At 38.4% G+C, this 64208-nt stretch overlaps 5 protein-coding genes and 2 long non-coding RNA genes across 9 annotated transcripts; 2 read left to right on the top strand and 5 right to left on the bottom strand.

The window, feature by feature from the left end:
• The first annotated feature begins 49 nt into the window (after window positions 1-49).
• LOC117630641 lies at window positions 50-1183 on the top strand. Its single transcript, XM_034363336.1, has one exon. The coding sequence runs from the start codon at window positions 50-52 to the stop codon at window positions 1181-1183; it is 1134 nt and encodes a 377-aa protein (XP_034219227.1).
• A 6091-nt stretch (window positions 1184-7274) lies between these two features.
• Window positions 7275-8079, bottom strand: LOC117629524. The gene is made up of 3 exons (XR_004586113.1): window positions 8012-8079; window positions 7787-7929; window positions 7275-7360 (listed from the first exon to the last, which is right to left on the bottom strand). It is a non-coding gene; the product is annotated as an uncharacterized LOC117629524 (long non-coding RNA).
• Window positions 8080-8383: 304 nt separating this feature from the next.
• Window positions 8384-8813, bottom strand: LOC117633273. Its single transcript, XR_004586589.1, has 3 exons — window positions 8784-8813; window positions 8581-8676; window positions 8384-8460 (listed from the first exon to the last, which is right to left on the bottom strand). It is a non-coding gene; the product is annotated as an uncharacterized LOC117633273 (long non-coding RNA).
• A 4519-nt stretch (window positions 8814-13332) lies between these two features.
• On the top strand, window positions 13333-27337 carry LOC117631057 (beta-glucosidase 42). Its single transcript, XM_034363987.1, has 13 exons — window positions 13333-13575; window positions 14563-14629; window positions 14749-14807; window positions 15248-15323; window positions 15967-16041; window positions 16113-16200; window positions 17945-18170; window positions 18400-18515; window positions 19175-19389; window positions 19475-19509; window positions 19606-19708; window positions 20023-20131; window positions 26850-27337. The coding sequence occupies exons 1-13, from the start codon at window positions 13471-13473 to the stop codon at window positions 27043-27045; spliced, it is 1470 nt and encodes a 489-aa protein (XP_034219878.1). The 5' UTR covers window positions 13333-13470; the 3' UTR covers window positions 27046-27337.
• Window positions 27338-27936: 599 nt separating this feature from the next.
• On the bottom strand, window positions 27937-40271 carry LOC117631056 (sister chromatid cohesion 1 protein 4). 2 transcript variants are annotated; one of them, XM_034363985.1, is made up of 15 exons: window positions 39390-40271; window positions 36606-36867; window positions 36414-36511; window positions 36235-36284; window positions 35312-35361; window positions 34497-34608; window positions 33142-34306; window positions 32854-32998; window positions 32168-32304; window positions 31861-31991; window positions 31039-31512; window positions 30715-30748; window positions 30237-30342; window positions 29684-29813; window positions 27937-28415 (listed from the first exon to the last, which is right to left on the bottom strand). In XM_034363985.1, the coding sequence occupies exons 1-15, from the start codon at window positions 39511-39513 to the stop codon at window positions 28317-28319; spliced, it is 3117 nt and encodes a 1038-aa protein (XP_034219876.1). In that variant the 5' UTR covers window positions 39514-40271; the 3' UTR covers window positions 27937-28316. The 2 variants fall into 2 exon arrangements, with proteins under 2 accessions (XP_034219876.1, XP_034219875.1); XM_034363984.1 differs by having other exon boundaries at window positions 31039-31991.
• Window positions 40272-44236: 3965 nt separating this feature from the next.
• Window positions 44237-46922, bottom strand: LOC117632709 (2-alkenal reductase (NADP(+)-dependent)). Its single transcript, XM_034366262.1, has 5 exons — window positions 46487-46922; window positions 46188-46365; window positions 45054-45220; window positions 44815-44897; window positions 44237-44707 (listed from the first exon to the last, which is right to left on the bottom strand). The coding sequence occupies exons 1-5, from the start codon at window positions 46730-46732 to the stop codon at window positions 44329-44331; spliced, it is 1053 nt and encodes a 350-aa protein (XP_034222153.1). The 5' UTR covers window positions 46733-46922; the 3' UTR covers window positions 44237-44328.
• Window positions 46923-48435: 1513 nt separating this feature from the next.
• LOC117630694 (type II inositol polyphosphate 5-phosphatase 15) lies at window positions 48436-56854 on the bottom strand. 2 transcript variants are annotated; one of them, XM_034363415.1, is made up of 11 exons: window positions 55801-56854; window positions 55462-55714; window positions 54196-54988; window positions 53196-53320; window positions 52971-53055; window positions 51876-52038; window positions 51734-51774; window positions 51360-51627; window positions 50885-51008; window positions 50053-50413; window positions 48436-49278 (listed from the first exon to the last, which is right to left on the bottom strand). In XM_034363415.1, the coding sequence occupies exons 1-11, from the start codon at window positions 56579-56581 to the stop codon at window positions 48922-48924; spliced, it is 3351 nt and encodes a 1116-aa protein (XP_034219306.1). In that variant the 5' UTR covers window positions 56582-56854; the 3' UTR covers window positions 48436-48921. The 2 variants fall into 2 exon arrangements, with proteins under 2 accessions (XP_034219306.1, XP_034219307.1); XM_034363416.1 differs by lacking the exons at window positions 51734-51774; window positions 51876-52038.
• Window positions 56855-64208: the final 7354 nt, after the last annotated feature.

Genomic DNA, 64208 nt, shown 5'->3' with positions numbered 1-64208 from the left:
ATATTTTTTTATGTCCATTGGTGCATGCATACGAGGATTTAAGTCGTCAATGCGGCCCGTGATTACTGTTGATGCTACCCATTTGAAGTGCAAGTATAAAGGTGTTTTGTTTGTTGCGACCGCATTTGACGGAAATCGCAACATATATCCTGTTGCCTTTGGGATTGGAGATTTGGAGACTGATGCAGCATGGGAGTGGTTTTTGAGAAAATTACATTGTGCAATTGGTGATTGCTCGAATCTTGTTGTCATATCTGATCGCAATGTTAGCATACAACATGGGTTGCGCAGAGTTTTTCCTGGGGCAAGCCATGGTATTTGCTTTTATCACTTGAAGGGCAATATGAAAGCCTCATTTCACTTGAAGCAACGGGATCCGATATTGGGGTATTTTATAAGGGCAGCGAAGTCTTATCGTCTAGCGGAGTTCAATCGTCACTTCTCGATGATAAACAATGAGCGAGGGCGAAATTATCTACTACGTGCAGGCGTTCAGAAGTGGTCACGGGCCCACTGTGATGGACGACGCTATAATGTGATGACAACGAATATTGGGGAGTCCATTAATTCAGTTCTTCGTTTTGCAAGGATGCTTCCGGTCCTACACTTGATCGATGAAATCACAAATTTACTTCTCACTTGGTTTAGTCAACGTCGAGATTTAGCAATGAAATGTCATTCTACATTGTGCCCTGATTTGGGTGAACAGAAGTTAAGGAAGAGGTTAGACGCTGCGTCAAGGATGAATGTGGTCAAAATCAATGATGTTGAGTATAATGTTCTGGATGGTGATTTGAACGGTTTGGTGCACTTGGCAAACCGTAGTTGTACGTGCAGGAAGTTTGACTTGGAGCAACTCCCGTGCAAGCATGCTATTGCGGTATGTCGGCACTTGAATTTGAACCCCTACTCCTTTGCCTCTTCTTATTATAGACGAGCTACATGGGCAGCTGCATATGCTGAATCTACTTATCCTGTACCACCTAAAGGCACATGGGTTATTCCCGAACATTTGAACAATGTCAAAATCCTTCCTCCTGTTTGTAAGGTTATGCCGGGCCGTCGCAAAATGCAAAGAGTACCTTCCAAAGGAGAGGACTCCCGGCAAAAAAAATGCTCAAGGTGTGGTGTGAAGGGCCACTACCGAAATACATGCAAACAATCTGTCCCTCTCAAGAACTGAAGTCTCTAATTGCGCATATTGCACAGTTGTTCAGTTTGTACCTCACTTGTCATCAACTGTGAAGTTCATGAATAGGTTCGGTGATGCTGCAGGGATGGAAGTCCGTCAATTAAACGGTCATGTGAAGCATATGGAACAAGGTAACAAGTTCCTTGCAATGAGAGCCTATTATTAGTAGCAATTTGTGAACATACAGTTCCACCTGTTTTATTGAAACCAGCTGTTATTTAACACTGTTCCACTGGCCAATGTGTCTTACAGATTAGCATTTCTATTCGTTTGTGATGTACCTTTTATTTTCATTTAAATTGTATTCGATTTGGTGTTGTGAAATGTGATTGTAGTCACGTTGGCATCACTTGGTTTCCTTTCCTACACAACGTTATGTCCTGTCTTTATATGCATCGTATTGGTATTGTATTGTACCTTTGTTGCCATCGTATTGGTATTGTATTGTACCTTTGTTGCCATCGTATTGGTATTGTATTGTACCTTTGTTGCCATCGTATTGGTATTGTATTGTACCTTTGTTGCACGGCCATTGGTAGTGTAATGAAAACGGTTTCTGTCCCAAATGAAAGGGCCTAGAAGGCTAACTAAAATGTAATCTCGTACATAAAACGTATTTCAAATGCAAATGTTACGCAATTAGTGGGAGCGTCATTGTACTTCATGATTTCTCATTGTTCTGATTGCCATAGACCAAACTATATATAGTTTTTGGGAAACTATCCATGCAGGTACACATGGTGAACATCCTGCACTACTATCGTTATATGGACTTTTCAAATAGTTAATTATTCACTTCAAGTCACACACACAGAGGAACAAACCCTTCCCCATTGGTGTGTGATTAGTGCCTATGGACTCTGGTACCTATAACTCTTCCAATCCAACCTGTTTTGCAAAATAACAAAGTCAGTTATTAGTGTTCTATATTGTTGGTCACAGTGTCCGTGGTTTGTATCCAATTGCCTTAAGGTATCAATACATGTCCCATATTTCCATGGATATTCCGCGCGTCATAACCATCGATCTGTCCGAAACCCTCCATATACACGACCATTGCTAGAGTCACTGTTTATAAGTAGTTAGATGTAGAGGCTATAATATGAGGTGTATTTCCATAAAGCAGCAATAAAACCGTACTATAAGCACAATACGATTACAATATGTGTCAATAATTATACAATACAAACACAATATACATCCTTAATGCTTCTAATATGAGGCCAATAAACGTTTAATAAGCACACCTCCACGTTACAGTACTTCATATTTATACAAACTAAGTAATTTCCCACTCAACGGTGAGAATAAGAGGAAGGCGTAAACAAGGCACCACATTCATACAAAAGCCACCAAATACATACAAAATGATTCCACCCGTACTTCCCCTGACCCAGCTACAGAAACCCTTCCACAAAATCACCATGTTTACAGGTCCATGAATAGATCCAATTCTTTGGTCTTCTTCCTCGCTGCATGCACAAGGATATGATCAGCCATTCCCTGGCCACCCTTATTCAGCACCTGCCAGACAACACCAACATCTATTTCGCTCCAATTGTAGTCTGGTGACACGACGGAAGCATAAGCCCGGAACATCTCGAACCCATTGTTAAAACATTCAACCAGTTCATGGTTAAATTCTTCAGATTCAGTGAATTTTTGGACAGCATCTTTCTTTGTTTCTTCCAATTGTAACGTCAACGAGGCTAACTTTCGCGCTTCGACTTTGGGCTTTCATTGTTTGCTTAACTTCTCTAGCAAATGCTTTGTTCAGCTTGTTCGTCAAGTTGCCCATCACCTGGCCATGAATATCGCATTTGGTTTCCCCCCAATCCGTTGCCGTACACAAATATTGGAGGTGATGCTTCACTTCAGCTATTTTCTTTAGCGGATCAATGTTGGCTGCCTCACTTCCGGATGACGTGGGATCGTTATTTGGAGTCCCAGGTGGAGATGGGAAAGGGACATGCCATGGCTGGTCTCCTGGGTAACTAACAACCTCGTTTGGAGGGATTACGTCTGACATCTTCAACTTCAAATGGGGATAATGCACACATGCACCCTGAAAAACAGTTAACGTTACAAAATCAATCTGGAGCTTCCTTTTCGTTACCAACAATAGGGTGAGCTTTAGTACAGCTTTCGTGTATGATATATATGGAATTGAATGAGTAGGTTAGACCCTCTTATATAGACGAAGTTGTCTGTTTTATATTGCTTTCAATGACTACATTACAAAATCAGTCTTCAGTCATTACTCCTCTCTGTCACTGACAGCATTGTAATTTAAAAGATTACAGTCGGACCCCAATATGAAAATACACACCTGTCAACGTTGGAATAATCGGCCGTACCAATATACACACCTGAACAACAGTGACTACACAAATTACACACAATCTTCATCACAATTCTATACTATATTAATATTGAAGGTGCTGCCATATGAATAACTCCCTTAGTAGCAAGTTCCCCATTAACTCATTTTACCAACTGTACAAACTTTTTCATAAATTACAAAGTATCCCCTACAAATGACGACAATAGGCAAGTCCATCTAAAAACAAAATAATACCACCAAATCAGTCATATACAGTCCCGACCAAAATTTAAAGGCGAATAAAACGTCAGGTGGGATGAATACACCTACAAATATTTGCAAATGGTAAAAAATCAGAGTTAGGAATTCACCGTTATATACAAAAATGGAACTCATATCAAGGAATTTGGAAGACAGCAAAAAGGAAATTGGAAACACAAATACTTTCATGGTCCATTTTTGTAATTGGCCAATTCATTGTCAAATTACCGTACTCATATATTTGGGACAATTTGTAGTTTTGGTACAGGAGGGAAATTGGGGAAAGAGGACAAAAGGAATAAATTGCAAATTCAACAAGGGTCCCATACAACAACCACCAACCAATGGTAAAGAATAGTTTTATACAGCTGTTATTATGCACAGCCCAAGTCAAATGTGTTGCCCAACAACTCCCGCCAATAACTCCCGCCTAAAATTGGACCCAACAACTGCCGCCAATAACTCCCGCCTCTTCATCACAGTCATTTACTCCTGGTCATTAATACCTCCCACTATTTAATTGTAACCCAGCTGCATCCACCCAACATTTCCATCACACTTACTCCGTCAAACCCCCCTGCCTGCGCAGCTATTTAACCTACATCACAATGAATGGCAGTTTGGTCAAACTAATGGCCACACCAACCCACAGTAAATACCCAACACCCATGGACCCCAACCCCACACCAAACCCAACCCTTGCCATTACTGAAGGAAGGGACACTGAAACACCTGCCAAAGCAGCAACAGAAGACACTGTAGACTGGGTCCATGGACTGCAGCAATGTCGAGCCAATACCATGTTCTGGAAAAATCTCCATGCAGACATAGTTAGCAAAATTAAAGAGGGCCAAGCTAGGTGGGGTGTCATAAAAAAGCGCACAATTCGGGGGCGTTATCAAGCCCGGATGCATCTCCTACATATGAAGGCCGTCAGAGGTAGAATTGAAAATGCCCCTGCCAGTGCAGTTATTGCATTCAAAGAATCAGACGAAATGGCTCAGTTGAAGCAACAACAACTGGAATCCGGCTTCGAACTATTTAGGAAGTTTGCACAAATTGTGGATGCAGAAGGAAAGTGGGACATCACTGTGGGAGGGGTCATGAACTTAATGGGTCGCAGTCGCCGCATTTGACGGGTATGCAACTCGAAATTCGGCCACAGCGACAGGGTTTGCCTTGTAATATTACCATGGCTACTATTAGGGACAAACCCAGTACAGTGGAATTTTTGACGTGCCCTCTTTTTGTAATATATACGTATGAGGTGCCCTTTTTTTTCGTTTGTTTTCTGTTGGGGAAAGGGGGCCTCGTTGGTACATATGTTTAATGTAAGCTGCAGGTGCCGTCTTTGTTAAGATTGTATACTGTAAGTTTGAGGTCACCTCTTTGTACATTTTGTCTTGTGTAAGTTTCACCTGCCTTTTGTATGCTGCCAGGTTGAGGTGGCCTTCGTATTATATGTACGTTTCAGGTGCCTTTCTTTTGTGTTGTATGCAGGAACTTTGATAACTGCAGTTGATGTAGTTTGGCTGCATTCATTTCATATTCGATATAACGTAATTACCTTCCACATCGTCCATATTTGTAGACTTGTTCAATGACATTGCAAAACCAATACGTAAGACAGTATAAAAAATGTTATAATAGCTGTACCAATGTCAAATAATGCTGAGGTTACATTGGAATGCCAATATAACACCAATATCGGGCATTATAAAACCAATACAAATCAATAGCGATACAATAAAGTTACAATATGATACCAATATAGTACCACTGTCCTACCAATACGTCATTCATAAACCAATATAAAAACAACTAAGAATGGCATGGACTGTATCTGCAAGTGTATACCATGCCGTATCTGTCATAAACTAAGGCTATGAATAACATTGGGCCCAATCTATACTTACTGTTGGCAATGGTAAATATTGGAAAAAAAAATTTTCCTTTTTAAAAACACCCCATTAACTCCAGGTTTCATGTTTGTGCACTCACACCATGTTACTGAAACATTGTGCACATGCAAGTGTAACCCTTTGAATTTGGGATGACCCTCTTCAGCACCCTAAATATCGCACAACGTGAACAACAATTCATACCCTCCAAAACAAGAAGATGAGTAGGAGGAGCCTCCGTGCCGGTGAGGGTGAGTCAGTGACGTCTCGGTTGCCCGGTCAAGACGCGACTTCGAGATGTCGCTGGGAAATGGAAGATGCGAGTTCAGTGTGTTCACGGCTGTGCTACTGTGGGAACGTTGTCAAAACGCATACATCGTGGACGGTTTCTCATCCTGGAAGGAGGTTTCAAGTATGTGCAAGGGTAAGTTTATTTATGTGTAAGTTTTAGCTGACATTTGGGAATTGTCTGTATTCCAAATCTGATGCTGGCTGTCTTTGTTTGAAAACATTGATTCCGTTTCTGCAGAGGAATGGATGTACATTTTGGGAATGGGCTGACCCAGAGATGTGTGACAGATCGAAGCACATCATTCCAGGCTTGCTTAGGAAAATAAACCGCTTGGAAGAAGAACAACACGCTGGAAAAGGAAAGATGAAAAACCCATGGTTTTGGGTCTCTGTTTTCTTGGTTGGAATGGTCATTTATTTGTTGTTTTCCAAATGTAATAGGACTCCTGGTCATCTACAGTTGGCAGGTTAAAGTTGGTTAGGTTATGGATGTAATGGAACAGGTTTTATTTATTCTAAATCAGTGATGGCAGAGATGGTCGTTTTCTATTGGTTCATCTTGGTTTGAAAAGGCAAACACAAAAGGCATAGCCAATAACCCCAGGCTCAGGTATTTTGGTATCAACTCTTATGCAGCCTCAATCGTCAGACCAATTATTCCACGTAAACATGAGAAAGAACTAAATATTTGACGGTGAGGGACCTCCCAAAACTACAACTCAATGACGTCAAACAATAGAATATTTGAGCTTGTAATTGGCCCAGCCGAGCGTTAATGATAATGTTTGTGCTAACCAACCCCGACATTTCCGTCCGGATCGGATTTAAAAAATGCATATACAAAACAAAGTATTCAACCTAACTAAACTAAACTAAACAGTCGACAATGCACTGTCGTCTCATGTTTACAGGTCCATGACATAGCCACCCAATATATACTTTCAACTGTCACGAAAATGAACACCCTAATATATTGCCAAATGAGAGTCGAATATTTCGCTATAGTGGCGATAAAATAATGGGAAAAGCTACAATGTGGGTGGCCCAAAAAAAGTTGCATTTCGCTGCAACTTGTGCCAAATTATGGATTTACAGGAATTTCTTAAGCACAGAATGTCAACAATTAGTTCTAACAAAGGAAAGTGAATACAGCCCTTCTACCATGGAAGACAAGTACAGTTGAATTCCGTTACATAAATAACCCCCTGCAACCTACTACAAAATCACCCCACTTTATCGCGTGGTGAGCAAAATGTCAAAAATTGTGCCATGTTACGCAAAAACTGATACTAAGTTTCAAGATTCACAATACGACAAAACATCCTGCAACTTCTTTCACATACATGTACAGAATCTGAGATGTCAATATGGGTATGAAGCTGGAAGGACCACCTGCAGAAGGAGGACATATGTGCCACTTCAGCATTCATATAAAGGGAAAATGAGATGTCATAAGACATGTTCAATTTGAAGAAGTAATTGTTTGAACCTTTCATAAAGAACATGAAACAAGTTTTTGATTACACACAGTCGGAGTTTAGAACATATGACATACGTAAATCAGATGCCAGTTGCGAAACATTGACATTACCATCTATAGTGTTCAAATCCCCAATACCCTAAACTTTGAAGAACAAAAGCAGCAATTTTTAGTAATCACAGTTGGACAAGTTCCCAACATAATGTAAGTTCTCTTAAATGAACACTGACATCACAGGGGAATACGTACGACGTAACTACAATGAAGTAAATAACAATGCAATTCCAAAGGCAGTAGTTAACAATAAAGCAGCAATGAGGTCAGATTAGGACTTTTACCTCATACATAGGCCTCCCCCCTCAAAGCCTCGATTGCAAGCTTCAATCGGTAGTAGCCAAACTTCGATGGGTCAATGGTATGTAAAGGAATGCCGGCACTAAGGTACTCAATAAATTTGACTGTCATAATACCACATGAAGTACTGTCCACCCGAGCAGTGGAGAAGTTAGAAGTGCACCTATTGATAACATCCGAGTATAGTGATTTAAAAGAACACAGCTTACCCATCACTTTGTTGAGGAACATCGGAAATTCTGCAAATTGTGAATGGGTTAAAGTTTGACATGTCAGTCCCTTTTCTCTTCACCGCTTCAACCTCCGATTTCTCATAAAACCTCATTTCATGCAGCACCTTTGCAAGCGTATGGGTAATGGGCTCCATGAATCGGACAAGCATACTGTTGGAGGTAAAATCAGAATACGAGTCATAGACAGTGACAGTATGTCGCACAAAGTCGACTTCTACTGCTACCCAATGGGACTGTCGAACATTATACGGGAGGTAGACCTTGCGCACTTTCGTCCATGCTTGCGCATACCCATGTTGCCATGACCCATTGACAAAGTGGTGTACATTTTTGAGGTAGTTAAGGGGAGGGTCAACGGTCCTTGCAGCAGATTGTTTCCTCGTGACTCGTTTCCCACTTGGCATTGCAAACGGCTGTAAAAATTGCTGCAACCAAGTGTGAAATACACGTTACATAAACCCAAACCAAAGCACCAAAAGGAGAGACCAACATGACTCCTACCAATGCAAGAACTGCAGTGACACAAAATATGGATACAAAATTACCTGCAGACAAAACTCGGCGGTTGTCCACTCCCTTCCAAATAGTTGCGGATGAGAGAGTTGTCTTTTGCGTATTAGAAACATGGCCATGTCAAGGTGCTGCTATTTCAGAACACAACAACGGCGTCAATATCACAACAAATGACACATAGTCAATGTCATCAAATAAGAGATTGATCGAAATAAAGCCGGGTTCAAATTGTTACCCTCGAGCTCATCCATGCAGTTTCATCTAAAAGTTTGTAAAAAAAATCTGCCCCAACTTCAAATGGTTCGAGCTCCAGCTCCGCACTACAAAAACAACACTTGCAAAGGTAAATTGAAATATAATAGACAAGTGGAACACCTTGTATAATATGACAATGACACACACATGTATAGTATAGCTGTGTATAAATTGTTTGCATACATCAAAAAACAAGTAAAATGGTTTTGCCAAGATACAAATCCTAACCTGATGTCAGTTTTCCAAGCCCTGCAAAGTTGTATGATAGCCTTCACATCGTCCATGGCCACGGGTTTTGTTGGATCAAAACGGGGCTGAGGTGTCTATGCATGCAAATCAGTAACCTTCCTTTTTTTCCTGGAGGGATCGGTGAATGGACTCAACAATGGTGTCGCAGCCCGCTTAAGTCTGCACCCTTTGCCTTCACCATCTGGTTTCCGAACCGTGGCAGTAGCCTCGTTGTCCCCTTCATCACCAACCAGAGTTATGTTACATTTCATGGGAGGCCTGACCTTGCATCCCACCCCCTCAATTTCTGTCTTCTTCCAATCCTGTAACAAATGTAACATTGTTTTACAAATAACTCTATACCCATTCCCATCTTCCGGAGTAGGAAGGAGGGCATCTTCAACACTAGGAAGCTTCACATCTTCAGAGGTAGGAACCTTGTGAGGTTGTTGGTCCACTTGCCTCTCACTAACTGAAGTTTCAATTTCAGTGTCTATGACTTCCATGGCTGGGAAGGGTTCCACTCCATCAGCAGGGACTTCTGGTTCCCTTGGAGCCCCTTCTTGATCTGAGGCTGGAAAGTGTTCCACTCCATCACCACAGACTGGTGCTTCCATTTCACCCCGTTCTGTATGCATGCCTGGGAAGGGTTCTACTCCATCAGCTGGAACTTGAGTGTCCATTTTAGGTGCTGCTGTAGTCGGACTAGTAGGTTCATTTAAGGGTGACAATTCATTCTGCCCTCCTTCATTCTTCTGAGCAGTACAGACTTCCTCATGGCNTCTCCACCATAATTTTTTTTTAACTCCTCCATCTCCAACTTCAAATAATGTTCGACTTCAGCAATTTTTAGGGTCAAATCCCGAATAGCCTTTTTATTTCTGTCACACTCGTTCTCATGCTTCAAACAGTTCTTCTGTACAATAGCTTCCAAGTCACGAACTCTGTTCCTAAGCCCCCGATTTGAACTACGTAGCTTAGCCAACTGATCCTTAGTGCTGCGTAATTGATGCTTCAAACTGCGAACGTCATTAACAGACCCTTTGGCCTGCATACAGTTATAATGCAACAGTTAGAAAGCTTACAAAAAACCAGGAAACTATTTCCACTTCATTCCTATCGTATTCGCTATATTTTCACAACATTGGAAAAAGGTCATGCTCACCTTAGAAGAGGAGGGAAGGGTGGCTGTTTCCTCAACATCCGCGTCTTTTTCTTCACTAGAAGTGCCGGTTTTTTCTTCGGCCTCATCCCCAAATAATTCAACCATTTCTTCTTCGTTGTCATCATCACCCCAACTCCAGTAAGGTTGTTGCTTCTCAATATCTGTTGGCCGGAGAAGTTGCACATCAACCTCCAATTGAAACACAAAAAAAAAAAAAATCAGTTAACTTTGTACTTTTTCCTAATCATAACATCACTGATACAAACAGATCTAACCTCAAAGTTTTCAAAAACCTGACTCATAACCTCCCGAAAACGGGCCACCGTGTTGCTCCTCCAATGTAATATTCGAGGGATGTGCCTATTGTCTTCATGGACCGTGAAATGCAATGCTTCCAATGCTGGGAACACTTCAAAAGCCCAAATCTGTTCACAACAATGAAACATCAATATCTGTAAATGTATTTACATCAAATAGTTAATTGCTGGATATGTGTTCACCTGAAGAGCAAAGCCAAACCCCCTTATGATGTACTCTCTTGGTCTACCACTTCGCATTCTTGTCTGCGTTCTCTTTCCACTTTGTTTGGGCATTTTTCTTTTTTGGGGCACTTTGACTCGTTGGTATTCAGCACAAACTGCCCTCAACAGTGAAGCATTTGTCATTGCATATGACACTGCGCCCCATGGATACTTGTCAAACTCCTCTAGGTCTTCAACCAACTTCAAATAGCGCATGTCAATAAGCACATGCTTTTCAGTACCCAATAGAACAAAATTGGCAAAATAGACCATTCCAAGCTTTAACGCATCCTCATCATCTGTGCACTCGATGAAGGCGGTGTGTAGGTCCAAAAGGGTGGCAGGTTTATTGGTGCTGAAGTATTTTCGCTTCAACGAGCAATTTTCATTTGTCGCCTTCGGAATGAAAGGGAGCTTTCCGAACCTTAGCCCCGTGATGAGGCAAAATTGTTGGGCTGTGAATTGTATCAACTTGTTACCCACAATGAATTTTATCCCGTTCACCTGTGTAACTGTCTTAGGATCAGCCTTCCTCATCAACAGGCCGTGGACAATTTGTGAATTCCACTTCAGGTCCTCTATCAGTAATAGATGACCAAAACAACTTCCCTCGAACCTCTGTAACTGCTGCGTATTGAACTTCGCCTTTATTGTTGTAATGGCGGTCCTTGTGTGTGAAAGGGCATATGGCTTTCCTTCGTACTTCTCATCCTCAGGAATCATAAGCTTTGCTTTACAAGCCATTCTCAAGTTCCCTGCACAACAACATCATACATATGGATCATTGGTTACCCATATTTCATACGTACATTACTCAAACTAATACTTTCAACCCATTTTGATATATGTATATACATTTGATAAAACCATAAATGTTTTTAAGCCTCTTTTCTACTCTCCAACTCTCTCCACACTCTCCTCTTATCTACATTCCCTTCTGCCAAATGTACATCCCATTCCATCAAAAAACCAAATACCACCCAAGTCTGAAAACAATTTCATCAACCACGGATCCACTTCATACAGGGTTTGGGCGAAATGGCTACAAGAATTACTCCAAATGCATCAATGCCTACTAAAATCTACTCATATGCAATACAGTACCACACATGGAACATCAGTATTCACAGTTATGGACTCTGTGTGCAAACTAGACACGTCAAAATGTTACTGCAACTGCAACTGCTAAACCTAGATGGATGAACATGCAATTTCTAAACAGATACTGAAGCCCCATAAAATACCATTTTCAGACATATATCACAAGCTGCAAGCAAGGAATAACAACACAATTTAGCACGTTTTATACCACAGGGAACAGAAAATTTCCACGGCAACTAACTTTAGTATTTCAAAATCACATAATTAACCATTAACACTGGAAGGGTGCAAAATATGCTACTACGTGCTGAAACACCAATGATACCAACAAATTTACTTGTGCATTATTACTCAACACCTAATTCAGGGCCTACTGAGGTAATGGTGTGTTATAATGGAATAGCCCTTGGCACCAGAATAATTTCCCACACTAAATATGACTCATAAAATGGAAGTGAAAACAAGCATTGCCATAGAACCAATCCTATATGACAAATAGCAATTTGAGGCACTGCATCGTCCATAGAGCAAAATCAATACACCAATACAAGTTTCATCCCAGCATGATCTACTTCACAGTTAAATTACATTATTATTGCAATATCTCTAATTACTAAACTTCACAAATTCAGTCACAGGTTAGTGAAATTATCCTTCTCAAATGATAACCATACAAAAACACAAACTAGTCAATAACAAATACAAAACCCACCTTAGAATAACTCCTTCTCTGCACAGAACCGAATTCGAAATCCCAGCCACACCTACAGCAAATCGCGACTTTTGTCCTAACCGAGTCTCACAGGATTGAGAAGGAGGAGGACGTTTGTGAACAAAGTCCTAACCGAAACCAAAATTTAGGGTTTTTTTAGGCCCTGAAGGAGCAGAGAAGAAGAGAACGACGTCGATTCAAGACTCGAACTTAGAGGGAACTGAGACATCGTTTAAGGGAGACATCATTTCACGATTAAACCCTCTCTTTCACCGTCAAGAGCCCCCTCACCAAACCCTAACATTGACTGCAGAGAGAGAACGACAGAGTGCTGCTTAGGTTTTCGTGACAGAGGGAGAAATAGAGTGGTGGTGGTCGATGGACACAGAAACCGCCGAGAGAGGAAGAGAACCGTGACTGAGAGCTGAGAAAGGGAGAGAAGCCAGATGCGTTAGGTCGCCAATCAAAGGCCAATAACTCCCCAATACATGTGCTTTTATATGGAGGGCAGTTTGGTCATTTCACGTTCACAAGTGATTATATCAGAACACAATTTGTAACGTGATTATTTCAGAATACCACTTGTGAAAAGTGATTATATCAGCATATTTCCCAAAAAAAAAAAAAAAAAAAAAACCAAGGCGGGTACTACATTGGCTAAAATGAGTTCAGGGCTAAATAGGCAGATGAAATAATTCAGGGGTAAGTTCGAAAAGGGTAATAATTCAGGGGGTAAATGGCTAAAAATTCATTTTAAAAGGCAGATGATAGGGACTAAAATTGTAAGATTTGTAACTTATAGGGAACAAAAATAATTTTTTGCCTTCTATTTTGTCCGGGTGTGATTCACCAAACTTTTCACCAAACTTTTCAGAGAGAACAGACTCAGACCCACTATAAAGCAAGTGCTTTCCTTATTTGTTGGCAACTACAAGTAGGAATGGCCAAGAAGGACTGCTTGAAGGAATATGGAGAAGCTGATGAAGTCTCTCGCAGTGACTTCCCTCCCAAATTCGTCTTTGGTGTTGCCACTTCTGCATATCAGGTTAGCTGCACTTCAGTTTTAATTGATTACCTTCATTTGTTACAAAGTATGATCTGGGTCTAGGACTTATTTCCTTATACTTCCTACATCGCGTATTGGGTTTTTTTTTTTTTTTTTTTCGATCAACTGGTGAGAGGATTCAAAATAGGGAATACCACTAGACCAAAAGGATGAACTCCGGTTTTCTGTATTCTATTGTGTTGACCACTTTTCTTTTCATAAAATTGTTGTAGAACAGAGAAGTTATTTTCTTTTCCGGGTTCCTTCTGTTAGCTACTGATTCTGATACATTTGAGTGCTTTCCGGAAATTGGTCAATGAATAGTTTTTATTTTATATTTTATTCTTTATAATTACAAATTTAGCCATCTTCAGTTCTTGTTGCATGTTCTTGAGATTCTTTTCTTGTTCTAAAATTATACATGTTTGGGTTTTGCCACTTTTTAATGCAACGGTTTGGCTGATGAATTTTACGCTTCTGCAGTGCAAAAACATTTTTGTTGTCCTATGTACTCGAATAATAAAACAGAAGAAATTAAGAGAAAAGTTATCACAACACTCCATATTTGTTACAGTTCAACACAATTTCTTTGGCCTTGACAAACGGCATCTACTGCATCTGAATTACCCTCCTCGGCCCATTCCTGTATTGTCTAATAAATAAATGTAAAGTAGCTTATTAATGTTGATAATGTGCTTCCATATCAACTTGGTTTCATACTGATGTACTTTGTTAGTTTCCTTATTGTAAATTTTAAGAAGAAAGTTTGCATGTTTGATAGAGACGTCAATTATAACAATGCATTAGGCTATTTTCAAGCATATTTTGCAAAAGAAAATAACTGATAACAGAGTGTTTTTTTACTTCTGTTTTTCTTTTCATTGTCCCCTTTTGTGCCTTTCAGTAGTCTAATGCATTATCTTGTATTTTAAACATCCAAAAAGCTCAGAGTTCAAGAAATTTTCTCTTCTTCTTGTTTATTTGTAGGTAGAGGGTGCCTGCAACGAGGGCGGTAGGGGTCCTAGTATTTGGGATGCTTTTTCACACTCAAAAGGTACCTTTTCTTCATCAAGCTTATGATAATATCTTCTAGGACCAGAATTTTGCTTGACATTGTCAAATCTGATACTGTTTTTGGTTATGAAATTTATTATGTTTGTCTGGATTCATTAGGGACAATCATTGATGGAAGCAATGGTGACGTTGCAGTGGATCAATATCACCGGTATAAGGTTAGTAATAATAATTTTAGCCACGGTCAAATCATTTTTTTTTTCTTTTTGGTCTTTTTGCACCAGATCAATGCTATCTTCCCAAAACTGTTAGTATTTGCAGAGTTTTCAATGTCTTTTCTTCATATTTATGTTGATGGGGAAGAATGAGTACAGATGTATCCATTTTGTTATGGCCTAGTCTGTTAGTAGTCTTTTCCTTTTGGAATGGCTTAGAAGAACATGATCAGATTCTTTACACTTACCCATTCCTTCATGTATCCATTTTGTTATGGCCTGGTCTGTTAGTAGTCTTTTCCTTTTGGAATGGCTTAGAAGAACATGATCAGATTCTTTACAATTACCCATTCCTTCATTCTAATCATGTAGTTATGCAAGTTCGGGATTTCAATTCATGCCGGTCATTTAACATGAATCATAAACCATTTAATGCTAAACAGGAAGATGTTGAACTCATTGCCAAGTTGGGATTTGATGCTTATCGCTTTTCCATATCATGGTCGCGAATATTCCCTGGTATGCTACCCTTTGGTATCTTTCATGGAGTTCTTTCTAATGGTAAAAAGAGTAGGATATAATCAAATTAGATTCAGTATGGTTTTATGTTTAAACGAATTACTTTGTCACTATTATTTCCTTCTTACAATAGCATTTATCTGGTCATTTGACTCTTCTTGACATCCTGCCTCTGGGAAGTCATCTCTAGATTTAAATATAGTAGCGCATGTGACTTGAATGGCGACTTGTATGATTGCTTCTTCTTAGCGTATATAGGATATAATAAATACTCTACAAATTGACATGTCTAAAACAATTTCTAGATTGAAGTGATCTGTCACCAATTTGGAAAGCTTGAATGGACAATGTTGCAATTATGTTTTGACGACAACTTGATAATTGATTCTTCAAGACAACTGAAGGATAGTTGTGGAAAATGTTTTCTGAGTTGTCTATTTAAAGTTGTAAAAACATTTTGAGATTACAATGTGACATGTTCTAAGCGGATATACCCAAGCACAGAATTCAGACAGGGACTTCGAAAAGTTTTTGAACTGTATGTGCATGTTCCATTTTCTATCTTGGCTCAGCTTAATTTTGATGATGACTGTATATTTCTTATGGTTCTGTTTTTTTTTTTTTTTTTTTTTTTTTTTTGCAGATGGTTTGGGAACCAAAGTCAATGAAGAAGGGATTTCTTACTATAACAATGTCATTAACAATCTCCTTGAAAAGGGTATGAATTTGCTTACATTCATTTCCTTCTAGTTGCATCGATGAACCATATTCAACAGTTTGTTCTTGCAGGTATCCAGCCTTATGTAACACTGTACCATTGGGATCTACCCTTGTACCTTCATGAGAATATGGGAGGGTGGTTGAATAAGAAAATTGTGTAAGTAATGTATCATTTAATTATCTATTTTATTTTATTTTTGCAAATACCTTGATATCAAGTAAGTTTTTCATGTTGTTTTTATGTAAAAAAATCTTGTGAAGAAATTAGTTTGCTACATTTCATTTGTCAAAATTGCAAACGTATAGAAATTAAAGATCTTGTGAAGGAAATAATTTGCTATATTTCATTTTTAAATATTTCCAAACTTATAGACATTTTGAAGTATTTTCATCTCCCTTTGAGTGTATGTCTAGAATTTTAATCCTAGTTTTGGGTGAATGCTCTTTGAACAATATGGACTACTGAGGATATATATATATATATCGTATCAAGCATGCACCCTCCATGTGCAGCCCCATCCTACAAGTAGAGAGCTAGAAATATGTTGAGAGAGAGAGAGAGAGAGAGAGACATATAGGTGAATTTCCACCCTCCACCTTACAAACCAACAATGAAGTGGAGAATGGAGATTCAACTCGGCACCTCTTGCAAACCAAACTCCAGTCCCATGTTAGACAGACCCACTAGGCCCAAAATCCTAAGTTGTTAGGAATGGGTCAACAATGTATATCAAGCTTACAATATTATGAATCAATCCACTAGAAGCTAAAATAGGTCTCTACCTTTTGGAGCTCAATCTTTATCTAAAATGATGAGTTACTTTTATTGACCAACCCTACATTGCTCTTTCTTTTGGCCAATCCTGCATTGCTTTTTCTTTTGGCCAACCCTGCATTGCTCTTTCTTTTGGCTCTTTGTATCACTACTGTACTGCATGAGAGAAAAGCAAGTTTCTGATTAGTGTCTGTATCAGGGTGACTAAATTTTAGGATGAGGCTTTATGGTGTGCGCTATTTGCAGATGATATTTCTTTGATTGGATAAACCAGAGCAGGGGTGAATGCTAAAAATTAGAGTCAAGGAGAAAAATTCAATCAAAATGGGTATAAAACTGAGTACTAAGAGAATACAATTATAACAAAAGAAGAAATACAAGTGTGGATGTGCAGAAAATTGAGGGTCAAAAGAATCCCAAAAGCGAAGATGACGTGGCTTATAGTAACTAACTCTTATGCAAGAAGGTTGGGTGGCACCTGTTGGGGATAAAATGAGAGAGAAAGGACTAACGTGGTTACTACATTCAATGAAGATCATAAGATGTGCCAATAAGACTATTCCTTTTAGTGTGATTATTCTTCATTGGTGGGGAGTTTTGTACTGCGGGCTTTCTGGCATGGTGCTCTGTCTGTTGGTTTAGGTTTTCTCATTGGGCTTTTGTGTTTCTTCATCTGCTGTATTAGGTGTTTAATGGACTACTTGTCCCCATGATTCTTGTATTCCTTATGTTTTCTCGTAATAAATCTTATGCTTCTTATAAATTAAAAAAACAAAAGAAAGATGCACCAAGTAGAAAGAATGACTTAATCATTTGAGAGGGTAGTGCCAAGAGAAGAGGAGACAAAAACACTCGGTGATAATACTCTGGGCAGCAAGAAAATTCAGGGTCTTATGGCTAATTTGAAAGGTTCTGTTATGGGCTACAAGTTGTAGCAATCTGAAAATCATCGACAATACAGCAGTTTGCCTGCATCAATAATAGCAACAAGGGAAATCAAAAATTGGTTTACAATAAAAACCTTCATTACTTTCAAGGAAAATAGAAATTATAGTAATTTTCTATAAACATTTATGTCATTGTTAAACAGTGTCCTCGTAGTCAATCATTTTTTGTAAAAATGCAGAGACTACTTCTCAGTCTACGCTGACACTTGCTTTGCAAGTTTTGGTGATAGAGTAAAGGACTGGATTACAATTAATGAGCCTCTTCAGACAGCCATTAATGGTTATGGTGTTGGGATATTTGCTCCTGGAAGACATGAATGTTCATCAACAGAACCATATTTGGTTGCACACCACCAACTGTTGGCCCATGCTGCGGCTGTTTCCATATACCGAAGCAAGTATAAGGTATACTGTTCAATTACTTTTTTTTGTCTCTTTCACTTGGAGATTTTCATCCTTCTGTCTCTTCCTTCCAGCCTTTTCTCCATCTATTCCACTACCGGATCCCAAAAACAGTTTTCCCATGGGTTACCAACAAGTGGTAGCCCCAAGTATGTCAGTGGCCATTTCCCCACTTCACATCCCAATTATAATATTTTGTTCTTACTCTTGCTGCTATTTTTTGTCCTTTCAGGACAAACAAGGGGGACAAGTGGGCTTGACCGTTGACTGTGAATGGGCTGAGGCTAATTCAGACAAAATTGAAGACAAAATTGCTGCAGCTAGGCGCCTAGATTTTCAGCTTGGATGGTAATTACTCATTCCCTAATTATTTACTATTTGGTCACAGAACTACTGTTAACAAAAAGTTTAGTATCTTCTATATTGAAATTACCAACACGCTAATGTGCTTGATTAAATCATCCCTAAGGTGAAAGTACATTCAAGAACTTATGTTGTTTTTTATTCACTTGGAGAACCATCTTCCATATTTCCTACATTGGTCAGTGTGAGTTATTCAATCCAAGAGACTAGGCCCGTGATAAATGACCAAAAAAAAAAAAAAATTCCAGTGTTCAAAGCTTTAGAACTACTGAGCATATCCATCATTTTCATATATCATGCTACTCATACCGATTATCCTAGGATTCCCATAAACTTGAAATGTAACATTCTGCTTTTGGTTAGAAGTAAATCATATTGAAACATACATTCTGGTTAAATCCTTATAAGATATAATAGATATGCTGAAACATATGAAACAGCAGATGGGCCACACTGTTAAATGGGTGTCAAATGAGTTTAGCATTTTCAAAGGCAAAAAATTCACACTGAACTGGGTTTTTCTCAGTACCTTTCTTTGAGTTCAGCTCTGCCCACCGCCTACCCAGGCAGTTTGTTAGATGAAATCAAATGGTTTTCTCTCCTGTAGTATTGTTTAGAATCCATCTCAACTAATTCCAAAGCAGGTTCTTAGATCCAATATATTATGGAGAATACCCCAAAGCTATGCGTGAAAGACTTGGAGATCGGCTTCCCATATTCTCTGAGGAAGATAAGGAATTGCTTGAGAACTCATTAGACTTTGTTGGTCTGAATCACTATACGTCAAGATTTATTGCTCATGTAAGAGAGAGCCCCGAGGATGGTGATTTTTATAAATCACAAGAGATGGAGAGAATTGGTAAAATTCTGTAACTACCACATCATTCCTTTTCAAAGCAAAAAATTTTCTTCATCCTTGTTTAATGTTCTCTCTTTATCATCAGCTGAATGGGAAGGTGGTGAGGCTATTGGTGAGAAGGTATGAACTCTCTCATGCACACACATTCCACTTACTGTGCTGCACACATGTGGCTTATAGGGTGTTTCCAGTCTACTGAAAGATTTTGTGTTGCAGGCAGCATCAGAATGGCTTTATGTTGTTCCTTGGGGCATCCATAAAGTTCTGAATTACATAGCACAGAGATACAATAATCCAGCAATATATGTTACTGAGAATGGTATGCATGGAGAGACTTTCCTAGGAAAATAAAATTGATTGGGAATTTAAATTGTAGTTTAATCTCACTTGGGAGCCAAGGAGTACATTCAGTCCCTGTTTGGTTAACGATTGGCTAATATTGTCCTTCTGCATTTACTTATTGTATAAACAAAATATAATCCGGAGATGAAGTCATAATTAAAATACTTCTGATTATTGATCTGGAAAATGACTTAATGCGCCCTTGTCAGAAGTTGGTACAAACCATAGGAGTTTGCACTTATTCTACGTTATGATTTTTTTTAATTTTCTTTTTTCTGAACCCTATTACAGGTATGGATGATGAAGATAATGACACTTCCCCACTTCATGAAATGCTAGATGACAATCTGAGAGTTAGTTACTTTAAGAGATACCTTTCAGCAGTTGCCAATGCAATAAGGTAGGTCGACTTCATTTTGTCCATTTTATCATATTCTTTCTTTGTAATGGTGGGTGCACTAATTGTTCAGTCAAATTGTAGTATAGGTCCTACACAAAACAGACTTTACAAATTCCATACATTAGCATGTCATTCTGAGACTGCATGGAGCAGCTCTACCATCACAAGATAGAGTTCATGGCAGCATTATCTGTCTTGATGTACAGGGTGTTGGCGTTATTATTAGGTTCAGGGTTTATTATTTAATATAGTTGACTTTGTATACTTACCTTTTTTTATACTTTGTAGATCTTATAAATACCTCAGAATGAGAAGAATAAAATCATTTGATTCATTCAGATTTCTAGATGGTGCAATCGATCTAATTGGCTCTACTGCGATCTGAAACCCTACAAAAACCATAAAACTCTCTACTGCTGCCGTACATATCTAGGGTTTTTCCCTTGTGTCGCTGCTATTTTTCCTAATTTTTTTCTACTACCGCCACACCTCTCTAGGGTTGTTTACCCTGCTTCTATGTTGATGTAGCCTTCTAAACCTTCATCAAGGGTATACTGACTTTGGTGTTGTTACCTCTAACCCTAAACACAAAACCCAATTCTGTTGCCAATATGTCTACTCTTACCAGCGAAATTAATCCTTTTGGGCCCTTGTTAGAGACACCTACTTTTAGCATTCAGCAAGACGTTGCTTCCTATCCCATCGTCAACTGGATGGGACAAATTATCACCTATGGTCCATGGTTTTGGAGATGCATGTCGCAACTCGTAAGAAATATGGTATATTTCTGGTACCAAAGCTGCACCTGATACTTCTGATCAGAAGTATGAAGAATGGGTGGTCGAGGAAGCCTTAGTGAAGTCATGGCTCATCAACTCCATGCATACCAGTCTCATGTTGAACTTTATTCAATGTGAAACTGCGTAGGATGTGTGGGATACAGTGAAAAAGGCATATCATGATGCTTCTGACTCTTCTCAAGTCTATGAATTGATGTAGTCCTTTCAACTTCGACAAAATGGTCGGCCCTTATCCACTTAGTTTACTGAGATGAATTCTCTCTTTATGGAATTGGACTATCTTGTCCGAATGATCTTGAGAATCCATTCGATATTGCTAAAGTGAAGAAACGTACCTCTGAAGAACGTGTCTACATGTTTCTTACTGGTCTCTATCACAATCTTGACCAAGTGTGTAGTCGCGCGTCGGCTTTTGTACCTCTTCCTTATCTTAATGAGGCTTATGTCATGGTGCGTCGGGAGGCCCAATTACAATTTACTACAACTGCCTAGGGTTCCACTGAAGCATCGACTCTTGTGACCAAGAAGCCTTAACCTCACCCAGTTCCCGACTCTGGTCCTAACTCCAACTCTTCTGGGTGTACATACTGTAATGGCACAAAGCATGTGAGGGAAAATTGGTGGGATATCCGGAGTGGTTCAAACTAAAACAGGCCGCTCGCAAGGATAAATAGAAATCCCTAGCGCATTTAGTCTCATCGGACTCACCACCAACAGCCATTGCCTCTCAGGTTTCTTGTTCCTCAATCATTACAAGTAATATGGGTTGTGCTTTCTCCTCTTCCTCTACTCGACCATGGATCATTGCCTTTGAAGCCTCGGATCACATGACCAATGACTCTTCTTGGTTTCTAGCTTCTACTGCACCTCATCGCTGCTTAGTTAAAGTTGTTAATGGTGTGCTCTTACTTATGTTCAAGAAGCTGGTTTCCTTAAATAATTTGCTTTATGTTTGTCAAATTACCGTACGATTAAACTTTTTATAACCTTCTTTCCCACTTATTGTGTTTTTCAAGACCTTGTCAAGAAGACAACGATTGGAATTGGTAAGGAGAAGGGTGATCTCTATTATTTTGAAGAAACTGACTCTGTTGGCCATGTGTTTCAAATTGATGGGGATTATACATCAGAACCATGTAAGATTATGTTATGGCATCGCCGTATAGGACATCCATCTTTCGTGTATTTTGAACGCTTATTTCCTAGTTTATTTACGAAGGTTTTGAGTTCTAATTTACGGTGTGAACATTGCATTTTGGTTAAGAATCATTGTATTACTTTTCAATCTTCCTCCATTTAAAGTGAACAACCTTTTCCTATTGTTAACACTGATGTTTGGGGTCTATTTTCTTCTCCTACTTTTGGTGCCAAGTGGTTTGTGTCATTTATTGATAATTGCACTAGAGTCTGTTGGATTTATCTTAGGAAGCGGAAAAGTGATGACTTCTATACTTCCAAAATTTTATCGATTGATTTGTACGCAGTTTTGGGCCCAATTTCTGGTGTTTCGTTCAGATAATGGGGAGGAATACCTCAATCAGACTCTTGCTGATTTCTTCCATCAACATGGGATTTTCCCTCAAACGACGTGTGTATACTTCTCAATAAAAAGGGATCGTAGAACGTAAGAATCACCATCTATTTGAGGCGGCCCGATCCTTATGTTTCACTTTGCAGGTTTCGAAAAAGTTTTGGGGTGATGCTATCATGGTTGCTGCCCCCTCATGTCTTGGATTATCAGACGACTCTTCATATGTTGTTTACCTTTCATTTGATCCCTGATCTCTTTTCCCTAGATTTTAAGGTGTTTGGATGTGTCTGTTATGTTCATATTCACTTTATCCACACTGACAAATTGGATCCTCAGGCTCTCAAGTGTTTTCTTGGGCTACTCTTCTATCCAAAAGGGTTACAAGTGTTTTCATCCTCCCACTAGCAAGTACTGTCTCCATGGATGTGGAGTTTCAGGAACACACTTCTTATTTTTCTCAGGAAGTCCCTAATTCTCTCCTTTATGGGGAGCATCTAGTGCATTTGGAGTTTAGTGATTATTTGATCAAGTTACTGGTTGATGAGATTTTAGGCTTAAATCAGAGTGGGGCAGATTTACAGACAGACATTGAACCTCAGGGGGAGTCACCTTCGGCTGTAAAGGGAAAAGAGAATTCTAAGGTTCTCTAATCTCTTTCCTCTATTTCAACTCATATGGTCTACAAAACGTATCAAAAGAGAAAATTCTGGCTGATATTGTCTCTAATGAAGTTGACGAAGCTGATTCTTCAGCTAATCCTTCTTTTGATACCACTACTCTATTCCAATCGACTTCTCGTGAGCATGCGTTTGTAGTAGCATCGTATGTGGTACAAACATCTAATACTTCTCTTTTGTCTGTTGATCCTAATAATTCCGAGTCTCTTTCTTTGAACCCGATTGGTGACGATCAAGAGTGGAGATGCACATCCTATGTAAGGAATAAACCAGATCGTTTTGTTTTCTCCTCTAGTAATTTGTTACTTGCCCTATTTCTAACTATTTGTCCTATCATTGTCTTTCTAAATCTCATCTAGCCTTTGCACTTCAGTTGACTTATGTGTCTACCTAACTCTTTTCAAGAAGCTCTAGAAGATTCAAAGTGGAAATTTGCAATGGTAAAGGAAATGAAGGCTCTCCAAGCAAATGGTACATGGGATATGGTGAATATTCCTGATGAGAAGAGGACTGTAGGTCGTAAATGGGTGTTTACAGTCAAGCATAAACCAAATGGATCAATTGAAAGGTACAAATCACGGCTTGTGGCCAAGGGTTAATACTCAAATTTATAGAGTGGACTACTTGGAAACGTTTGCTTCGGTAGCCAAGATGAACACAATTTAGGTAATCTTATACCTTGCCGCAAACTTGGATTGGCCATTACGCCAGTTCGACGTGAAGAACACCTTCTTACATGGGGACCTACAAGGTCCTCCTTTAGGGTTTGCACCAAAGAAGGGAAAAGTGTGCAAGTTCAAAAAACTAAAAAACCTAAATTAAGAAAAAGGCACTTCATGGTCTAAAACGGTCGCTAAGAGCTTGGTTTGGCTTTTTAAGTCGATCTATGAAGGATTATGGGTTCAAACAATCTTAAGTTGACCACACTTTGTTCATAAGCATGGTGGTGACAATTACTATGTTAATTGTGTATGTGGATGACATGGTGGTTATAGGAAACAATACACATGAGATGGAAGAACTCCATAGTTAGCTAAAGAGTTCGAGATGAAGGATTTAGGAACTCACAAGTATTTCTTAGGAATAGAACATCTCGTTTAAAGCAAGGGATATTTTTATCTCAATGCAAATACATCCTAGATCTCATGGCCAAGAGTGGCAAGTCAGCATGTGAACCTGTTGACACCCCAATAGTGGTGAACCACAATTTGACAATTGATCCAGACCAAGTATCAACAAGGAGAGATACCAACGGCTAGTTGGGAAATTAAATTATTTAGCTCACATGATTTGTCATACGCAATTAGTATGGTAACCCAGTTCATGCCTAACCCAGGTATTCAACATATGGAGGTTGTAGATCGTATAATTCAGTATTTGAATTCATCTCTTGTTAAAGGAATTTTGTTCTCTAAGAATGGAAACTTGGATATAGAGGGTTACACAGACTCTGATTATGCAGGATCTAAGTTTGATAGGAAGTCTTTATTTGGTTATGCGTCATTCGTAGGAGGCAATCTAGTAACTTTGAGAAGCAAGAAACAAATTGTGGTGTCTTTGTCTAGTGCGGAAGCTGAATATTGAGCTCTTCATCATGCTATGACAAAGTTGATATGGTTGAAGATCCTAATGAAGCAAATTGGATTTGGCCCTATGAACCCAATGGTGTTGTATTGTGATAATACAGCAGCCATTAAAATTGCTAATATTCCTATCCAACATGGCATATGAAACATATTAAGATTGACAGACATTTCATCAAGGATAATATTGTGACCAGCATAATTATTGTGCCTCACATCAAGAGAGCAAACCAACTAGCAAACATGATGACCGTTGCAGTTTCTAGCAAAGACTTCCATACATCACTATCCAAGTTGGGTGTATATCATATCTATGCACCAACTTGAAAGAGAGGATTGGCGTGATACATTAGGTTTAGGGTTTATTATTTAATATTGTTGACTTTGTAGACTTTGTACATCTTATAAATACCTCAAAATGAAAAGAATAAAATCATTTGATTCATTCATATTTCTAGATAGGGTTAGGCTCTGAAAATATGCATGTGTACAATTGTTTTTTCTTCATGGTTTGTGATACTGGAAAATGTCAAGAAAACAATTTCATTGGTAGAAAAAGGCACGAATCTCTATTTAAATTCACCAGTAAACTTATCTATTTTTCTAGTGGAAACTGTAAAAGGGCATAGACAGAGCCAAACAGATGAAGTAGCCCAGCAAATAGGTGTGACTTGACCTCATAGGCCACGTTTGTTACACAGGACTGTCTTGGCATGGACTCTGCTTAGTGACTGTCTTGGATTGGCTTGGCTTGGTTTAAGCTGGATTACATTTGTTCAACATTTGGTGTCTGCTTGAACTAGGACTAAGTTTTATTATTTTTAAAATTTTTAAAAACAAGGGCAGATTTTTATTTTTATTTTTTTTTGAACTTTTCTTCTCTTTGCATCTCATTCTTCTTCGTCTTCCTCCTCCGTCTTCTCCATCCCCCCTCCTCCTCTTATTCTCAGTTTTTTTTTTTTTTTTTTAATCTGTGCTTTGTTTTTTGCCCGAAATTTTTCTCCCATTTACTCGTCTTCTCCTTCTTCTCCTTTTCTCCCTCAGCTCGCGAAGCCGTTGTCGTTGCCTACAACCCTAAGTCCAAGCTATGAAGTCCTCGTTGTCTGCCATTGGTGCCAACCGAAACCGTATGGCTGAGATGGTGGTTTTTCTTATCATATGAGTTTTGAATGGAAGTCAAATTTTATACTTTTGGATTTGGGGCTGAGTTTGGAATGGATCTGAGTTTGAATGTTCTTGGAGTTAGGTTTCTAGTCATTTTTTTGTTGTTTCCCAGAAATTTGATGAAGAAGCACGATGGTATGTATATTACACATACAAGAATATGAGATGCATCTTCTTTCTGCTAGTTATTTTTGTTCTAGCTGTGATGGTGGGAGGTTTGTAACGGTTGCAGGCGCTCGACGATAACGAGGGGCTATTTGTCCCCCCTGTCTACACAGGCTTCAGTAACACCACTTAAGAAGGTGGTTTTGGTGGGACCAATACTAGTAATCCCACTTAAAATTAGTACCAAGTAAAACAAACATGAGATAAAAAGTTAGTACAAGCCAGTCCAAGCCTAGAAGGTGTACCAAACAGGCCTTTACAGCTAAGTGAGAACTACTCCAGTCATACAAATCCCAGGTTGAGTCCTCTGACCGCAGGACTGATCCCTTTAATAATTATCCTAGACCTTTCCAGAAGGACCCCTTTTTCCGATACCACATTAATAACAACTAGTTCCCAAGGCAACATAAATAACAGCTAGACACTCTTTAGACTCCCAATAGAACATTAATAACCAATAAACAAACTCCCAATACATAACTAATAACAATGAAGACACTTGGTAAATTTTTCCAGGCATCTCTCAAAAAGTGCTATTTCCGTACATGAGAGTTTCTCTCCTCTCAAAGATCTTGTAAGATCTATTTACTGCATCAGAAAGAGTAGACATAGATGACACATTTGAAAACTCACAACATAGCTTCACTTGATCAAGTTTTCTTCATCTTGAGTGTGCACTCATTTTTTTTTTAATCATTTTGCACTCATATTTTACCAGTGTATGAACATCAGTGTGCGAACAATGAAATCCTATCAGGTAACAAGAAAAAGCAATGCTGTAACATTTTTCCTGGACAGGGATGGAGCAGACGTGAGGGGATACTTTGCGTGGTCATTACTAGATAACTTTGAGTGGGCTCAAGGCTATACCAAGCGTTTTGGTTTAGTTTACATCGACTACAAGAATGAGCTCTCTAGGCACCCAAAATCTTCAGCCTACTGGTTTTTGAGGTTCTTTAAAGCTGGTGAAGGGAAACATGACAAGGAACAGTAATGGAAAATTTAGCTGACAACTGCCATCCATGAGAGGGACTGCCCAGGAACTTCATCTTTTCATGTACCAACTTAAACTGCTTGCTGCTTCAATTGGTTTCAAACCACTGGATTCCTCTGGAACTCATTTTGAGCTTTTGTAAGTCACCCCGAAGTGTATGTACTAAGACATTTTTATCCCTGAATATGTCAGTGTGTTCTTTAATCATCTCGGAAACATATGATCGAGTTGACTAACTCCTCTCTCCTTTTCTTCCATAATGAATTTGAATGTATTATCATTGACAATTTTATGACCAGAGTTAATAGTCATAAGAATGTCTAGTTCACAACCTTATGAACATAAAGGTCTTACCCCCGCCCCACCAATTCCCCCGCCTATCAACCCATGTATCACTGCCACTCCAATCCCCCCAGCTCTGCTCATCTACTCATCTATCACCAGCCAGAGCCGCACCCACACAGCCACTATCTCTATCTCCACCATTTCTCTTATGATCGCCTCCTCCCACGACCATACCCACCCTACAGTCATAATACACCCCAGGGGACCAAGGACCAAAATATCACCATTTTAGAGAAAGACACAACCCCGTGTATAACTCTACACTTATAAGACATTGAAGGGTAAGCTTCCTTCATGGAATAATTGATCATGAAGTTGGCATCATGATGGAGGTTGTGGTCCAAGTCACACTTTGGTAAGAAGAGCATGGAATTTTAACTCGTATCTACAAAGTGAAAACCAGGGCAAGTAGGCTTCTTTATTTTTTTCAGTCAAGGGGCAAATGGTCGTCAGCACCAGGAAAACAAACATTTTATGTAGCGATAAATTCAAAATATGCCCATCTTATGATTCCGTTTCTACTCTTATCATTTGTGCAACATAGCAAAGATCAAAGCCCAGGCTTTATTGGAATATTAAAAGTTAGCATCTTCGATTGCAAATGATACTAATTTACAGATATATACATCATACAGATATGATCCACATTACAACCTTGTTGCCACGATCAACAAGATGATACACGTGTCCCTCCTTAAACCCCCCCCTGATAAACTACCAATTACACAACCTAAACGATAACTTAATTCCTAGCCTAGGGGAAAAGGAATCAATTTTTTTTATAACAAAAAAAGAATTTTTTTTTTTTTTTTTTAAATAAGAAAAATACCTAATGAAGGAAAAGAATATTCCCAATTCTCAGTAGAGCATCATACAGACTAAACTATAAAGTCCTCTGCAAGTATCTGCCTTCCCTAGGTAAGATATCAGAAGTCTGATTTCATGAGCTTTACTCGAGACCTTATGTTAACGTTGTCAAAGGGCTTTGCCTGTTCTACATGGATGTAATCCCTTGTCTTAAGAACCTGCAAAACAGTGAGTAGAACCACGAGAAAACCAGATTATTCAGCATTTACAGAGTTTGAACAAGAACATATAATTATACCAAACCAAAGATTAAAATTAATGAAATCAAAAACCAGCAAACCCGTCCACTAAACTACTTACATTGGAAATTATAAACCAAAAGTATATCCAGAAAAGAAAAAACAAACAAACTTGAAGCAACTTACATTGGTATTGCACCATGCAGAATACACAAAGCCAGCTAATATAAAGAAAAATTGCAAAAACACCTATTGACCTACATCAACTTGTCCTCAGATCCATCCCATCATCAATCTTAGATCTCTCATTGTCACGCATTGACCTCCTTAACCATCTTGTGGTAATTCATTAATGCTTCCTCCTCACTAGTGTCTAGAAGCTGAGGTCTATCTGCATCCACTAATTATCAGTGCTTATGGATGAGTATGCTGATACTAGTCCTCCTTTTGTCATGGAATAAATCTTCTCTTCATACTCCTAGGATAGAAATCTAAAAGCAACCAATCTTCGGGTTAATGGTACTAAGTGCTATTCTGGCTTCAGAACCACAATTTTTGTCTTAATGAACTGTTCAAATGTTAGTAAGTGCCATCGTTCCTATATAAAAGATAAAACAATAAAATAAAGTAGTAGTATCATCAGCCTTTCTAATTTCTTTACAGAAAAGTAAAGGCTTGCCCAATTCCTAATACTAATTCTTCAATTTGTACTGTCTTTTATAGATTCTAAACTACAGTATTATCCAATACTCCCTTGCATCTGCTTCTCATGATCATAAAACTTTGACCTTGTGTTGCAACTATGACAATCCCAGTTTCAATATAAAAGACAAACAATTTCCATGTTAACAAAAAAAAACATCCACATAAGCTCTATTTAAACCTTGTCAATAAAACATGTCATCTATTCCAATAGTTCAGGAATTTATCAAGAGGAACTATAATTTCAATCCTTGAATGACTAACACCCAATTTTTCACAATGTAGTACAAAACTATCATATTACCATCCCATATAGCAGTTAAAAACTATTCTATTGTCATAATAATTGCTGCTCTAATCTAATCTTCAAAAGTATTGTTTTAGCTCTGCTAATTTCATGTACATGCTTATGGAGTTCCCAAGAATGTACTACATAAATGATATATTACAAGACACACTTACATCCTCATTGATCCTCTGACAAAAGTATAGGAGATTACCAAGATAAAAGAAAACCTGAACATAACGATGATTATAAGACTTACCAATGTTTCAAAAAACATCCTTGATGCTTCCTTACGAGTTTTACCATTTAACAGACTATCCATGCCAAGAACCCTTTTCCCATTAACAGCTTCCTTATCAAACAAAGTTTGGAGATACTTGGCAACGGCTCTACAAGAAAAACACTAGTTTTTAATAAAAGAAAAGTGATATCACAATGTATGATAACAATAGACAAAATCAATATCCCAAAAGAACAATCATAAATTTTGAATTTAAATACACTAGTCATTCTCAGAAAAAGAATTGTATGATCTAGGAACTACGACTCCAGAGTGCTAGAGAGACAGACAGATAGGAAATATGCAAAGTTTCCTATTAGAAGTTATTAAATCGAGGTATGGAGCCCTGTCTTAACTCAAACAAAAATTCCAATTTATTTCATATTGTAGCAATGCTTCAAATCACAAACTTGTCAGTACCACCTTCAGTGGAAATACGTGCAAACCAGCAAAGAACTCCACTGACTTGCAAAAAAAAAAGAAAATAGCAGCATGCATTGCGCCTAGCAGTGACCATATGAAGCACACGCACCTGGTGCGGGAAGACCACCCACTGTTCTCAAGAAGACGAGTGTCTTCAGCACAAGGCATGTCATCGACATCTTCAGCTATATCATCATCATCTACATTCAAAAATTCTGAAAAGATGAATGAAAATGTGTTATTCAAAGGAACCTCAGCACATAAGTGTGAGTGCATATAAATGTGGAAACACTAGTACAAAAAAGCATGTAGTCAACAAATATGTAAGGCACAGAACATGGCTCTAGGTGGGTCGGTAGCATTTATTTCCAGTCCAGGCTTAGTCCAATAGAGTTGACAAAGAAGCTTTAAAGGGCCAAAAATGTACAAGGAGTACAATCATAATAATGCATAAATAGTTTTGTGTGCTATGTGTATAGTCCTTGCAGACAAAATCCTCATAAAAGTAGGTCCTGAGAAGGGAATGTAGAAATAAGACAGGCCGAAAGATATAAATGAGAACACAAGGCAGGAAGGAGAAACTTAACCTGTATCATTTCCCAAAACTACATCTTCAAAATGCTGCACAATATAGCCAAAAAGTGAAGTTAAAAGCACATATAAAACTTATTAAAGGGGCCTTTAGATCAAACTAAGAAAAAAACAGAACTCTGAATGCAATTTTTGAACATATAATAAAATCAAGCAATCCCCTGTGCAATCAGGAGTGAAATATGGGAATCAATAAAATGAAAAAGAGGGCTGAGAAATTATTTTTCGCCTGGCATGGCAAGGGAATGTAGCAAACACTTGTCAAAGTGGGCATGCAAAATAACTTTCAGAACTTCAGAGAAATAATGTTCGCAACTCACACCAAAATCTTCTGCAGGGTGTTCTGCGGTGACTTCTGCTTCAATGCCACTCTGTAGATCAGCCTCCGGAGAACCTAGACTTTCCTTACCATTTAAGGGAGCAATGTTGTCTCCATCACCAAACAAGCAACTAGACTTTGGGTCCTTGTCATCACAACCAAAGTTTGCATCCAGGACCTCAGTTTCATTCCCCATATGTTGCTCATTATTTCCAATTTCTTCCACTGGTTGATCATTTGAAAAACTAAGGTTTTTGCATTCTTCAGTTTCAAGAGATACAGTTGCAAGCGTAGCATTTATGTTGTCAGTGAGATCAGAAAATCCTATCTGAACATCTGCTCTGATTTCAACAGTATGCTCAAAAGCATCAATAGCATCAGCTCCTTTCTGAATACTTGCATCCACCATCGATGCATCCACCTCCATGGGTTGAGCGTCCAACTTCTTACCTGGTGACATGCATAATGCGTCCATCTGCAGCAACACATCTTCATCATCAGTTTTTTTATCCAAAAGCCTTGACTGGACGTTAACATCAGTTGACACATTGTTAACATCTCCTAAAACAGGATCAGCAACTTCAAAAATCTCTTTTTCAATTTCCATTTCAGCTATCTCCCCTGAGGGTTGATGTTTGCAAGTATTAAATTCTTCTAGGTCAGTAATCCCTTGCTCTTGAGCATCAGTATCCTGAGATATTCGATTATGATCTTCAGCCTCCTGGTTTTCGTTCTCAATAGGAACACCAGCAGATTGTGCTTCCAGATCATCTGTCACAATTACAGGTTCAGTGCTTCTAACGGGTTCAATTTCTTTACTTACATTTGGCCTGGCATAAGCCTCTACATCCTTCAGTAAGTCCGCCGAAGCACTGTCTTGATCATTTTCAGAAACCCTGGTTCTACTTAGATCAAATGTTTCTGTGTGCAGAAATATTAGTTCCACCGACATGCCTGTTAGACATCAAAACTAATTCAGGTGGATTGTAAAGATTTCCCAAGAACAGCAATCATTCATAGAGCTACCAGTCTCCCAAAATAAACCAATAAGTGAAACACAGTGATTGTATATGTGCATGTCTAATTTACATGTGTGCGTATTAGATTAATCTCTGGTATCACCAACTTACCAGTAAGTACGGGTACAGTGAAAATATCATCTTCCAAAAATTGTCTCTGAATCATTGAAATTTCTGGGCGAGTACAAGGAGCCTTCTTTCTCACACGACGTATGTCTTCAGTATTCGTTAACTGCTGGCGTATTGTACTTCAGAAGACCAGAAGGCAAGTAGTTAGTGTCTAAAGAGAGAAAGAGAATCTAACATGCAACAACATATACAACAAGATGCTTAATATGATTATCTTATCTCAGAGCCTGCTGAGCATTTAAAGGAAAACTACCACTCAGCCAAGAAGCACTCTACTAAGATAAACATACCGCTGCTATACTTCTAAGGAACAAAATGTCAAATTTCCCATGGGAACATGCTGGTTGACAAAGAGCCCAACCATAGGCTTCTATGTCAAGTCATGTTGACGACTTAAGACCATGAAACAAGTAGATCATTCAGAGATCAACATTGCATTGACGGACGTGGATAAAAGACTCAATTATACAAACTTAGTAGTAAAGGCATTTTATATCGTAGAGGTCTTAAAACAAGCAGCAAATATTCTTCAATATAAGGAACTTTTGTTCTGTTAAATAAAATAAAATTACAAAAGAATGGTCTATGAACCAAAGATGAGATTGGTCAAAATTAGTTGGGAGATATATGAATTCAAACAATGTAGATATATGGAAACTGTCACATACTCGCCATGCAAGACCATTGTATCATCCATTAGCACTTTCCTCTTTGAGGCAGTACTGCGAACAGCAGTCCGGGAGCGTTTTGAGCATATTATGTCAGGTGCAAGTGGAGTGGGTTTCATTTTTAAAACTGAAGATCGTCTTCCAACTGAAACAACAAGAATTACAGTTCAGTCGTAATCATATAAGCGTAAGAATATTCTTCCAAATGAATCAACTCATTTGACCGGTCATAACACAAATTGGCATGTAGAATATTCTGAAGGCATGAAGAAAGATCCATTTAGATACCTAAAATAGAAGACAATAAATCATCATCATCGGGGATGGATTCTGCAGTTCTCTTTCCTCGGGCCTCTCCAAATGATTCGACTGAATTTAAACTCTGCACTGTCATAGTACTTTCTGTGGAACTACGTTTTTTCCCTGAGATGAGTTTGATCCCAGTATCATCACCAGCATCCCCACCTATGATTTCTTTGTCAGGCGTAGATTCCATTAGAAAATCACTTGGTTTCGAAGTGAACCCCTCTGGTACAGAGAGCAATTTTTCAGGTGCAGGCAAGTCATAGGTGGCAGACCTATCCAAATTCTCAAGTTGATTGTCAAAAGATGTTGCATTGTCCAAAGAACTTGGCCCAACAACCTCGGAAGGTAAGTTGCCAGGAATTTCTGAAATATTTGCAGGAGATAGCATATTATGATGATTCGGGACGGAGTTGCATGCCCGGAGTACAGGCACTTCAGCAGATGACATCTCCTCATGAGTAAGAGGATTAAAAGAATCTTTAATGTTAAGTGTGCATGATTCTCCCATATTATTAGCAATTTCAACGTCATTCTGTATTTCAGGCTTTAAAGATGTCTGTTGGTCCTCCAAATAATCCTCTGACACTCTCGCACAGGAACTATTTGAACAAATCTTACGAGCAGGGTCCTCCAATTCATATGTGACCTGGGAGCAGCTAGGAGATGCAACAGGTTCATCCAACCTAACTACGGCAGGTTCTACACTTTGTGCATCCTTTTGATCTAGGAAGAGCATAGCAGGTTCAGTGTTTATTACAATACCATTATATATATCTTCCACCCTGTTTGGACAATCCAAAGCACCAACTGTCCCATTTGCACATTCTAATACTGGAGAAATGGGTTTAATTTGCTCATGCTCCTGTGGCTTTGCTTGCTTGATCTCCATATCGCCCAACTGGTAGCCGTTCTCCTCATTCAAAACCATTGTACTATCATCCCCACAACGCGGACCTGGCACACTACAAATATTTTCTGGGCTGCGAATTGCTGCTAAGTTTGATAAATTATGGTCTTCCAAATCCAACTGATCATTGCACGCCATAGGTTCCTGAACACCAGACAGGTTTGGCTCTTCAAATAGTCCAGGAGTTGATGGAGCCTGAGCATATGTGACATTTTCAGTACTTGCAGCTAGGACTTCATTCTGTTCAAAAGGGATAAAAATATTCATCACTGAGGCAAGATTGTATTATACAGGTTGGCACATAAATCACACCTCCCTCCACCCCTTAACAACAATGAAAAAATAGAATAGAACCATGCTTACACACGAGAAAGGACAATAAATTAGGACAAAACAGAAAAAAGGGAGTTTTGGGCTAGTATTAATAAACCTCATTTCCAATCCCGTTCATTTGCATGATTTCTGAAGTTCCAGGTATCCCCTCATAAATTTCATGCTTTTCCAGAGGTGTTGTGGATTGGACCAACGCCTGAGGATCACCACTGAGATAATAGAAAATGAATAGGATAGATTAGAAAATTCATAGTGTTCTAAGTGATTCCATGGATGAAGAAAAAAATAATAAATAAATAAATACCCAACCACAGACTAACAGGTAACAACCTCTTCAACATGAAGGAAAAAAAAATGTCAAAGCATTGCGGAAACGAAACAACCAAGTATAGCATAAAATAGAAAACAGGCAGACCACTCATAGTCTTGTTCTGCAACTTTGAGACAGGAAAAATAGGCATCCCACTTGCAAATTAAAATCACAAATCACCACCACCGCCACCAAAACTCCTATTTACAGTTTAACGCATCCAGATTCCAAACTGATCAAATACAAATTTTACCTTTAAATTCGATAATGATAAATGGAGCTAAACAGGAAAAATCTACAAATCCTAACATCATTTTAACATTCATTGCTACCTTCAAGTTTCAATTACCTTATCCAAACCCATGGTAATGACTTTTTCATAAATAGCTTATGTTGAAGGATATGGTGGTCAGACAGAATACGGGTGAAACACTGCTTTGTTTACTGGAAAAGAGGTGTTATAGATGCAAAGAGTCTAAACCATCCACCAAAGAAGTTGAGTCGCTCTAATTCTAACTTCTAAAATCCTCATTGTGAAACAATGTGTGAGAGAATCAAAATAGTAACCCATGTTTAACACCATAGAGCTATAGAGAGGTTACCCTGAAATTCCATCAGTCCCTTGAGCTGCAACCTTGCCTAAGAATAGGTCCTGTTTTCAATCATTCAAAAACAATTAGAACATCTACAAGCGACACACACACACACACACACACATATATATACAAGACAATAGTTTTTCTATTGTAGGCAACATAACAATTAAATTAAGAGGTATAAAAAGGAAGTACAATCAATGTGGACCAGCAATCCACAAAAACTTACCCACAACCTACAGAAAACAACCGACCAGGAACAAGGTAAATAATAAATATTAGACAAAAGTTAGGCCAATTCTTGCGTAAGCAACACATTAACACCAAAAGATAAAAAGATAAAAAGATAAAATAAAATCGAAAATTGATAAAACCAGGAATTGAAAATCATTCCAAGATTATTCATCAAAGACACTAGCACTTTGGGCACGTTCGATTTTATGAAACGATTATAACTTATATTTTGTCATAAATACCAATCACTAAGAACCCACAGGCCCACTTCTTACTTTGTCCCAACAGCCATGCGAGAAAATGAGAGTTTGCACACCCCTAGCAAATCCTACCAACTTTAAGCATTTTGAGAATGCTTTACTTTTAGTCGGTGAGTGACACAGTAGGACATATAGCCATTCTTTAATCTTCATCTACAACAACATTTCTCATAGGGAAAAACTCATTTGGGAGTTGAATATAAATACAAGCCATGAATCCTTTCTTCTGCAATCCCAAACCCTAGAACAATAAATTAGCCAAACCCTAGTAACAAATGAGTAATTGCAATGCCTAGCCATATCTACACATCATCAACAGGAATTTAAGGAACCATGCATAAAGAGAAAAAAAATTGACAAGTTCCATCTCTGCAAGGAAAAAAGCAACTGGTAACTCTCTGCTCTATTAAATTACAAAATAAAAATAACAATTACCTCATCAAAGTCTAGACCAATTTGAGAAGTATCGCCATCACCAAACCGCTCTGAAAACAAACCATGAAATATTGGAATTTAAGTTTACTTGGTACATAATCACCGTTAAGTTTTATCCTAACCATCAAATTTAATTCAATGTACCATCATGTCATCACTATGAATTAATGAGTACTAACCGTCCAATCCAAACTGAGATGTCGAGTATACCACACCCTCCATTGTATCCTGGAGAGTTATTTGCTCCCTTGTACTGACATGATGATCAACATAATTACTGCAAGATAACTGAATGTTAATATATAAACAAATACAATATCCAGCATCTCAACACCTAAAGCGTTCGTTCTATACAAATCGAACATACTAACCCCTGAAAAATTTCATTATCTGGTAGCTCAAAATCATCAAGATCAAAAGTCTCAGGCAATGTGATGGAATGATATGGAGCAGTAGATTCTTCTGGAGGTAAATCAACTGCAGTGGAGCGAAAAGCTTGCTTTATCTTAAGCAAAGCCTCACTGCAATCATCAAACAGGTAATTGACCTTTCTAGAATATATCCTCACCACACCAAGCAGAAGATGGCTGGACAACCTAAGAGCAATCGGAACTTCAGGAAAAAGAATAGAATCTGTATAGAAAGATAGACCATGGAAATTGATGAGCGGATAGATAAATTTGACAAAAAGAAACAATAATAAAAACAGAGCAAAAACTTATATTACTGAGATTGGAAAATAAAATAATACTACTATTAGCCCCAAGTGCTAACCCAAAAAAAGAATCAGGGGGTTAAGTATTCAGAAATCCAGAAACTCAACAAAAAGAACTCATATCACGGGTTTAAGGAATAATCCCCAGCCAAACAAATGACTCTGACTGGAACTAATTAAAAAGGAACTAAAGAGTTTTCTTTGAATGGATATTGACAACAAAAGAATAATTAACAGGAGCATGGTGCTGATGCCAAACTTTTCTTGTCTACATGGGTTTCTGCCCCCCTCGATTTTTTAATAAATTATCGACTTCCAAAAAAGAACATCCACTGGCCACTGGGGAGTGGGAAGCATTAAAAAGCTTATGAACATAGAAACTACAATCTTTAAAGAAAAAAGTTCCATGCTCTGTTAGGTAGCTCAATAAACTTGAGAAACTAATTAGAGAAATAAATATTATATATTTCACAATTGGATCTACAAGGTAATAAAATTAATTATCATACCTAATCTTCACCTAGGTGGAAATTTGCATCCTCCTAATTTCTTTTTTTTTTCTTGGAGAAAATGTATAATAGACTGAAGGGTGAAAAGAGTGTAATTATCTGGAAGAGGTAGGCCCACATTAGTTCAATCAGTTTTCAGAAATCTTCCAGCTTATTATCTATCTCTCCTAAGAACTCCAAGTAAGGTGGCAAAGAGGTTGGAGAAACTAAGGAGAAATTTTTGGTGGGAGGCTATGGAGAAGGAGAAAAACATCATTTGGTGAATGTGAGATTGTATCTCGCTCTTGCAAGAAATGAGGGCTAGGTTTTTGGAGGAAATAAGGGGGATTGTTGCTGGGAGGATGTGCTATGATGGCTGTCTTCTAGGTCGTTTGGATGGACAGGGGAGGAGCTGTACCACTTGTGGGAAAGAGTTCTGATTGTAGAACCAGTATTGGGGATTTAGAGAAACTGGGGAATTAAAGAGAAAAACGATATTCAAGTTTAGCAAGTAGAAAGATATAAAAAGATACAGATCTAGAAAACACAGGGGACAGAATCATAGGAAAAGGAAGGAAATATTCAGATAAGAACACTTTAATCATTCATCAAGTTTCTCTAAAATGACCAAATCGGTGGAGGAATGCTGGATCTGCCGCTTGGGAGTGCGTCAGGCAGCTGCAGCTTTCCAATCTAGAATAATGTCAGATAGAGCTATACTCCTAAATATAGGAAATACAGAAGCCCAAGGCGCTGCCCAGTACTTGACCTTCTCCCAAACCTCCTCTGCTTCCATCCCCCTAATATCTTCAAAGATATGCTGACTTTTTTATATAGCCCAAATAATACCCATCACCAGACAACCCCATATTACCACCACCAATACTATAAAATTCTCATTCAACAAGAAAAGACAATCCGAGTTGTTGTCATTGGAAAGTCATTTCAGAGGGCATGAGTTGATATTTCCTAATATTGAGTTGTGCAAATCATTTCCTCGTCTTCATAGATTATGGTATTCTCATAATGCATCCCTTGGAAATATATGGTAGTTTCTCTTTTCCTTCCTGGGTTGAAATCTAACGTTTCATATAAATTAGGATCCCTTTAACCAAAAATGTCTCCTTACGATCTTGTAGATCAAAGAGAAGGTTTTGGAAACTTGAGTTGAGTCATTGGGGTCTTTTATGTGCAAGTCTTATGTCAGCAAAGTTAATTCCCATGATTTGTAAAGGTTAAAGTACCTAAATACCTGTGACATTATGCAAAAAATAATGTGTAATTTTTTGTTCATATACCCCCGGTGTATTATATGCAAGGAAGAAAAAAAAAGCAAGATTATTGACAACATTTTTCTTCATTGCTCTTTTACTTTACTGCGTTGGCATAAGCTGTTTAGGGAAGTAGAGTTGTTGCAGGTGATTCCAGATTCATGGATTTCATTGTTATATGAGAAGCATTGTGCTTTTGGTGGGGGAAAGGAATAGAGCAATTCGTGGAATGTAGTTTGCTGGCTACTTCGAGGTGCTTTGGATAGAAATTGAATAGAATATGAGGATTTTAAAAATAATAATAATAATTGTGGGAGGAATCATTCTGGGCTTTATCATCCTCCAAATTTTCTGGGCTATTACTAAAGATACTATATTTTCTCTGGGTTAACGATTTTGTAATCTTTGTATAGGCAGCTGTGCAGAGGTTCTATCTGTACATTCGGTGGACTGCTTGTTCACTGTTGTGGTACTTGTATTTCTATTTCTTTTAGCTTACAGGAAAGATGAACAAATCTCTCTCCTTTTCAACTTGACTCAGCCTTCCCCAATTATTCTGGATTTTAGGCAATTTTTCCACTAATAAAACACAGTATCACAATTTAAGCTTAAAATGTACTGATTTTATTTTCCTATATTTTCTAGAGAAACGAATCATAAAAACATGGTATCAGAATTTACCTACAGAGACGCCAATATCGGTGTCGGCAACCTGATTCTTTCGAAGTTTGCGCTCCAAATGTGCCGCTATCCATATCGTTCCAAGCGGGCCTTTCTTCGCCAATATAAACTGAGAATAAAACATTTCCCTGTATTTTTCACACCTTAATTCCCCACAGAGACCTTAGATTTCATACAGCAATCTTCCAAAAAGTAAGTTAACTTGGGGTGAACCCGAAATTTTCGAGCCAATAACGAGCCCGCGGAGAGTTAAGCTTCCACCATACCAAAACATCAAATCAAGGAAAAACTCTTGAAAGTCAACAAATTTACATGACACACCATTGAAACCCTAAATTTCAGACAACAGTCTATCAAATTGTAGAACAAAACCCAAGAACTTCCAATCGTAGCCTGAACCTGAATTGTGACGATTTAGGGAAATCCCCAAATTAACGACAAACTCAAAACCCTAACAAAACATAACTTCTATTCCACCTTTTTCATACAGCCCAGCACTTTCAAAACAAAAAACAAAAAAGCCAAGAAACCATTGGCCTGAAATTTTCAGAATCACCGTGACCCTTTTCTCAAGAGTGGAAGAGAGATGTTGTAACTTTTTAGTGTTTGGAGTTGACGAAGCGAATTGATGGTGTTGGAACTTTGAAACCTAGGTTAAGTAGAACAACGCTGTATAGTTGCAGAGACAAAAGTATAAAGCTTGGAGTTGGATTTGCAAGGACTGAGTTTGGCCCACTGAGTCAGAGATCGTACCGAGTCGAAGCGTTTATGAAAGACAGAGTCTCGGTGTGGAATAGAAGAGAGAGTGGCTTCGGTAGCGCCCTCGGATTTTCGAACTTTTTTATGTTATGGTGTGGGTTGGTGCACCTTGGTGATAGATTTTACAAACGCTAATCAGAACACTTAAAAATATATACATTGCTATTCAGAACAATAGAAATTTACTCATGTGTTATTACACTCTCAGCTTTTTAATACTTTTTAATTAATTTTATTCTTTTTTATTATTTTCTTTCATATTCTATCTTTATCATACATTAATCTCTTTTTACTTTACTTTTATATTATTTCTTTTTCTTTATAAATAATTTTTCAACTTCCATTTCATTTTCTTTTTTTTTTTTCTTTAATCGAGTAATAAAGATGGCCAAAGTAACCACAAATAAACATTAAACAAAGAAAGAGTAACTAGATTAAACAAAATCCTCATATACTCAATACCAAAGCTCAAATTAAAAACACAACTTCAATAACAGATACAAAAGAGGATTTAATTTAACCAAACCGTATCATTTCACTTAACCATCACAACATGAGTTGCCAAACTTGTACCACCTCTAGAGCCATTTCCATGGCTTCCAAGATCTCATAGTGGCTCTGTCACTACCCATTACTCAACACATAAACAGACCCGAAAATAAAAACAAAACATGATCATAAACTCCCAGGAAATTTCTCATTCTTATATGACAATCCAAAGTTCCACTATTACATGGAAAAACGCATATTAAGCATAATATCTTAGTAAGAAACACCGCTAATAAAGTTATATTAAGTAAGAAATTAAACGTATAATGCATAATATTTTGAGAATTAGAAGAATTTCTAAACTCTGTCATTCCACTCAAATCACCAGTGCCCACCATGTCTAAAATTCTCTGTTGTTATTTTCTATTAACTTTCTTAATTTTAGTTATAATATAGGGTTAGAGTAGAATAGGAAAGAGAAAGAACAAAAAAATAACAAAATTGATTAAAAGGTATTAAAAAGCAAAATGAAGCATAAGTGGAGAAAGGGGGAGTGAGAAAATCAGCTTTTAACCAAAATACGTTTTATGAGAGCTATTTTCATAATAAATAAAAGGTAAAAAGTCATTTTTCGTCCTTGTAGTTACAATTTTTATCATTGAGGTACTTATAGTTTCAATTTGATCAATTGCGTCCATGTAGTTTGAATTCTAAAGTAATTCAAAGACAATCCTCAATTTCTATCAAATTACTCTAATTTCTGTTCACATGAAGAGGCATTTCGGTCCAATCCTATAGACCATACCCAACCACCCCACAACCACCTTTTCCCATTCCTCATCTCCTCCCAACCCAACCCACTCTCTTCCCTCCACAACCACATTTCCATCTCTCTCTCTCTCTCTCATCAAAATCCAACCCTAATTTTATGAATTGCTCAAAATCTCTCCTTTTTTTTGGGTCAAAGGAATGAACATATCATTACCATATAAAGTTACATAAAAGCCCAATACAGAAGTCAGAAAAATAAAAACAAGGGCTCAACCAAACAAAATAAAAACCCAATCCAAAATACAAAAAAAATTAGGCCCAAAACACTAGAAACAACAAGCAGCTAACGCCGCCGCCTAATCTGTCGCCGCTTCAACCAGAAGAAGAAGAATAAGGTTCAAGGGAACCAACAAAGGAGATCTGTAGAGCTTGGGATTGACGTCCTTGTCGGCACACTCGCACCACACAGCAGAGTGGCTCTGATACCAAATTGTCACATCCCGGAATCGGCTCTGCCGTAGCACGATATTGTCCGCTTCAGGCCCCCCTCTCTGCCCTCATGGTTTTGTTTCTATAAACTCACGAGCAATTTCCCAGTGGGTCACTTATCCTGGGATTGCTCTGGCCCCAACTCACTTAACTTCAGAGTTTTCATGACTTCGAAGTCAGTGAGCTCTTAAAAGGCCTCGTGCTAGATGGAGACGGGCATGTACATATAAGGCACATCACCCTATCTCCGTTGGTCGATGTGGGATGTTACAATCCACCACCCTTAAGGGCCCGACGCAGGCACACTCGTACCACACGGCAGAGTGGCTCTGATTCCAAATTGTCACATCCCGAGATCGGCTCAGTCGTATCACGATATTGTCCGCTTTGGGCCCCCCTTATGCCATCACGGTTTTGTTTCTAGGAACTCACGAGCAAATTCCCAGTGGGTCACCCATCCTGAGATTGCTCTGGCCCCAACTCGCTTAACTTCAGAGTTCCTATGACTTCGAAGCCAGTGAGCTCCCAAAATGCATCGTGCTAGATGGAGGCAGGCATGTACATATAAGGCACATCACCCCCTCTCCGTTGGTCAATGTGGGATGTTACACAAGCCACTAACATGCATCATGCTCAAGCGATCCAAGAGCAGGTATTGGCCCAAATGGACCATTAAACTACAAAACCCACACTTCTATAACATGATCTCAGATATGAGAATGGGTTGTAGGGGAGAAGCAGTTGCAACAAACAAGTAGCTATGCAAGAAAATAATGGGGAAAGAGGAGGATTTTAGGGTTTGAGTTTTCCTGGGAGGGGGAGAGAAATGGATTGATAGGAGTGAGTGTATGAGAGGAGAAAAGGGTGAGAAAGGTGAAATGGCTGAAAAGTAGTGGATGAGGAGATGCGGAGAAGATCTAGGCCTACATCTGGAAAATCAAAAGAGGAAGGGCAAACCATTAAAAAAAAAAAAACAAACAAAAAAAGAGAAAGAAAAGCCACACCAGAGGGTGGCAAAGAAGCCACACAAGAGGTGGCGGAGGTGCCGCTCCGAAGGGCGGTTGCACAGCCACCAACTGGTCAGAAGAGAGTGGTGGAGAATGAGAGAAGGGGGAGCCTCTCTCTTTAAAGCTCTCTTGGGTGAATGATACTTTTCATCTAGCTTTGTTCAAAACCTCTCCTCATGAACCCAAATTCTTGAAAACAAAAGCTAGAGGGTAAGAAAAGCCACATGAAGGGCTAACGTGGTTGTGGGAGTGATTGGGGATGGGCTGCAGGATTATACTAAAATGCCCCTCCACGTCAATAGAAATTGATTTGAAAAGACACCACTTTTAAACATATTCTCGTTATCTCCCTCCTTCCTCTCCAAAACTATACTCTTTGAATTGTTTTTATTTTTCTTTCAATTTGCCCTAATTTGGGAAATCTAACTCTGTTTTCCCATCTTGTTCATTTCCAAAATAGGGAGACCTCCACTACGCAATTATGGTTGTGATTTAGGAATTTTTCGGTGATTTATGATTCATTCTTTGATTTGGTCCGAGTTTTTTTGTTGACTGGGTTTTGGGAGAGATTGTTTACTTAGATATAGATGTGCTTTTTTATTTTATGATTTCGTTTGCTTTAAATTATAGGTTTGTTTCTTTGTTTTCTAATGTTTTGCCTTGTCAAAGATAACTTAAGTAAAAATGGATTCTGATGTTGGGTGGCAAGCAAATGAACTGCAATTTGGTCCAGAAACTCAGTTTGGAGTGGACAACTCAACCCATGCATGGTTATTATAGTTGATAGCCATGGTTATGGATATCCTTTTTATCTTTAAAGTAGTGATATACATTGTTTATACCCTATCTGATTCGCTAATGAAAAGATCACACGTGGAAAATAAGGCGCATTGGTAGGAGTGTTCGGCACTTTCTTACTGCCGAACACAAAATAAGTGACCTATTTATCTATCGTTTCTCGCTGGAACACATGGAGCCACCACAAACAATATCTACAGTCCCACATTGAAGTTTCACTTAAAATGCACACCTCCCAAGACCTATAAAAGTGGGCACAAGTCCCAAAAAGAGGTAACATGCTGCGATTCTGCCATTACTCTGTCCAGATTACTAATCAATCCGTACTTATTCTAAATTAAGCATCGGAAAGCCTTTAGCCGGTACAACAGCGGTATCAAAGAGCTTACCGAGCGCTTCTTGTCTTGCAGATTGATCACTCTACCGAAGCCCATAAAGTGCCGAAAATCAAAACATCACTAAATTGGACCCAAAAGTATTGAACCATTTTTGAGCATCAACATACATGAATGGAAAAAGTTGTGGCATCGTAAATTTATATACCGGCTGTAAATTGCCTCAACTTGGCCATTTCTTATTTATTAAAATATAATATTCAATACATGTTTTGTTTTGATAGGCTAGAATCATTCATGGGCTACACGAATGACTTGCTTACCAACATTTTCTCCCAAAAATAGGCCAACAAAAGCAGATGGAGCACTTTCCAAGCCTTCATTCATGTCTTCGATGTAAACAATCTTACCTTGCTTGTAGTAACTAATGACATGTTCCAAGAAGCGTGGGAACAAGTGTATGTAATCACTTTGCAGGAATCCCTGCATCCTGATACGCTTTGTTATGAGATTGTATACGTTGCGGATGCCCTGGGGATCAGAGAGGTTTTTCTCAGACACCATTCCACAAACAGCAATTCGACCATGAATTTTCATGTTAACAAGTGCTGCATCAAGCATGTCCCCTCCCACATTATCAAAGTAAATGTCAATGCCTTGAGGAAAGTACCTGGTACCAAAAAATAATAGTAATAAATTGAATTGGCAATTGATGGAGAGGCTCATTACGTTCCCCATGCCATGTGGGATATACTCTCAACATAACTCATCACTTACCTTTTCAAAGCTGCACCCAGGTCTGGCTCTTCCTTGTAGTTAAACGCTTCATCAAAGCCAAGCTTATTCCTCAAAAGATCAACCTAGTAACGTGTCCAAATTAAGTTATATTGCTTGTCAGTGCTATTTCATCAAATATATTCTCTCAAATTATCAACAAAAGAAAAGCAAAATGATTTATGAGTATATATACTGTACTAATAATGTATAATAATACAACAACAAAAATGAGACCTTACTTTTTGGCTTGAGCCACAACTTCCAACTACATAGCAGCCATGCAATTTAGCCAGTTGGCCAACAAGCTGCCCAACGGCTCCTGAAGCAGCAGAAACTAAAACAGATTCCCCTTTCTTAGGGGAGCAGACCTCATAGAATCCTGCATATGCAGTAAAACCTGGCATACCTGTAAGAAGAAATTCTAGTTTGGTCACTGATTTAAGAACTAAACAGAAGAAGAAAAAAAAAATTAACTAAACGAATTTTTTTTAATCTAACAAAAGCAAAATAGCCAAACACTGCACGGTTGTCTCTTTTTTCCCCCTCTTTCCTCCTAGTCTAAGCAGGGTTGATTTGAATCCTCACTTCCTCTCCTTGCTACTAACTTGAAGATATCATTATGTTTGCTACAATTGCCCAAAGATCACAAGCTCATCTCCCAAAAGATTACAAATAGAGGGATATAACCTAGAAACTGTGTACAACATGAGTAAACCGGATCTGCTCTCCCTTATCATCAAGAAATTTCTCTCATACTCATACGGGATTGAACACACAATTATCCGTATGTGCCATAATTGCCTAAAAATCACAAGCAGGACTCCCAGAATAGAATATGTTGAAGAGAACATACGCGGAAGGGTGTAAAGTAGAAACTATGCACAGAAAGTGCAACCTGCTCTCCCGTATCATTAAGAGATTTCCCTCATAATGAGGGAGAACTATAAGCAACATGATCGCAAGGTTTTCTAATTTTTTTTTTTACTTCGAGTTCAATATACAATTTTGTGTAAGTAGGATCAAACAAAGGAATGGTCAGATTATATAACTCTCAGTTTTTCACATTAGCATTCAACTATTAAAACTTAAAAGTGTTTGTGTCATTATTTGCAGTCCGAAGTGAAGATTCAGTGACTACAAGAGTACCACTTCATGTGCAAAATATACATAGGCAAGACGGGGAAACTAAATAAGGGAAAGCATTGGAGCCCAAGATTTCGATAGAGGTACAATAGAGGGATTGCATCCAAGAGACTACCAACATATTTAATGAATGAAATCCAACGAAGATTAGAAGTATGATAGAGGGATGAACATAAAATACTGATTGCAATTTCTCAAATATGTATATAATACATACAAGATTAACATACCAAGAAGACCCACATGGTATGATAGAGGGATGTCATCTGGCTTAATTTTTCTCGACAGCTCAGTTGTGGGAATCAAGCTGTATTCTTCCCATCCGGTGATCCCTGAGATGAAGTCGCCAGGCTTGAAATTGGGATTATCAGAATCCACAACTTTGGAGACACCAAATCCTTGGAGTGGCTTCATATTCATAATGAAAACACCAAGAAAAAAAATTAATGACAAAGATTATCAATGCAGAATAGATTATCAATCAAGTGCCTGAAGAAAAAAAAAAAAATTACAAATAAAATAGACCTGCCTGGCCAGGAAGGAATGGGGGGAGATAGGAGTCGTGGAAATCACGCATGCGGCCCCTCATATAAGGGTCACAAGAGAGGTAGAGATTCTTGACCAGAAAAGCGCCAGAGCCTTTAGGAGGAGCTTTAAGCTCAATCTTCTTCCCAACCATCAATTGCAAGTCTGTCTCCTTTGGAGTTCCCTCTATGAACCCCCTGAATATCACTTGCTTGTTCTCTTCTACTTGTACTAGACATTCTTCTTCCATTACAATTGTCAATTTACAGAGACACGACGACACAATCAAATCAAATCAAATCAAATCAATCGAAACAATCGAAACTGAAAGAAACAATGATTGATTCACTTTCTACTCGTCGTGCTGCTGTTACCGAGTATAATCTTGTGCGGCAAACTTGGTTAGATAGCAGCAGAGCACTTACTAGTTACCGCTCAGCATTATGACACATTGACACCTACTACCACCTACCACCCACTGCCCTTTTGCACGTGCTGCTGCTTTACTACTTACTTTATTTTTTAGGGGTCAAGCCTGCTTTAGCTCGTTCAAGAGTGATTTTAGATAGGTCAAAATTACTTTTCGATAGAAGCATCTCTCTTCTTCATATAATCAATTTTAGTTATTATATGGAGTAGTGATTCTTCATAAAAGTGATTATTGACATTTCAAGAATCACTCACATCGCCTAATACCCTTACAAAAGTGGGAAATAGACTGCTTTGCTCTCGGCTCCAATACTTTATTCAACAATGTCCTCTTTTTGAAACTCATTCAAAAACACCCTCTATAAAAGCTCCCTATTAGCTGCGCATTGCCCTTTTTTCTTTTCTTTTTTAATTTTTTTGGGTCGATTCTCATTCGCTTATTTTTCTTTTCTTCTCTGCTGTTTGTGGTCTCTTTCTCGTGTAATTTTTGCTTGTTCCGACTACACCACTTGGCTGGTGAAAATACCTCTTCTACATCTCCTTTCTACATTCGAAGATGAAGTGAAGGTACAAAAGAATATAAAGTGAGTTAGTTTGAAACTTCAAGATGAGATGAAACCCCCATATCATCTCTCCTCTTTATGGATCTTGGGGTTTTATTGGTTTCTAGCCCTAATTCCCCCAAAAATATTTCTACCTTTTGCAACTGAAGCTTGAAGCCTAAATCTCAAAAATTGCAAACCTAATTGAAGGTGAATCTCAACCGACAGATTTGCAAACCCAATTTCTAATATTTGTTCTTGAAATGGGTGGATTGTCGTTGATGAACTTTGTTTGAAACAAAAGCATTTATTTGTCTGAAACCCAGCAAAAATTTCCAAGACACACTTTAAAAAAAAGGTGATACAACGAAAATAGAATAGCAATACAGAGGCAATACAAACACAATAAGTAAGCAATACGACAACAATAAGAAGGCAATACAAACTCCATACTCCCAACTCTATAATTTTATTTCCAAGACAGACTTGGAAATAGGGGTGATACAACGGCAATAAAGAGGCAATACAATGACAACAAGAAGGCAATACCAAAACTCCATACTCCCAATTATATAACAGAATCAATATACATGCAATAAACAAGCAATACATGACTAATATGGAGCTTTTATAGAGGGTGTTTTTGAATGAGTTTGAAAAAGAGGGCATTGTTGAATAAACAATAAAGCATTGGAGCCGAGGGCAAACTGCCTATTTCCCTAAAAAAAAAAGTGTGTAGGAGGGTGCTGGCTGGGAGGGATGAAGGAGAATGAAATGAATGAATGAAACAAAAAATAAGAAAATGCAAACACCTTTATAATATATATATATATATATATATATATATATAATATTTGTTCATACAGATTTTATGTGATTCGCATTCGCAGGACAATTTTGAGATGAGAAATATTAGGCATTGCCCCACCCACCAACCAAGGGAAGGGATCAAAAAGCCAATATAGAAGTGCAATTTCCACGATTCAATGGTAAGTAATAAACGTATTATTCACGCGTCGGTGTTGGTTGTCGGTGTATGGGATTGTTCCAACCATTTAATTTAGCATCCAACCAACATCAGAAGTTAGACTAGAGCAACAATCAATTCAAACAAACAACCGGGAAAACAACAAGAGCCAACCAGAATTTACTCTCACTGAATTCACCACTAAATAGAAAAGGGCAAAACACAACCCTCCTATCTGCTTTTGTATTTACCTGTACACTGAAAATTTGGAAAGCATCCCAGATATTATCAGTTGAACTCATACTTGGCTTAACAGGCGACAACAGCACGAAAACAATTGACATCACTTAAACTCAACCACAATTCTACGGACACCAATTAAATTTTGCTAACCCCTAGAAAAGCAACAATGTTTCTCGCGTCTTTACAGCAAAATGCTTGTAGAATTGGCCACAGAAAACCGTGTTCTTCCCATCACAATGCCGGTTTTGGGGTGCTGCTTTAAGGACTACGCAAACTCCACAGGTGGTCAACCACATCACAGGAACTGCTAAGGTGTTGAAAGTCAGACCGGTGAAGAACAGTCCCTTGGGTTTGTCTAGCCCTGTGCTCGGGGGGGTCCATTTGGTTTGTCTTGGCTGAACAGCAGTGGCGCACACAGACACGATGATGTCTTGTGTCAGTAGAATAACTGCCATGCACCTTAACCACCAATATCACTTCCTTGTCTTTGGTGTCTTCACACCACCAGTTTTGTGGGACACCATCAACAAACTCTTCTAGGGTTTGGTGTTCCTCATGATGAACAGATACCTCAGCTATATGATCTGGTCTGATAATGCCAGCTGAAGGAGTGACCTGGTTCAAAATCGCAACTAATTATTTTTTGTCGAAAATTCAAGATTACGATATATTAATTTCAATGAAATGTGAGGAGGACCAAGACACCAAGTTACATCCCCATCCAAATGGAAAACAATTTAATTTTGTAACAGAAAATCACATAATCAAGGATCCGTGATCAACTGAATATTCACAAGAGCATGCATGTTATAATTTGAAAATCAGAAGAATTTCCATATTGCCCACAATGTTTTTGGTAAACGTCTCTCTTAACTTGCAAATAGTAGTGAAACATGCTTATGCCCAGAAGGAACTCATTAGACAATAGCTAAATAATCTACAAGTTTCGAATATTGGTGTAGCTCTATACAATCTACAAGTTTTGAACATTGGTGTAGCTCTGATGTTAACATCCATTAGTCTTATTCTCTGCATAGAAGCCCAACTTCCTCAGAAAATGCATACAGAATTTTGTGTGGTCTAATCATCTTTCTAGTGGTAGCACATCACTTTGACATCTACATATTTCATGGGATAGAAACTGCACTGCATCTGCCAACTCATTTCTAATAGCTCCAATCATTGAACTCCAATGCATGCATTCTTTACTTGTCCTAAATTTTTATTGTTGTTCAAAAACATGTACAAACAACTTTCACTGCAAAACTACTGTCTTCCCTAACACCCTCCACAACCAAAAAAACACTCAATTACTGTAATGGAATTGGCCCCCAAAAAAAACTGTTGTAACGGAAAGTGTGTATGTTGTTCCAAAGCATTGGAAGTTACCTCAAGCCATCGTGGAAAGCCAAAGGAACCTCTAGGACAATGATCTGATGCGTGCCCACCCTCCTTAATGATAGACTGTCCTTCACAAATTATTTCAAAAAAAGCATCTTTGTTGCCACATTTATTTGTAATACGCAAAATGGATGTGTCCTGGTTTTGAAGGATTACGTTGTTTGTACTGACAATAGTTTCTGGAATCTTGCATATTTCTTCAGCCATAAATTTGATTTTCTCATTTGATTTAAGGATTTCTCCAAGCTCTTGTCTTCTTATTGACTCATCAACTCGAGCAATATCAACAGTAAAAATGCAGCGGACAGGCTTGTGATCACTGTCAGTCACATCCATGCAGGCCTCATACCTATTAAATATAAGATGACATGTAGGAGAACAAAAATAAACCAAAGAAAGAAAAGGAGATAACACTCAAAGGTGGGTGCACACTTGAATACTATAACAGATACGTACATAAAGCCCACCCATAATTCAAACAATGCATGTTTTATCATACTTGAAACACATTCCAGTCTGACGCATTCACTGATCCATCAAAGATTTAGCTGCCACTCAACCTCATGAACTATGTATATTTTATAAAACAAATTTATTTCCAATAAAGATATGCCTCAAACTGAATCAAATCCATCGTGAATGTTCATGAGCATGAACTGCAAAGGAGATGAGATCTAATCTGGCCTTAAGATTTCTGTTTTATTTTCTATCCAATAGGTCCATAAGTTGCACAAGGTAACATATTATATACCAACGGTCCTATCTGTATTATTTCATCCCTTCTTTAAATGGCCAAATGTTTCGCAGTAGGAAAACTTACTGTGATATTGAAGACACTACAGGACATTCTAAGCTGCACTCTGACACTGACGCTGAGCGGCTATCACGGTACAGGATTCTATCGCACCAAGCTGGAATGCGCTTCTTCTCACCAGAATCATATCCTATAAGAAGACAATTTACACAAGTCTACTGCTCAGAAGAAAGCAACGTCAATGCCTGACACTTGGAAAAAGGTGTCTTCTCTTTTTATTTAAAATCTTAGGGAACCATAAATTTCCAAAAGGTTGAGTGCAATAAAAAAAATGGTATAGAAGTTAGATAAACAGAAACACTCTCACTGAGTCATGACAAGCCAACCAGCACAAAAGTTATAGCTAATTACTGCTAAAGGACCTGCACAGCTTACTCAGCATTCAGCAAAGAATCTTCGACCGATCCTTCTTTCTTTTTCCTTTTTGTTATCCAGCTAAAGCAATCGATTTATAAATCATGTGTGCTACAGTAAACTGTACCTGCTAAACCAGCTTGATGCCTTTCAAACTTGTACGTGGGAGGAAACGTAATATCGGCCTCACGCATTCCTTGGAAGACATTTCCAGCTTCCATTTCCACTCGGAGTTGATCCCTTTCTCTGAGCCAATCAAAACATCTTTGTGAAACAAAATCTCTAACTTCATCATAAGATATGCCATCAAGCCGATAGTTAAAATCGCCGAGAAATATGACCAGATCTGCTTCAGATAACTCAGGCATCCCTTCAGCAGAATTGTTACCAATAGCCTGAAGTGGCAGCAATGTTTATCAAAATTGGTGAAAGAAAATTCTTCCTGTAACAAGTAACTTAAAAACCAAAAAGGTGCTTATACCAATTGTATTATACACATACATGTGTGCCACGAAGAATTTGTACTGCAGATGAAGTACTAGCTGCAATAGAAACGACCAATGGCAAGCCAGATCTATAAACGAACCAAAATAAATACATTGAGAAGGCAAGGGAACAATAGAAGAAAGGTACAGTGTTGTACCAGCTGCACAATTGAGAAAGTTAGGTCGGCAGAAGTTCATTGTTCGATATACATGATCAAAGTCTGCATTGCGACGATTAACAGCTTCTAAATGTGCAGCAAAGTGACAATTAACAAAGCACATTATCCGACCATACATTCTAATCCTCAAACCAACAGCTCCCTGTTAGAACGAATTTTAGCCACATTAATATTAGGAATAACCAAATGAAAAGTACAACATACCATTATTATGAACCAAAGTATCAGTGTACTAGTGTGTATGCAACACCAATATGCAACGTTTATTTACAGACAAGGGAGACATAGACCACCTAAATAATTTTTCTTTCCATAGAAACAGAGTAAATTTATCAATGAAAATGTAATTCAGTATAATGAAGGTGAACAAGCAGTCCACCTATCAAGTCAAAAATAATCAATATGTATGGCTAGAAAGAAAACAATCTAGTAACCCCTTCCAATCCAAGAAGAAAGGTTTTCTGACAAACTCAGAAAAACCGAAGCCCACAGATATGCCCAGAAATGATCTTTATCCCACTAGAAACCCACCTCCTCCGATTTGTTCTCAAGAATCCTATTCCTCTTTGTCCATAAACTGAGACCCCTTAAATGACTATTAAAATATTTATGAAATCCAAGCGTCTCCCAATCTATAGCAATACTTAGATTAGAACCAGAATACCAAGGCTTCCACTCTCTATAAGCAGATTAATATATAATGTTCACCTAAATGAATAATGAATATTACTATTTTTAAAGTAAAATAAAAACTTTTTGATAGGATATGCAGGAAAATATTAAATCTCATATGTCATGTATAACCAATACTAATGCTAATTTTCCACCACATATTGTAGATTTGATCTAATTCGACCAAAAAGAACTTTGACCTCAAAATAGCTACTGGGCCAACAGTTATTACAATTCGCCCACATACAAAACACTAAACATGATCCTTATCTTAATATATTTCATCTTTCTTTTTCTTTTTCCCCTTTGTATTTTCAGTAACTTTTACATGAATGATCGCTGCACAAACTCAATTTCTAACTATCATACAGTACAAAATCTACATAACACAAGCAGCCTTACCTTGTTACCAATGGCACGCCCAAAACCACATGGCACTGCTGCAGCATCGACATCCCCAACATGAGTCCTAATATTGTTTCTCACCCTGAAAGACAAAAATTGAAAAGTCATAATGAGAGACTCAAAAAGGTAAAATCCATATAAAAAAAGATAATACAAAGACTATTATTAATAAAGAAAATAAGCAACCAACACATTCAGGAGATTCCCAATAAAGATACTCACCACACAGCAATGAGCAATCCTGCCAACTGCCTGGAACCAACACGTTCAAATGTTGACCCTTCATCCAACGTTTTTCCAATCATATCCAGCCACCACTGCCCAACAGAGCTCCCCTCAAGACCTACCTACAGATGAAAGATAACCAGGATGAAGAGGTGATCCAGTTAATTCTACATATGATGGGACTAACATGTGAGCAAATATAAAGTTACTATTGTTCATTGCTTTCATTCAAAAAAAGATTGTGGTTAAGTAAAGATATCCTATTCGGGCAAGGTAGACTCACACACCTTATTAAAAAGTCAAAACCTTATATGTGAACTGTTGCTTGGTAGAAGATACAGAATGCTGTCCCACAGGCACTTCAACAGTGGCCCATGCCTCTAAACAAAACATGACATTTGGGGTGATGCACTTATCCACTCTTTTTATATAGTTTCTTGAATTATAATAGTTTGTCTCTTCAAAAACAAAAATACAAAAGCAGTTTGGTGGGAAAAAAGATATATCTTTTTTGGAAGCCAAAGGCTAGAAGTTTCACAACCTCCCAAAAAAAAAGGTGTAAGTGTTTAAAATAAGTGTTTCCACGCTTTAGGTTAAAACATAACATACGCTCTTTGGAATACCAAGAGTGAGTTGGATTTTCCATTCTCTTTTTTGTATCATTGTTGATTGAGAATCATTACACTTCTGGATGAAGTTTTAGGGAAAAAGTTCTATGGAAATGTTGTGTTGGCTGTCTTTTGGGTGGTTAGAAAGGAATGACAGAATTTTAAAAGATAAGACTAGGGAGATGCCACCTTTATAGAATGAGGTTTCGGGCATCATTGTGGACCACAGTAACTGCTGAAGTGAGGGACATTCCTTTTTCTTTTTTACATAGTTCAAAATTTTCTTGTATCAAACTTTTCTCCTTAAGTACCAGGCAGCAATTATATCAACTTACTAGCAAGAAATACATTAAAATTTTGATTTTAAAAAACAAAAACAAAAAACTCACAGTTTCTTTGGCTGCAGACATAGCAAGAAAACCAGCGCCCATTTCAACTTCTTGCAACCCGACAACAATAACTCCAACAGTAGAGGCCACAGAGCTCAGCCAGGATATAAGTGAGTCATGGGATGCTCTTCCTTGTCCAACGTTCCATGTACCAGTCAATATTTTCAAGCTTTCTATCCTTGTATATAGAAATTCTTTGCCAGCTAATTCTGACCGCAATATACTGTCAAGAGGTCCTGGGGATGTAATATTCCATCCACATATACCGCCATGATTAGCCAAGGTAAATATAAAGCCAGCTCCTGCAGCCATTTTTATAACAGGACTGCTGTGAGCTACCCATCCTCCGAGCAGATTACCCTCAAGGTCCAATACGTTGACAGTCCCACTCGCATAACCCACCCATATACGTAGCCCAAATGTACAAAAGCAATGAACAGCAGAAGAATGATGGTGGTAATCTTGTATACGATTGCCATTTCTATCCCACTGTACAAGTAGGCCACTTGTACACCCAGTCCAAATCATTCCATCCACTGCAATTACCATTGCTTCAGTTCTTCGATTATCATCTCCAAAGGCACCCTTCACTGCAACTCGACGAACAGCATCTGCTGCTCCCATTATAGCATTACGTGATCGCTGAAAGAAACCAAAAGAACTTTGTGTTTTGTCTTTTTTTGATCCAGAAACATATTCCACTGAGAGGTCCTGTGCTGATGGAATGTCGACCCGATTCTCAATCTGACCATCTGTGCTGAACACTTTCAGCAACTCCCTTGTACGAGTATCCCTGTCATATGAAAACTACTAGCATAACTTAAATCCATGACATCAGTCTACCTTCACTTAAATCTGCACAGGCCAACATCTTACTCTATAAAAATGAAAATACTCATAGATGAGTCGATGAGAATGGTATAAACCACATAGTTAATAAGGACTAAAAGTACTCATACGCATATGGCAAGACCATGAAGTACGAACCACACTGGCTTTAGAGGGGAGAGGGGGGTTGTAAATTCAATGGCATAGGCAATCCAATACGTTATTGTTACATACCATCATTTCATAAACAAAATCTTTAAAAACCATATGCTAACATAAAACTCCCTCACATAATGCACACCCATATAGATGGCTGAATTCAAATCAGTTAGTTTTATGAGGGAAAAAAAAACACAAAAATACATGTGCAGCGGCGGCTGCGGCAATGGTAGCTAGCCTGTTATCCTCAAAACTTAGGTATTGAAAGGGCAGACGTACCACAATGCGAATGAGAGATAACCAGCACTCCACACCTTTGCTCCAGAATGATCAGATAATAAGTAGCGAACATCTGAAGTTAATATGTTAGTGAAACCATTAACGGCAACTTGGGTCCAAGGTTCAATGTAAGACCTCTCCACCAACAAAGAAGACATGTGCCTTTCTTCGGTGGTTAGGGAGAGAGCTTTTTCAATAGCTTCCCATGGCCATATCTTGATGACACCACCCTCTGAACCCGACCACAGATCCCCTGGATCAAAGTCCAAGTCAAACAATGTAAGTATATAGTATTGATATTGAAGAAGGTGAGACTGGTGGTAGATAGATTTACCATACCATAACAAGAGATTACAAGTGAAAGAACGGGGCCTCTGTGAGCCTGCCAAGACAAGCCTTCCTTAAACGGATTGGCAGGAATAGGAGTAGCTGATTCCATCTTCCAACACCTGATCCTACCATCCCTATGCCCGCTCCACACCACCCTACTCCCCTCATCTTTAACCAAGCATATCACGGCCGATGTGCACACCGACTCCCTAAACGGCACCGTTTCCTCATCCCCTGAATCGCCTTGGCCTGCCGCCGAGTACAGATCCTTGAAATTCCAAACCCTAACGGCGCACTCCGTCCCCGCCCACAATTGGGACTCGGTGGTCGCCATCGTCCGCAAGAAGCACCCTATCTGAGTCTCCCTCAGTGGGTGGGGCCTCACTTCCAGCCTCGGCGGGCGGCTCGGGTGGACCGCCCCCCGAACCGGGACTTTGAAGATTCCAGTCCCTCCGCCCTTGGCCACGAACTCCGGGAGCGAAGAGCGGTGGCCCTGCCCCTGACCCTGGGAGGCGTTGCTGCTCTTATCATTATTATTACTATTGTTGGTGTTTTTGTTGTTGCCGTCGGAGAGCTTGCGGTCGAGGAATTGTAGCATGTAGTCGAGGCGTTTGGAGGTGGAGTGGAGGGAAACGGCGTCGTTCTCATCTCCCGATGAGGAGGATGAGGAGTCCGGGAACAATTCATTGGGAGTCAGAGTGAAGAGGTCATGGTTTTCGTTTACTTGGATTGGTCTTGGCTGTGGGTTGCCGAGGCTCAGAGACGATAACAGGTCGTCGTTTTCGTCCATGAGGAAATTCTGATTCAGATTGTTTTCGTTTGGTGGACTGTTGGATGTTGGTGGATGTTGGTGGCTGAAGCCTGAAGCCAACCTCCGATATTGGAGCTTGGAGAATATCTATGTGTAGTAGTAGTACTACGCCAAATAACAAGCAACATCAATCAACTAACAAGAGGATTGCCAAAATTAAAAAAATCAACTAACAAGAGGAGTGTCCGTCTCCGCCGTGAGAGAAAAACAAAGAAGAAATAAGAGAATAGACAGAGTCAATTAACCAGTCGTTAAATTTCAGTTTTAGCATCCCCAATCTGAATCTATAGTGAATGTCAAACCAAAGTCTAGGCCTCCTCTCCTCCATCACTTTGACCATCAGCTAAAACTAGAGCGCGGTTTTTAAATTTTTATTTTTATTTTATAGCTTATTAAATATACAAATCATGAGGCTGAAGGCCATATAATATTAAAAATTAGTTGGATAATTGGATATGGAACTCAAATTAATTTCCCATCTATCTATCTAGTAAGTTAGTAACTGAACTGAACATGTATGTATATGTAATGTATGTGTCTAAGTTTTCTTCTTGGCCTCTTTTTTGCGAGCAAATTAATTGTTATTGTAGAAACCAAACCAATTATCAATTTCAATTGTGTTTCTGCCGAACAGAATAGTAAAAGGCTTACTAGGACGCATATATAGGCTCAGCCCAATTCAATTCAACCCAACCCAACCTAAAAGTGTTGGTCCCGTCCCGTGGGTAGATCATAATTTTTCTATTTCTAAATAATAATAATAATAATAATAAGCAAATTTGATTGCGTCGCGTTGTGTGGACTTGGACTTTGAAACTGCCGGCTAAGTTTCCACGTGGCAATTCATCCTTCCTTTTGCCTATGTCCTAGTCCACTCTATATATGTTTTGCCTCCTCCTGGATCGCTCTTTCCCCCATAGATCGATCAGTCAATGTGGTAGAGAGAAGATAAGAGATATATTATATACAGAGCCTGACTGATCAGCCTAATTAGCAAAGAGCAAAATACCCGCCGGCCATACGTATGTGTCTATGATGAACGCTGTTATTAATGGTGATGGTGGTGGTGGTGCTGCTGCTGCTACTGCTACAAGTGCAAAGGGTACTGTTAGCAAGAGAGTCCCCGGAATGCCATTGATCAGTGGACGGAACAAGGACAGAGATCATGAAGATCTTATTCTATTCCAGGAGTTGCACAAACGCCAAAAAGAACGAAATATTCTCAGCCTCCTCCAACCTGTTTCTGATGAGTTTGAGCCCACCGGTATATATTCTTATTACTTATTTACCTCTTTTATCATCGTACTCTAATAATATTATTATTATAAATTGCTTGCTGCACCTTAATTTTCTAAATACACTAAATTTATTTCTTCACCTTATACTGACGCAACATATATCTTCAATTGTGTGTTTGATTTATTTACTATAGCTGTTGCTTCTTGATCATATATATCTATCCAACTGCAGGAAATTATCAGCTCTACAGAACTGCAGCTGCCCAGAAAGGATCCGGATTTGAATTTCTTGCTGAAAACGACAAGAACGATTATGATTGGTAAACTGCCCACCCGCTTACCCTTGTCTCATCACCTAATTGGTGTCATTCATAGTTCATATTTTTTGGGGGGTAATAAGGGTTTATATACATATTTTTTGAGTTAGGTACTTTGTTTTTTATTCTAGTTTCTTAAATAAAGAGATCTTATCAAATTGATTAATTAAAGGGAGAAAGGAGACAATCCAAAGTTTTTAAGTTTTATATTTACCAAACAAATGCTAATTATAAACTAGCTAGTTTAGTGAACTATCTAATACTAGCTAATAATCATTTGTATATGCATCAAGGTTGAAAACACCGCCCGTCACTCCTCTTTTTCCATCTCTAGAAATGGAAACAAATGGCCCTGAACTCGTCATTCAAAGGGAAATACCAATCCTCCACCCTCTTTCACGGGTATGTATATTATGTACTACGTGTGTATATATATAAAAGCTTATTTATTGTAGTGCTCTTTAAAATTATGATCAAATTCTATATTATCCTCCGAAAGTAAAAGTGGCCTACCTTATCCCTTGAACCACAATATATATATTATTGTTAGTTTGCCACCAAAGATTTAACCAAACACACTAAGTAGATAAACAAGAACGCTCAATTTGCATAAATTGGTTTCTAGTGGCTTTGTTCTGTAGAAAGCAATGGGGAGATGGATTTTAGTTCTCTTAACCTAGAATTTTAATCTTGCTTATGAAATTACATTATAACATGACAAACAAATTTCAAAAACAAAGAAACCAAGAAACACACCCACACGATTACCTATAGGATGACTATGAATGTCTAGCGGGGGGTGAATAGGTCAATTTAAAATTATAATCAATAAATAAAAATATACTTCAATAGCATGATTGATATAGCTTATCAATCCTAAAACATGCAGAGCATAAAGGAAATGAACACGCAGATAATTATTTTACGTGGTAAAATTCCACCTCTCAGTCCAAAACAAATCTACTATAAAATAATGATTACAAGAAGAACTCACGCACTTATCCTAGACACATTCTAGATAATGTTTACCGACTTCTTCGTAACTCAACTTCTATCACGGGATGATCTTTCGACACTCCTTATGTTGAACGCAATACTGGTCACGATTACTTCAAGCTCGCTGGAATTCTTTCAACTCTCCCTATGTTGAATCCGATACTGGTCACGATCGATTCAAATTCATCGGAGAAAAATGCCACAACGGTCTTGGTGCCATCAACCGTATGAGTCACTGAACATCGAAATGAATGCAATATGAATGATAAAAGTGTTTGATAAATCACCAAGTAAACATAAAAAACTTAATTATTTATCTTAACTAAAAACTCAACTTTCCAAAGTTTATGGACTGAAAATATGATCATGAAAGCTCTCAATAAACAAAGAAGACAAAGGTCTTATTTAATAGACTTTTTCTTTACAAGAAAGAAAACACGTTAAAAACCAAATCTCCAATTTCTAAGGCTTGATAGAAAATCACGAAAGTATCTTTCCTATTCTAAAGATTGGTCACATGTAGTCCAACCAATAGGAAATGAGATATTTAAGAAAGGAAAATTTTAATCAATCACAATATCAAATGAATCCTTATATGCCTAGTCAACTATTAAGGGTATCTCAACTCCTTGATATTGTGATACGATTGAAACATGATTTCCAAGCAATCAAAATGTGATAGAAAATCAAAGGGATGTTAAAACAAGAAAGTAATCAAATTGATTTGGGCCAAACTTACCTAAAAAGAAAACACTCCTAAATAAACTTCAATTAACTTTTAAAAACAATATCAATAAAATGTGATTGAATCATCCTTTAAAACAATCCCCTAATATACATGCATGATAATGACATCACTTACCCCTGAATCAAATGCCTTTCACGTGTCAAGCTACAAGTCTGCGTTTTGAGCATTGCTGAGCTGCACCATGTAGAACTGCAAGTAGTGAGCTGATTAGCATAAGTATAAGGCCCAGTTTGGAATTGCTGTCACTTTTAAAAAAAGTTGCTTATGCTGTGCTTTGAAAATAATTAGCTGTAAAGTAAAGCAGCTCCATGTTTGGTAAACAATATTTTTAAAGTGCTGTTAGTACAAAAAGAAGTGTCAAAAACTTTTGGTAAATTTTAATATAAAATTGTTGTAACTATGAATAATAACTAAAATAGATATGATGTTAAAAGTGTTGTGTACTAATCATGTGGTGGTAGTGGTAGTGATGGAGTGGAGGTGGTGGTGGTGATGACGGTGGAGTTGGTGGTTGTGGTAGTGGTGGTGGTGGGGATGGCGGTTGTGGAGGTGGTGGTGGTGGTGGTAGTGGCAACATGGTGGTGGTTGTGGTGTTGGTTGTAGAGGTGGTGGTTGATGTGGAGGTTTTGGAGGAGGAGGTGGTTGTGGTGGTAGTGCTGGTGATGGTGGTGGAGGTGGAGGTGGAGGAGATGGTGGTGGAGCTAGTGGTGGTGGAGGTGAAGGTGGAGGTGGAGGTGGAGGAGGTGGTGGAGGTGGTGGTGAAGGTGGTGGTTGTGGAGGTAGTGGCGGAGGATGAGGAGGAAAAAGATGTGGAAGTGGAGGTGATGTCATTTTTTAAAATGAATTATGGTATTTTGAGAATTAAAAGAATTCATTAAAGGTTCATCTATGTTTCTTTTGAAAGCAGTTTTGAAAAACAACTCAAAGCCTGCTTTTAAAAGCTGCTGTCAAAAGGCCACTGCTTTTAAAATAATCGGAATATTTTATTTTTACCAAACACCTTAAACTGCTTAACTAAAGTGAAGTAGGTTTTTAGCCAAAAAAAGCAATCACAAACGGGGCCTAAGCCTAGAACGATAATAGTGAATGCACTTAGTTTCTTAGAATGGCAGGTGGAAGAGCATCCACAATGATGCTCTCTATTTCTTAGCTAAAATTTGGCTAAGAATATAAGAAAGCTATTTTAGGAGCTCTCTAAAAAATTTCAATTCTAACCATACTCCCTAATTTGGAGAGTTATAAATGCTATAACTCTTTTTTGATTGGTCCATCTCTATTAAAAAATAAAATAAAAAATAGTTAGCATTAAATAAAGATTTGAAATACTCATTAAATAAAGCAGTATTAAATTATAGGGGGCCACTAGGAGTCATTTCTCTCTCCTCAGATTTAGGAGCTCCTAAAAGACTCTCTATTTTAAGAGGTGGATAGGGAGCGTGGTTGGAGTTGCATTTTTACGATTCCTCCCTAAAATTTGTCTAAATAGGTGGTTTAGGGAGCCCATTGTGGATGTTCTAAGGCTCCAAAATGTAAGGCTGAAATAGCCACGTGTAGTGATCCTAGAATAGCTAGATGTGTGACACGCTTTGTGTGCTCTTTCATATAGAAGAAAAATACAGTCCTCTCTGCAATTTCAGCAAGAGAGAAGAAGAATATTTCATCACTCTGTTATTTTTCATTCTTCCATTCCTTCTCTTCAACATTCCATAACTCAGCTAAAATACAAAACACTAACACATCAATCCTACCAGCGTCAATTATGTCCTTAGACTCTATCAAAGCGCGTTTACAGCCAATGCTAGAGTTCATGCTAGTGTCTAGGAAATGGCGACACAAATTTCGTACTAACACTCTATCATGGGTCTGTCGACTGGTCACCGGTTTTTCACCGACCAGTCAGGATGTACAGTTTCTTCTCCCTTTAGACTGTATCAGTCATGTAGTACAGAACCTTGTAATCTTGACTATCAACAGAATCCTAGCGGTTGCCATTAACATCCGACCGATGGCTCTTATACAAATAATGTTAATACTTTTTTGTCGATCTTGGGTGTATTATACTTTTCATTCATTGGTATACCGTATACGTAGTATATATGGTCCCGTATTCTGAATCATATATATTCATTATTTGCATTAACTAATGAAAGGAATTGAACGAGAGCATTAAACCAGTTTGCAGGTGGCAATTGCAACTCAGAGGCAGTTGAGCGAAGAAATGGCCATGGGAGGCCAAAACAGAAAATCCCCGTCATGATCCCGAGCCAAAGACGAAGTAGCAGCAGCAGCACAGTATCATCGAACGTTAACGCCCAAACAAAAAACAGTAGCAAAGCAAGAGCAAGAGCGGTACCAGCAGTAGTTAATCATCATCTCAACCAGAAAGCAGCCGTTGAGTCTGACGGTGACCTCACAAGATTAAAAAGGTCAGCAAATAATAATAATATGGTCAATGAAAGTTATAAGGCCAATAATATCGACCAAAAAGATGGAAGCCGTAGTAGTACTATTGGTGCAGATTATGTTTCGTCGAGCAGGGCCATGGAGCAAGGAGTGAAAATGGTATATTCAAAAGCAAAGCCAACAACAGCCAGTAGCACAAGCACTAGAAGAGGTGGAGTCTCCATTGTGTCATCGTCGACTCAAATTGCGGCTGGCTTTTGTGACGAAAAACCCCCTCCTAATCTGAGGACAGAACAACGCTCGACATCTGCTAGCACCACACAGGGACGTGGTCGAGCCAGCGCGTGGACGCACCAGATACAGAAAGCAGCTGATCATCATCAACCTGCCGCAAAACTATTACCAAGGAGGCAATCATGCTCACCAAGCGTCTCCAGGGGTCGGAAAGTAGTGGAGGTGCAGGAGGAGGCTACTACTGCTAGTCTAAAAGGAAGAATTCAATTTCAAACAGGAAATGGAACGCAAGTTTTGGGAAGTAGAATGGTGCAGAGAGTGATGAATGCTAGAAAATCAGTTACTCGTGAATGCCATCATGAAGAAAAAGATCAAAAAAAACCCAATTCACGGTTTCCCATTCGTGAAAGCTCTGGTTTTGGAAGAATATTGCACGGCACGGCACTGCCTAATTAATTTAAGAGACTACATTAATTATATATATATATATAGCTCTCAAACATAAGTACGGGCATGCATACGAACATATATATGCTTCTTTCTTTCATTTTTCTTTTGGCAATTGAGTTATAATCCTATTTGTATTTTTGCTTTATTCAATCTTTTAATTAAAAGATGGAATTGAAGTAACATTGCGACTGAAAGAAGCAGAATCCCAGAGCACCACTTCAAAGCGAGGATGTATTTTGTTTTCTTTGTTCTTTTAGCCAGAAGAAGCGATATGATATTATTCCAAGTAAAAAAGTACAAGGGGTAATGGAAAATTGAAACTCAAATATTGTTTATTTCATTTGCGGAAAGCTCAAAATGATTTAAACATCCTGCATATTTACAAAATTGCACTTTAAATTCAAATTGGACCAAGCCATCGCAATTCCAAGCCCATCATCAACTTTCTTCATTTTCATTTTTTTTGTTTTGTTTTTCTTCATCATTATTGTTGTTTCGTAATGTTTAACAAAACAGACACAAAATCTTGGATTCAATTGATTGGGTGAGTGATTTAGCCGCATTGAATATTTTCGTTGACCAATATATACATGTTTTGAACATTAAAATCTGTGTATCAATTACGGTGATAAAGTGGGTAATTTGAATATCTGCAACTTAAAAAATAAATAATGATTAATTTGAATATCTGCAAAGGCGATGCAAATATATTTTAAACTAGAATGTTAGACATATAGGAAGGGTAGTCCCACAGTGGTGTGGGCACTGGGCAGCGAGTAATAGACTTATCACATTTTTTATATTTTTTATGAATTTTTTTTTTGTTGTTGGCGTCATCAATGACGTCAGCAAGCCCNATGCAAAATTTGCCTTTGGGCCTGCCTGTTTGTGCAAATAATCTCGCGGGAGAATATTCGCTTCTTGATCCTTCAACCTTCGATCTTCCTTCTCTCTCTTCCTCGATTCATGTAAAAAAGACTGGAGTAAATAGACCACACCCGGGGGATGTTGGCCAAAGGCCCTCCGATGCCTAAGTTAGTTCGAGTGTTTGTAGGAAAACAACAGCTAAGCAAAGGGTACGGAGTTGTATGTATGGTGTGAACCGGGTGGCCGGAGCCGTGTGTGGTGGCCGAAGCCGTGTGGAGAAAATATGGAGAGTGGAGAGGGAGAGAGAGCTTCGGGTATTAGGAGTAGGTTTTTTGAAGTACCTTGAATGATGA

The sequence above is a fragment of the Prunus dulcis genome, chromosome 6 (genome assembly GCF_902201215.1).
Source record: "Prunus dulcis chromosome 6, ALMONDv2, whole genome shotgun sequence".
Classification (NCBI taxonomy): Eukaryota; Viridiplantae; Streptophyta; class Magnoliopsida; order Rosales; family Rosaceae; genus Prunus; species Prunus dulcis.
The sequence above is the reverse complement of the archived record's forward strand: the minus strand, read 5'-3'. Positions and strand labels throughout refer to the sequence as shown.

What these genes read in the sequence shown, in the direction of transcription:
- LOC117630641 (XM_034363336.1), top strand. Translation starts at nt 50, where the DNA reads ATGCGGCCCGTGATTACTGTTGATGCTACCCATTTGAAGTGCAAGTAT.
- LOC117631057 (XM_034363987.1), top strand. Translation starts at nt 13,471, where the DNA reads ATGGCCAAGAAGGACTGCTTGAAGGAATATGGAGAAGCTGATGAAGTC. An exon ending in TGGTTGAATAAGAAAATTGT is followed by an intron (nt 16,201 to 17,944) that starts GTAAGTAATGTA and finishes GTAAAAATGCAG; the next exon opens with AGACTACTTCTCAGTCTACG. An exon ending in AATATATGTTACTGAGAATG is followed by an intron (nt 19,709 to 20,022) that starts GTATGCATGGAG and finishes ACCCTATTACAG; the next exon opens with GTATGGATGATGAAGATAAT.
- LOC117631056 (XM_034363984.1), bottom strand. Translation starts at nt 39,513, where the DNA reads ATGTTTTATTCTCAGTTTATATTGGCGAAGAAAGGCCCGCTTGGAACG. An exon ending in GGGACTGATGGAATTTCAGG is followed by an intron (nt 34,609 to 35,311) that starts GTAACCTCTCTA and finishes CTATTATCTCAG; the next exon opens with TGGTGATCCTCAGGCGTTGG. An exon ending in ACAATGGTCTTGCATGGCGA is followed by an intron (nt 32,305 to 32,853) that starts GTATGTGACAGT and finishes GGTCTTCTGAAG; the next exon opens with TACAATACGCCAGCAGTTAA.
- LOC117632709 (XM_034366262.1), bottom strand. Translation starts at nt 46,732, where the DNA reads ATGGAAGAAGAATGTCTAGTACAAGTAGAAGAGAACAAGCAAGTGATA. An exon ending in CCCCATTCCTTCCTGGCCAG is followed by an intron (nt 46,366 to 46,486) that starts GCAGGTCTATTT and finishes ATGAATATGAAG; the next exon opens with CCACTCCAAGGATTTGGTGT. An exon ending in GTTGTGGCTCAAGCCAAAAA is followed by an intron (nt 44,898 to 45,053) that starts GTAAGGTCTCAT and finishes ACACGTTACTAG; the next exon opens with GTTGATCTTTTGAGGAATAA.
- LOC117630694 (XM_034363415.1), bottom strand. Translation starts at nt 56,581, where the DNA reads ATGGACGAAAACGACGACCTGTTATCGTCTCTGAGCCTCGGCAACCCA. An exon ending in GCATCAAGCTGGTTTAGCAG is followed by an intron (nt 51,009 to 51,359) that starts GTACAGTTTACT and finishes GTCTTCTTATAG; the next exon opens with GATATGATTCTGGTGAGAAG. An exon ending in GTAGTGTCTTCAATATCACA is followed by an intron (nt 50,414 to 50,884) that starts GTAAGTTTTCCT and finishes TATATTTAATAG; the next exon opens with GTATGAGGCCTGCATGGATG.